The following is a 72,089-nucleotide window of genomic DNA, read 5'->3' as shown; positions in this document are numbered from 1 at the left end:
CGATGTGCACGTAGTCAGACTCGTATTCCGGCATTCCAACCCTGTTTGGGGTTGAATTTATTTGAAAAAATTGTAATTAAATAAAGTTTTTGAGACAAATAAATCATCAACTAGCATGTATGCATTTAATATAGTACTCGGATATTCCAACTCTGTTTAGTTTAGTGGTAAAACTATAAGTAATTTAAGTTTTCGAAATAAATAAAGTGTAATTATTAAGCCTACTTAATAAAAATTAGATAATTTGTATAAAAATATAGTTACCCTTTAAATTCCAACCCCGTTTAGTTAAGTGTGTGATACATAACTATTTTTATAACTTTGCGCAACTTTCTGATGCAAACAGTATCAACTGTACAAATTTTTTTGTAATTCAAAATTAACAAAAAAAATTAACAAATTTAGAAGTTCTAAAACTTTGAAATATAAACTGATAATGTTAAGCATACAGTTCAAAAAAAAAGGATAATTCATAAAAACATCTGTCACAAGACTTAAAATTAAATTAAAACTACCAACCAGTTGACCAGAAAGACCATGTCATTTCCCTGCTGTCCACCTTCGATTATCCGGTCAACCTTGCGACCTTCCTCGAAAAGACCTTCGGAAAGCACGATCGGCTTCCTATCATCGGAACCTCCAACATTATCGATGTTCGATGGGATGTTGCGGGTATCGTTGACATTTGATTGGCTGGTTTCATAATCCATGTTGCTTGATTGGCTGATTTCAACATCCATGTTGTTTGATTGGCTGATTTCAACATCCATGTTGTTTGATTGGCTGGTTTCAACCTCCATGTTGTTTGATTGGCTGTCAGTTGTTTTATTCTTCCGCGATTTCGTTATTCCAAAAAGTTTTTTCTGCGCTCCGCTGTTTTTCGGCTTGCTAGCATCTAACAGTCTAGTTTCTGGTTGGCTTGTTGGTTTGTCACTTTTCGGACGGATTTTTCTTGGCTTTCCAGCTTCTGATTTGCTGTTATTCGGCTTACTAGCTTCTGCCTGGCTTTTTCTTGGCTTGCTAGCTTGTGATTGGCTAATGTTTGGCTCGCTTAAACCTGATTTGCTACCTTTTGGTTTGCTTATTTCTGATTTGCTCCTTTGTGGTTTGCCAGCTGCAGATTTGCTAACATCTGATTTGCTAGACTTTGGTTTGATGTTACCCGGTAGGCTACTTTTTGGGTTTCTTAAATCTGGTTGGCTGGTTTTAGATTTTCTATCTTTAAGTTGGTTGCTTTTTAATAGGTCTTTTCTAGAACTGCTAAGATCTGGCTTACCACTTTTTGCCCCGCTTTTACTCGGTTGGCCACTTTCTGGTCCGCTTTTACTGGGTCGGCCACCCGTTGGGTTTCCCCTTTGCGACCCACTTTTATCAGAAACGCGTTTTGCTGGTCGGCTGAGTTTTTGCTTGCCGCTTTCCAGTTTGTCGGAAGTCTTTCTTTTTAAATGGCTGTTTTTCGGCTGACTGCTTCTTGATCGCTGTTTTCTTGGTTTGGTACTTTTCGCCAAGTCGTCCACTATGAAGTCGCTCAAGTCGCGATCTGCCCTTCTCTTCTCAACATTGATGTTGTCCTCGTTTTTTTGGTTGACGTCACCTTTCTTCTTTCTTTCTTCATAATCTTTTATGAGGTCATCGCAGCTGAGATCACTCGCGTTCTTCCATTCATTGGCGGGACTGAAAATTGACGTTTTTATTAGTAAATGTAAGAACAAAACAAAAATAAATTTGTAGACAGAAAAGTTACTTGAGTGGTAATTTTAAATAACATTAATTTTTTCCCTTTATTACTCTTATGGTTACTTTGTCACTAGATAAGTTTTAAAATATTTTTGTAGCCATGTATAAAACTGATGAAAATAGCGTGTGTTCTCAGAGACATGAGTGTTTATATTGAATTAATTATTCTCATTCTATTTAAAAAACATTCTATATAAGCACTGAAGAGGTCTTTTGCCGAAACCTAGCTTATTAAAGTCTTGAAAGAATAAACTATAAATTAAAAGTAGTACTAATTGTATATACAAAGATTTAATAAGTATTTAAACTTGTAGTGATTATAAAATTACTTACTAGTCCTTGCCTACAAATTTTACTTGGTATTGGGTTTTCCCCTTCCTTGTTCTTTTATCGACAACCTTTTCTATTTCGCAGTCGCTCTCCTCACTAGAAATGTAACTTGGCATTTTGAATTTGAACTTATACTACAAATCTGTTCAGAACTTGTAAGTTTTTTGGTAATTAGTACAACTTTTACATAGAGGCAGTCTTTAGTAGAATACTTTCAGATATTACTATTTATTATTTAGTATTATTTATAACATTAGAAGTATCATAACTTATTGGTAGTTTAAATTTAATAATAGGTTATAAATCTTTTTAGTGTTTTTGTTTGTTATTTTTTTTTTAAACTACCAACACAACTTTAAAACAAAGACAGTTTTTAACAGTTTATAATTAAAGGAAAACTTACAAAAGTAGTACAGAAAATGTTTTTTAAGCTTTGGTTTTAAATAATACATTTCAGTTTGGTCTTATTTTATTGAGCTAAGTTTGAGCTGCGCGGTTTAAGCTCTTGAATTACAATTTCATATAAATCTTATATCGTTCTAATATTTCTCGCGTTAAAAGTATATATTTAAGCTGCTCAAATTAAAAATTAAGAAAAACATTTAAATATTTGTAATGAAATTTTATTGAATTTGTATAAAACTATCATAAGGTCTCATTTTAAAACAATTTAGTAAATCTTTCTAAAACTTCAATCAAGTCAATAAGTGTAATACAAAAACAATAAAATAGGATAAGAAATAAGGTATTATAATAATAGTTGTTTACATATGGTAAGTTTTTTCTAGTAGTATATCATATAGACTCTTTTTTTATAACTACGACTAATAATAGTCATAAATTGATTCTTTTGATTTTAAACTGAGCAGTCTTAAGCTGCTTTTTTAAAGCGCAGTTAAAAAATTAGTTTAAAATTAAAATCAATTATGTTAAAAACTGTTATATCATGTAACAGAACTCTTTATTGAAAATAAGCTGTTGTAACTATTACATTACTTACATGTCTATATTGCATGTTGAAATAGAAATTGAGCTTTATTTTTATTTTCAAAATATAGTCTATTCTGATGTTAAACTCTTTTTTATAGAAAATAGCAAAGAAATCTTGAATATAATAACAAAAACAAAAATTTTTTTATACTTTTTCTAAATCACTTGTTATATCAATTGCTTTAAAATAAACTTTAATTGCGATTTAGAAAACTTTATCTAGTTATTACAATGTAGTATAAATAAATTTATAACAAAATCTAAACATATTTTAATTTAGTTTTGAAAACTAAACTATCTCGATCAATAAAAAAAAATAATTGTAAAGCAGTTTCATCAAAAATCGAAACTTAAACAATTATTTCTTAAAAAAAATTGTATTTGTCTAGTTTAAGTATCAAAGTATGTTATAAGGATCTCTTTAATTTTATAAAAGTATTATTATTTTTGTTTACTACATTAGTCCCCAGGGATTTGCTACTTTTTTTTTAAGCAATTCTTTAATATTTATTATAGTGTAAATAAAAACGTCTATCTTTCAAAAATTTGAAAGTTTTAACTCAAGTTTAACAACTAAGCAATTTTTTATGATAAAAAGGAAACCAGTCAGCTAACAATAGTAGGCGCCAATGTATATTCAAGATTTGAAACGCTTCAGTTTGTTAAACAAAATTGTTTCTCATTTGCTGATGCAATGTTCTTATGATATAATATTACAAACAACTATTTCATGTGAAAATAGCCTCAATGCATGTAACACTAACTGTAGTGAAGCTTTCTCTTTTTCTATACAATCACAAATATTTATTGCTATATATTTAATAACTTATAAAATTACCAAACATCTGTTTTGTATGATTAAAAAATATTAACTATCAGCAAAAATACTTTAATTGTCTTTTGCCTGAAAAATTTTCTATTTCTTGTTTATCAAATTTTAGAGCACCTCAATTTTTTCATTTATACTTAAACAAATACAAATGAATAGAAATAAAAATTAAAATAGCTTATAAAAAAGTTTGGGTTTTTTTATTGCTTTAAAAGCTTGACTGATTCCACTTGAAAAACATCAAAAAAAAAAAAAACAAGTCTAATACAAACAAACTGAACAAAAATAAAAATATTATATTCCTTATTATACTTGATTTCATTAAAAATAACATTTATTGTAAATATTCTTTTTTAATTCCACTGTAAATAAATGTTCTACCTAAAATTAAAAAAAAAATGAATAAAAATCTAAAAAACTCAATTTTAGTAATATTTTAGGTACAACAAGACTTGTAGGTGTGCACTGTAGGTGTGCATTTGTAGGTGTGCACTGTAGGTGTGCACTTGTAGATGTGCACTGTACACTGAATCGCTCTAATAGAGTCTGTTCTAAAAAAACTACTACTTTAGTGAGCTAAAGTTTTTTAGAAAAAAAGCCATAATCTTTCTTTTTTAGTACGAACTAAAGCAGGACTTTTTTGGCATATCATAGTTACAGATATTAAATCGTAGTTTTAGAAAAAAAATATTTTGTTGTGTTTAATAATCCTTTATGTAAATTTTAAACTGTTATTTCTTATAATCTTTTTTAAGAATTAATTAAAGTTACACATCATGAAAATAACTTGACATAAGTATAACTAATTCTTAACATGTTTTTTTATTATAGACATTGCGAAAGTGGCACTATAAACCCAAACAAATTAACTAAGTTTTTATTAAAAATGTTTTTATTCTTCCAAAAGTTAAAGTAGGGTTTTTGTTTTAATATACTGAGAGAACAAAGATAGAACTGACTTTTAATTAATGACAAAGAAAAGCGCTCATAATTGTTGGTTCAATGAACAGGTGAACGAAGAAAATTTTTGGCAAGTTGTACACCACGGATATGTTTTAAAGTTTTGTGGACAAGCTGTGGATTGTTGCTAGAACTCGAGTATAACGTAAATTTACTAGTTGTAAATTTTATACAGTTTCTTAAACTTATAAAATTAAGTGTGGAATTAAAAAACAACTTTTCTTAATAAAGCTTGATCGTTTTGAAACAGTTGGGTTTGTCAAACATCATTTATAAGCCTATGTATTAATTAAACATTATTTTTGATTATACTATATTTTATTAAAGACAAAAAAGTATTCAAAAAGTTTGGTTCTACGACCTGTTGAGCAAAAAACCTTTGGGTTATTATTTCCACCACGGATACCTTTTAACGTCTTGTCCAGGACAGTAATTAGTAAAAAAGATCAGTCTTAAACTATACCTTTTGCAACGATAAACGTCATCTACGGCAAAAGTGAGTGTGATAAAACACTAGAATAAAACAAAGATGGACCGTTTTGGCAAATTTCTAGTTCTAAGAATTTTTTCTAATACGTTATAATCGTTTGTTTGTATTATCTAAAAATCTTATGCTCGAATACTTTTTGGCTATAAAGTGATTGTCTTCGTGAGAACTATGTCAGCCTCGGCACGCTTGCTATAGTTATCTTTTGAAAAAAAGCAATTTTTTATTTTTGTATTTTTGTTTTGCTTAAAAAATTTATGAAATACACTTTAACTTTTTAAAGCTTTTGTTCAGTGTAAAAACTTGTTATAAATTAAAAGTTCAAAAAAGTATCTTAAATAAGACTGATAAATTTCTTTTATGTACAAATAGAAGTGCAGCGACGACTTTGCTAGTTTTTTGATCTTACAATTTTATCTTTTTATATACAACTATTTAACCTAGCTAAACTTTAGTTTAGACTCTAAACAAATAAAACAAGTTTCAGTGTATCTTAATTATTGTTTCTAAAGAAAAGCTTGTATGATATTAAGTATTGTTTTAAAATAGTGTTTACAACAATATTACGAAAAAAATATTTAAGATCTAATAACCAATAAATTCTTTTTGCTTATTTAAATACAAGTAATAAAACTTAACTTATTGTTAAAGAAAAGTTTATCTATCAGTTAATGTATCACAACTTTTTAAAACAAATGTTGTAATTAAAAACAGTAATTTTAAGTGGAAGCAAGCTTTATTTGGATATCTATTAGTTAAAAACAGTTAAATTTTTCTTTATTTGATTTTAAATTAGTTTCATATCAAGGTGTACACAAACTAATGATTTTTATTATTTATCTTTTTATGACACCTGTTCTGATACATGAGTCACAAATCAGTTTAAAAATTTTGGGCGAAGTGTTAATTTTGCTTCTTCCCATAAACTTTCATGTATCAATAAATATCTAGCACTAAGTGTGTACTAAATGTAAATAGTTTTGTGGATTAGTGTTAAATATAGACTATAAAAATTAATTTACAGATATAAAAGGTAAAAAGAATTTATATGATAAGAATTTAATTTTTTTAGTAGAGTGATTTGTAGCAGACTTTAATTCATAACAAGTAAAAAATTCAATAAGTTAGTTTTAATTATGTGTCAACCACTTGGTTTTGATCTTGCCAAGTTCAACTCAGAGAATTTTCAAAATTGTCATTAGGTCCCCCACCCCATTACGTCACACTTTTATTTTTTGTTGAAAACAAGTAAAATATCTTCAAAGTTGTTTGTTACTTAGAGTTTCTCAAAGGTTGGAAATCTAAATATTTTAAATTTATGGTTTGTTTTGCTTTATAAAAAATTATCATAAGGTTTTTTACCAGATTTTTGTGAATATGCAATATTTTATGTTTAAACATTAAAACAAAGTAAAACCTAAAGTAGATGTTTTTGAATAAGGGTTTTCATTGAAAATCATAAAAATAGCTAACCTATTAATAATTTATAGTTGTAAAACAGGAGATAAGAAATAGCAATTATGGTTAACTTTAGGTGAACACCAATATCAAGCTAAATTATAATAAATTTGATGTCTTATTTAATCATAATTTTAGGCTAAAACTTTATCTTTTATAAATACATTAATAAAATTAAACTTATATATCATAAACTAATAAACTTAAATATTCAATTGCTTTTATTTTACAATATAAAGTGCTTATACCAATACAATAATTAATATTGAATATGATATTGTAAAATAAAATTAATTAAATACATTGGTTTACAATATATTTATTTAGTTCTTGATGTATTTATATAGCCTGTTTGTTTTAATAATACTATAATATGTTTTAATGATAAAATATTGTTTTTTTAGCCTAAAATTATGGTTAAATAAGACATTAAATGTATTATATTTTCAGTTTGATATTGCTGCTCACTTTAAGTTAACCATAACCAAAATAGCTATCAAATACAGTAAAAAGTTTATAAAGGATAGCAATTTTGCTAAAAACCTGGAATTTAAAAACTTGAAGAAAAAAAAACTGAAAATACCTCGAGTTTGATATTTTTTTAAACTTAATAGTTATAGTTTATTAAATGATAAAAAAAAAAGGCTTAAAATATTTGATCATAGGACCTGGTGCACAAAGAACCTTTTGGCTATATAGATAACTTTTAATATACAGGACAAAACTAGTTTTGAAATAACTGGAATTTTGAGCAGCAAAAATCAATAAAAAACTTAGTCTTTGAAAAGTTTTAATAAATTTATCCAAAATTTGATAAGATGATAGTAATTAATATTTATAATTGAACACAATATTTTTCCAGTATTTTTATACTTTTTGAAACATTTTTCCACCTTAAGTTTTAATCTCTACCAATATATAGTCTAAAAACCTGGAAAAAGTTACTTTAAAACTTATTACCACCCAGTCATAGGAACTAAAATTTTACTTCTTGAGCTAAAATGTTAACTTTTAATTTAATAAAAGTGCAGGTAAAAGAATTATACAGGATATAATTTACTAGCTTGAACTTTAATGAACATTTACTTAAGTTTTTTATTTAATGTAATGCTAATCCTACTCACTCCTACATATCCTTGATATATACTACCTAGAATTTAAAATTTTTGGTATTAATAAATAGAGTGATAAATTGTAAATTTACTTTTATTTGTATAACTAAATTGAAGAAGACTTGGTGAAAGAAAAAAAAACATTTAAATTTTGAAAATAACTCAGTTTAAGAAAAAAAAACCAACAATTTTTATTTGTGTCATAGTTGCCATTTTGGCAATAAGTGCATAGCCAAAAATTGTTTAAGTATGATTTTTTTTAATCAGAGTTTTCCAATCTTTTTTTCATAAATCCATCTTAAAGAAATAAAGAAAAATATTTCCTCCTCCACCAAGATTTTTAAAAAACCCACCCTTAAATACATTTAAAGCCTTTTTTATTTTTATCATCAACTCCAGAATATCTTTAGTATTTCATTTGTTAGTCTAATGCCCAATACAGTTTATGGCTCCTTAAGTTCTAAAATTTCCCCTTCTATGTAGTATAAGTTTCAAAACTGCCCTTAAATACACCTATGACCTTAAGTTTCAAATTATGGCATCATGACTTTCTAAAATTGCTCACTTTAGAAAAATCTTATTAAAACAAAGAAAATTGTATTCAGTATTTGGAACATTTTATTGAAAGCCTTGATTTGTTGTTCTATAAGTAGTACACTTGACAAATACTGTGCCTGGGCTTTAGTATTTTTAAATTAAGTACTTCCCGAAACTGTTGCTGTTATATTCCAACTAAGTTAATTTATTTAGAGATTATAAGAAAATAACAAAGTTAAGTAAGTTTTTTTAGTTTTTTTAAGTAGCTACATCAAATGTGGGTTAGGAACTTATGTTCTGTGTTATATTTTTGTAACATACATAACAAATACATTTAAAAGAATATATTTTTTTTTTACTTGCTGTTGTTTACATGCAGTTTTCATTCAATAAACATATTGTTAAAAAACTACCATGGTAATGAAAAAAATACAAAAGTTGTTATGAAAATAAAATATATACACTAATATGGTTCTTGAAAATAACCATTATTTTAATTTTAGCAAATCCTGTATAAAATAATTTAAATTTTTTAGGTTAGTTATAAAAACTTAATTGGAAACATTAAAACAATAGTATACATATTTTTAACATCTTGTTTTTGCAATTAATTTAAATGAATTTTTTGCTTGTTTGCTTCTGCAGTGAGTTATATATAATTGTATGTTTTGCAGACTTAAAATAAAGTTTTTGTAAAACTTAATTATAGTTATAATTTGAAATCCAAGTATATAACTTTTTAGTTAACAAATACCATTTATCAAATGCTAAAATTAATTTCTATATATTTAAAAAGTAGTCACATACTAAGATCAACTCAGGCTAGTTTTTTTTTTACTTATTAGATAACATCAGACAGACTCAAATGTTTTGAAGTTATTTTTAAAGCAAAATTTAGTTATTAAAGTTATAAAGCTAATTAATTTGTATTGGTGAATAATTTTATGTTATTATTAATAAGTGTTTTAGCTTGTCAGCAATGTTTTTTAAGTTTTTGCTTTAATTTTATTTTTAAGTTAGCTCATAAACTGAGACTAAATTATTGTTCTCTGGATAGTTTTAGAAACACAGGCTTTTTTTGCTATAAATAGTGGCAACCCTGAGTAACAAAAGAAATTGTTAGTGTATGTAAGTTGTATGAAACAGATAAGTTATATGAAACAATATTAAGTAAAAAAAAAAACATTCATAAAACAATTTTTGAAACATATTTATAACAAACTTTTACTTTTCAAGTAAAAAATAGATTTTTAATTTTGACAAACTGCCAAATAAAATGCACTACATAAATAATTGATTTTTTTTCTTTCTTAGACTAAATAGACTGTTGAGACTTTTATAATAGAGCTATACTTTTGGTCATGTATGTACAATTTATATTAAATACCCTAAACAACAAGTGTTAAAACCTTAAACATTTGAGTTTAACTTAAAAAACTAAAATTTTATAAGTTTATTGTAAATACTTATTCATGTTTATTTTTTAATACTTTAAAAGCAAAAAAAATTGATTTTATAGCTCCATGTTATTTTAATAGATTTAAAATTTTGTATGCATATAAACTAAATTTATTATAAAAATTTTGTTGCTATTTGTTGTAGTAGTAAAATGATATTTATTAACTTGTTCAATAACTGATGAATCACATTATAAAATTAATTTTTTTAATTATATTTTTTAAAAGTAATGTCCCCTAGTTGTTTTTCTTAAAATACAGTTCAACATTCAACTTTTTAGACTAACTCTTTGATTTAAAGGGTTGATCATTATTTAATTAGGTGTTGTTACTTTGTAAATATTTCAAAAGTATATTTTGTTTTGCATGTTAATAATTTTTAAGGTTATGACCTTATTTGACTTCCTATGCAGTGTAAGAACTAAGTAAATGAACAAGTAATCATATTTTTTTAAAGTTTGCTTTTATTATGGTATTTGACTAATTAAAAATGATGAATTTTTTTTAGTGTGATTTAGTAGTGTTTTAATGTTATGATTTTAAAGCAGATTTATTTTTTTATTAATTTATTTTACTTTTATTAATTTAATAAATTATTAAACTAATTTTTTGTGTTATTTAAGTGTTTTTTCTTAGGTGTTTTAACTCTGATGCCTTGTAATTTTTATAAAATGTTTTCAACAGCTTGCTATTTAAAACTACCACATATATTATGTGTTTAAAAATATGTCCTTTTAAAAAATGGGCTATAGAAGATTTTATAGTTTATTTTATGAGCAACAATTACTAAAAACAGCAACAGTTTTATTTGAATAAGAATTTAATAAAAACTATTTATTTTCTAAATAAGTTTTTTGAAATATTAAGATTACATTTTAGTTTGTAACATTGAGGTATAAATAAAGTGTTTTTTGTTTAAAGATTTAAGTTAAATTAAGCTTATGTACAATTATGTATTAAAAAAAGTTGTTAATGACTTTCAAAAGTTTGTTATTTTTGTAATAATTTATTATTTCAGCTTATATAATGAACTAATTCTTAACTTTTCATTAAAAGTTTATTTTAAATTCTTTTTTTTAATTCTGAGTAAAGTTTATTTTCTTAATACTTTAAGCTTTATATATGCTTTGTCTAAGAGAAATCTGTACAATTTTTAAAATTTTTTTTGTTTAATTAGACATTTTAGTAGTTAAAGACTTACTGCTATTAATCTAAAACTTTCTTAAAAAGTTTGTTTATTGATTGTCTTAATACTACTCTTTATAGTATTAAAATAAGTTACTACTAAATATTTTTTATCTTAAAAGTTTATAATGAATTTTAGTATCTTCTGAAAGTATTAAAAGTTTTCATACTAAAGTAATACTTGTTTTGTATACTTTTTTAACTTTGATTGTTATATTGACATTAAATAAGTTTACTAAATATTTTTAAGATTTAAGCTGAAAGTAATTACATATACCAAGATAAATACTAAATAATTATAGATTAACGAAAATGTAAAATATTTTTTTAACTTTTATAGACTTTTTAGTTCCTAATCTCCAAGTAAAATTATATAAATATGTAACTGAATGAATCTTATTTTCTTATTAATATTTAGATTTTGTATTTTTAATAAAACAAATTTGTGATCATTTGAAGTTGAATTCTAGTTTCAGGTTGTAGAATTCATTTGAATTAATAATTTTTTGCTGTATTATATGGTTATACCACACAGTCTTCTGTATTAGTCTCAAAAGTTTATTATTTTTAACATTACCTGGGTCTATATGTTACTGATTTCATAAAACTGATCATGATAGTTCAACAGTTTTATTTAATTTATAATTTTCTATTTTTCACCCAAAATCTACCTTACCCAAAGTTTTCTAAAGCTTGTATTACTAAATTTCCTACCATAATCCACCAAATATGTAGACTTTTTAAATGACATGATCTTCATTAAGATATTAAGCAGTTGAACATTTTGTTAATATTTATCTTTAAGGTACTGATCCTGGAAGTGATAGTTCACCTAAACTTTTTATATATTTATTAAGTCTGAGAAAAGTTGGTAAAACAACCTGTTTTGCTTTCAATGTAATAAATTATAAAAACTATGTAACTTAATTAGTATATTTATTTAACTGTTTATATGTTATATATATACTTATATTTAGTTTTACAAAAATGTAAAACTAAAAAGTATTTTAATTAAATTTTTAGAAATATAGTTACCTTTGTATCAAAAACTTATAAAATTGTGCATTTTCTTCTTTATATTAGTTGGAAGAGAAGTCTTTTGTAATTTTTGTCAATAATTTAGCAATATAGATATTAAATGTATTTAAAACTTTATATAAATGTTTAGTTGTAAATAAAAGTGGTTGTATGTTTATGTAAATAAGTGCAATCTGTTTCAGAAAGTTTCAAATAAAATGAACCAAAACAACAATTATGCAAACGTAAACAACAGAAATAACTTTTCTCAACAACAAAATAGCATGCACCACCCAAACATGGGCTATCCTCCCCAAAATAACTATGGACCTCCACCACCCCAAAATAACATGAGACCACCTCCTAGCAACATGGGTCCACCTCCCCAAAATAATGCGGGTCCTCCGCCCCAAATGGGCCCTCCAATGGGAAACATGCAGCAAAATGGTCAGCAGCAGTTCCCAGGAATGAAGCAAAACAGCTTCAACAGCTTGCCTCCACAGCAGCAAGGTATGTTTTTGGTTGTTGTTTTGTTTAGAATGACAAAGAAAGTGTTTTTGGACATTTTAAATTAATTATGATAATAAAAATTTGTAGATGTTTTTTTTTATAGGTACAGGGTTGCCAAAAAACCTTGAAACCTGGAATTTGACAATTTAGGCTAAAATACCTGGATAACCTAGAATTTAGGAAATTTTGAAAACTAACCTGGAAAAACCTGGAATATTGAACAAAAATGACTTATAAATATGGACTTTTTAACATTATTTTACATGTTTAGTACAAAAAGATGTGCAAATTAAAATATTGCTACCTCTAAATTTTTTATTTACAACCAGGTTTTGGTGACAAAAATATTGCTACCTCTTCAAGTAGAATAAAATAATAAACTACAAACTGCACATAACAATGTTGCTTACCTGTAATGTTATTTATAATAAATGAATAATATAATAATTGCAAATAAAATATTTAGTTTGCACATCTATATTTAAATAAGCTCTTTACATTTCAGTAAATTGAGCAATCTTTTTTAGTTAACACAAATAACTTTATATACATATTAAATACTAAAATTTCAATTTGACTCAAAAATCTATCATATAGATAAAAAATATTTTTTATTAAAAACTACATTTAAAGTAGCTTTATAGCATATTTTCAAAGTTTTTATATTATTTAACACAGTTTCTTACCTTAAACTAAGCTTTAAACTAATTATAACCCCAAAAATGTGTACTTTTGAAAACCTTGAAATTTTTGCCTAAAACATTTGGCAACCCTGTAGGTATTTATAAGTAGTATTGGTTTATAGCCATTAGAGATTAGCTTATAATATTTGTATATTTTTTGATTAGCCATATATAATGAAAACACAATTTTAAACAAAGAGTTTTTAGTTGATTCATAGTGGGTTACACATATTCATCATTGAGCGCTTTTTGAATTCTGTTAATTTCCAGAATAGTTTGCTCAACGTTTTCTTTAGTCAATATAAATATTTAAACAACAGTATACCAAAGTTTAGAATGTTTTTTTTTGTAAATTAATAAGTGTTTTATTTTTAATTTTCATGACAATTTTTTGTTAATAATTAATTTAGTTCACCTTAAAAACTCATCTTAGTATTTTAATCTACTTGTGACAATTTGCACAGTATCATCATGTTGCAAATTTGCTTCTGTAGTTTTAATCAGTTTCTAAAAATTTAATTGTTTCCAGCATACACAAACGGTCCACCTTTAAACAAGCCACCAGCAAGTTACAACCCTGCAATGAATCCACAAGTATGTAAACTGGTTGATAATAAGTAAACAAATAAAATAAATAGTAATCTAAAATTTAACTGAGTTTTTGATGAATTTGATAATGTCGTGTTAGTGAGTTAATTTCTGTGTACAGTTAAGTAGCATAATTTGTAAATGACAATAATTAAAACTTTTAAAGTTGTCAGTTTATAATTAAAAAAAGTTTTATAACGTTATATTTTTAATAATTTTACTTGAGAAGTTAAATTTTTTTTTATTACTTTATTTTACTAAAAAAAACCTTGTTCATTGAAGCATTTTGATGTTTTCAGTAAAAGTTAATTATTTAAATAAATTTTAGTCTAAAGAAAAAGTTAATAAAAAAAAAGCAACTCTCAACAATTTTCAGGCTAACTTTTAATAAAGTTTGTAAAAACTCTATTTTTTAAGTGTTCATTAAATGCATTTACAATTATTTATTAAACACTATTGTTATTATTTATTAAATATTTTTACAGGCAAGCTTCAGGCCACCTAACATGACACCTCCCAGTGGCCAGCCGAATCCAAGCGGTTTGTCCAGACAAAATGGACCACCATCCCAACAAAACCCCCCACTAAACAACTTTGGGGCCCCACCAATGATGTCAAGACCGCCTAGCAACAAGCTTCCACCTAGCAACAGCTCCACCCCTCCAGCAAGAAACTCACCCATGCCTCAACAACAGCAACTTCCGCCTCAAAGCTACGGGGCCCCACCTAGCAACCAGTCCAGGCCTCCCATGGCAACAAGCCAACCACCAAGTGGGTTTCCAAGCAAAATGCCACCAATGCCAGGTCAACCTCAACCAGGACAGAACAGTTTTGGCCCACCACCAACTTCTATGGGGCAGAAACCCCAAAACATGCCACCGTTGCCAGGGCAACAGCAAAACCTTCCTCCCAAAGCGTTTGGAGCTCCCCCAGTTTTAGGTCAAAATCCAGGAATGCCACCAACAATGGGTCAGCGCCCAGGAATGCCTCCAATGCCAGGGCAGTCTTACCCTCCGTTACCAGGGCAACAAGTCAAACCCCCACCACCAAGCAACGGGCCCATGCCACCCCAGAACAACGGACGTCCTCCAATGCCTAATCAGAATTTAGGTGCTCCCCCCATGCAGGGACAATCTGTGCCACCTCCTCCAATGTCAGGGATGCCACCCATGCCAGGACAGAACGCTCCTCCGTTGCCAGGGCAGCAGTATCCCGGGTTCCCACCCCAACCAGGTCAGCAACGCCCGACGGGTTTCAATGGAGGTCACATGCCACCTGGACCTAATGGCAGGCAGCAAGGTAAAATATTTATGCATTAATAACAAAAGTGTTGAATACTAGTTGATATATTCTCAATGGATATGTTTGTAATATCATAATGATACTTAAGGTCAGGTGAACTATCTGCATTAAAAAAAATAAGGTTTTGAATATTGATAACATAAACATTAAAAACTAGTTTACTTCATAACCATTCTATCAATGAATTGCCTAACAAATATTTGTAGATTAAATTAGAAAGTCTTAAATTGTCCTCTTTTTTTTATTAAATGTTAACTAGTGTTTATATATTCATACTTGATCATTATGTAAATCTAGTTAAGAATCCTTGTGAGTAAGTTTAACACAACTTGTTTCGCAGCGTATGTTTAAAGCTTTTACTTGTTTTTACTGTTAATAAAGTTGATAATAATTTTTCTACAGCATACCCGCCTGGATACAACAACATGAACAACGGTATGATGAACATGAGTCTCGGTAGAGAACAACCAATCAATCTCTGTCAGGTGTGTGAAGTTTGTTATTAGTTTTTTATTTGAGCATCTTTGAATATTTAACAATTATGTGCTTTCACAGTCCTGAAATTTAGTAAATCTTACTCATTTAGTGTGTTTGTTACTGAATGAGTAAAACACTTATAATTTTTTATATGAAACCTTGAAACATTGTTTAATAGTTTTATCTTGATTTGGTTCATAAACTTTATTGTTAAAATTGGTTGAGCATATTAAAGTTTATTATATAAAGATTCTTATTTTCCTTGTTTTTATTGAGCAATTGTAGATATGTAGAAATTTTAAAGTTTCAAAATATTCTTGGTACATTATTAAGCAAACAAGTTTTATACGTTTGTTTTATATTTTTATTACCTTACAGGCCAACTGTGATGTGTTTCCAAAGAAGAAGGAAAGAGAGCTGCCAGTTGCGTTTGAAACAGCAAATGACGACAGAAGCAGACTGGTTCCGCCAAACAGGACCAACTGTAATCCTGAGTTAGTATTTTATTTGCAAATAGTTTATGTGTAAATTACAAAGTACTTTCGAACTTTTAATTGAATTTGACCACCGACAGTGGTAAACTTTTATCTAAGAAAGTAAAACATTAAGGATCAAAGTATGATTAGGGTTCATATTTCGTTTGAAAATTTGTATTTAAATGTGCTTATATTTGCTAAAAATAGTATTAATTTAATATACCTTTTCAATAATTAATCAATATTTTCCAAACAGTGTGATGAGGTGCACATTGAAGTCAATTCCAACAACTCAGAAGTTACTGACGAAAGTAAAACTTCCATTCGGATTAGTAATTCATCCTTTCAAGGACCTCAGCTCCCTTCCAGTTATCACTGCAGGTATTTATTTGAATTGAAGCTCAACTGCTGTGTTGTTTAGTTGAATGATACTTGAGTATTTAAAAAATATTAATCATCTGCCTTATAAATATGCATGTTGTAATTAAAATCTCATAATTCCACTGCCTGTAATTACTGCAGGTACTTATTTGAATTGGTTAAATACGAACAAATACGTATGCCATATAACTACATATTTTAAAGGATTTTTTTTTATTTTTTTTCCAGTTATTACTGCAGATAAAAGTATGTTTATTTAGGGGAATTTCTTATATCTGTGTAGTCAGACCCCTGTGTCAATGAATGCACTTATCTTCCCAGATTATTAAATCTGTTAAACAATTGCATTAATAGGTAGAAGGTTTTTAAGTATACCCATGTTTATCAACAATAACTAATTAAACCTTCTCGATTCTTAGAAATAAATGATTTGATTAGAAAATTCAATAATTAAAAACAATTCAACTACATAAAGTGTTTATACTTAATATTTTTCCGTGTAAATAGTTCCAAACAGACAAAACGCGTATCCTTCAGGTACCATCACCAGGTGTCGCCGCTGCAGGACCTACATCAACCCCTTTGTTTCGTTCACCGAGAACGGCAGGAAATGGAGGTGCAACATCTGCTACTCGCTGAACGACACCCCTGAAGAGTTTCAGCACCACCCCGTTACCAAGACGTTCGGGGAGCCTCACACCAGGCCAGAGTGCACGAATTCGACTATTGAGTTCATTGGTTAGTTGTTTTTGGTGCTGTTAAAAAGTTTTATGGGATTAAGGGGATTTTTGAGTTACTAAAACGTATGGGGAGCCTCACACCAGGCCAGAGTGCACGAATTCAACTATCGAGTTTATCGGTTAGTTGTTTTTGATGCTGTTAGGAAGTTTTATGGGATTAAGGGGATTTTTTGAGTTACTAGAACGTATGGGGAGCCTCACACAAGGCACGAGTGCACGAATTCGACTATCGAGTTTATCGGTTGGTTGTTTTTGATGCTGTTAAGAGGTTTTATGGGTTTTAGGGGATTTTTTGAGTTACTAGAACGTATGGGGAGCCTCACACCAGGCCAGAGTGCACGAATTCGGCCATCGAGTTTATTGGTTAGTAGTTTTTGATGCTGTTAAGAGGTTTTATTGGGTAAAGGGTTTTTTGAGTTACTAAAATGTATGGGGAGCCTCACACTAGGCCCGAGTGCACGAATTCGACTATCGAGTTTATCGGTTAGAATAATTGTTTTTATTTTAAATTAAGGGGTTTTATTGGAGTTGATGAGTTTTGTGGGCTACTGGGTTTAGAGCGTCTCATACAAGGTTAGAGTGCACGAATAGTACGGTTGAGTTAATTGGTAAATTGTTTTTTAGAGTTAAATGAGTTTTTACTGGTTACAAAGACGTTTAGGGAGCCCCATGCAATATCTGAGTATGCCATATCCACCACTGGATTAACTGGTACAGTATGTAGCACAACTAAGTGTGTCAGGTTGTCGTTTGTTTAGTGATTTTAATAGTGATTTAGGTGATTTTATTGGTTATTTAGGCGTGTTGTTGGAGCCTTTAAGTTGATATTTATTGATTTTTTTCACTTTTTTATTACTGTTATAGTTTTTGGATTAAATTCATGTCTTGTATACAGTGAATTGGGTAAAGATGTTCAGGGTTCGAAACACCTGTTGCATTAACGCTATTATGGATAATATATGAAAAGTTTTATCATTTATAATATTCTATAATCTTTTCCTAATGAATACACCATTTTTATTGAACTTTTTATTTAAAAATGTATAAACATATAAAAAACAATCTGATTAAGTATAAAAGTATTTATCAGTTTTTGTTTGTATTAATTTACGTTTTATATATAACTAAAAAAAGTAAGGTAAGAGTATAAAATTATTATTTAAAGCTATAAAAATTATACAAAGACAATTAAAAACCAAACAAATAAATGCATTTTTTAAAGCTTTTATAATTTTCTAATCTGAGTTTTTTTTTTAAAACAAGTCATGATGCTTTTAATGATAATTAGTTGTTTGCTTAAACCCACTTTAAAGTTAAATTAAATAAAAGTTTTTAGCTTCTTTTCAAAAATACTTATTTTTATTGATTTATTACTTATTACGTTTATTTTTCTTCATTTTATAAAATTCAAAATATTTTTGTTATTGTCTGCTTTTCATTCATAAATTCCTAACCTGTTTTGAATATTGTTCTATTGATTAAAATTCTTTTGTTAGTTCGGAATGTCGATTTTTTTTGTAAATGTAGTACATTTTAACTTAAAATTTGTTAATAGTTTGCAATTAATTACTTTTTTTTTACATATTTTAAGTTATTAATTCATTTGAACGATAAATTTGTAAAAATGAATTTTATACGAAACATTTTAATTTTAAAAATTTTGCGGTGAGTTTTGTTAGTAAATAGTTGACAAAATTATAAGAACTTGACTTTTATTACTATCAAAATACTTATATAATATTTTATTTAATTACTTATTTATCATGAATTTTGACTTTTTTTAATATTTTACTTGAATGATCACTTTCGTTAAAACCATTTATATTCTTAAAAATTATTAATAAATTATATTTCAATTTCTGGTTGAGTAATTTTATAAAAATTCATGCTACTTAACTTCTATTACAATATCAAGTTACTCATATTGTTTCGATATAAATGTTTATACCCATTGTAGTTTTTGATAAGTTTAATATATTTTTAAATTTTCAGTAAGTTTTATTGAAAATTTTTATTGTTTTTTTAAGTTTGGGTTTTTCTTCTTTCAAGCTTGTTGATTTATTTTTATTACAAATAGTAATGAGTATCGAATTACTCATGAAATTTCATCAAAAATTCGGCCGAACCAAAAGTCCAACGTTCAAAAACTCATTCTCTCGAAATTTTGAAAAAAGAAAAAACTTTTAATTCTCTCGTTTTTAAGTTTCAAGTAAAATCAACGTGTCTGATTACCGAAGCGTGACGAAGTTTTAAGCCAATGAGAAGCGAGTATCTTACGCAACACATTTGCGCTCGCATATAATTTTTTGTGTATTCCATATGCTTTCGTATGTGTGGTAAGCGCTTAATTCGATTTCAAGTGTTTTTTGGAAACTTTTAAAATTGAATACGCACTCTAAAATAGAATTTATTTTATTAAAGTTAAAATTATAATAAAGCATACTTGTTTAAAAGTTTGTTTTAATCAAAAAAAACTCTATTTCATATTATTTTGTTATTGCGCCTAATTCGGCTTTAAGTATTTCATGGATTGTTGTATATTAAAAACATACACTTTAAAATCTTGCTTTAAAAAAGTTGCTTTTAAAAGGTTGCTTTTCTTTAAAATTTGATCTTCAAGTTTCATGCGCTTGAAGATCTCATGCATATATTATGACAAGTTTGATGTTTGTATTTAAATATTTTTGTTTATCAAAGATAACGATTTTAATCACAATATATATATATATATATAAATAATTTACTGTTATTTTGTGATTTGAAAGAAAAACATACTATCAAGTTTATATTTGGAACCTTTATTCCAATGAACCTTTTTATATTTTCACATAAAACTTTAATTTATTCTTTAAAACACATTTAAAGTATCATATTTACCCAAAAAAAACATTTGAGTATACAAGGTCAATAATTAATTTTTATTTAATTCCACTTTATAAATTGATTTTTATGAATCGTCTGCTGCACAAAAATTCAAAAAAAAAAAATTCAATGATGTTGCAAACAGTTAATTCATTGATATCGTTTGAAGTATTATGACGATAAATTATTTTACCCTTATATTATATTTTTATTCACACAAAAACATATTGATTTTCATCAATTGTTGACTACTTCAATGGGAAATTTTTCAATATAATTTCCCACAATATTAATTAGTATCATTTAAAAAAAATTGTTTGTTAATCTTATTTTATCCGAAGTACAATTATCATAAGTATAATAATTTTGTACTATTAAATGTATTTTTTTGTAAAAAAACAGTGTTTTCATGAGTTGTTTACTATACTTGTCAATGCAATTTTCCAGTAAATTAATTTCTCACAACTGAGTTATTATGACGTGTATATGTAAGCACTTGTTAACCATGACGTTTCTGTTTTGTTGTTTATTTACTTTGATTATTTACTTATGGTGTGTTTACTTATAAATTACAGTAAATAATGACTTTGTACTGTTAAGCAGTTTAAAATTATAAATTACATGGAGTAGTTTTGATACTTAAAAAAAAGTTGTTAAAAAATATTTTCAATTAATTTTTCTGCATCTTTTATTTAAACAACTTAATTTTAACTTTTTATTTTATTTTTTTGTTATTTATTTACTTTAATTACAATTTCGTGTAATTAAAGTAAATAAACTTTTAGTGTGTTTGATTATCAATTACTATAAATAGTGACTTTGTGCTATTAAGCAACTTAAAAAGTAGTTATGTTAAATGAAATAATGTTCTTGAAATTTTGCATTTTATTAAAATAATATTTGCACCTCTATACTGTACATTTTATCTTTGAAATATCATTTTAGCTACTTATTTTTCACTCTTATTTATTTACTTTGTATATTTACCTGGATAAATAGTGACTTAGTGCTATAAAGCAACGCTAAAAAAAGTATTTCACGGAATAGCCCTTATACATTGAAAAAATGTTTTCTGTTGTTAAAGAAATTTCCAATCATTTTGTCTGCATCTTATATTTTTAATCATCTATTTTCATTCTTATTTATTTACTTTTTAAACATTCTATGAAATAGACCTAATAAATAAAAATGTTTTTTTGTTAATGTTAATTTCCAATAGTTTTTGCATCTTATATTTTAAATCATCTATTTTCATTCTTATTTATTTGCTTCGTAAATTTACCTGGAGTGTTTTCAATTTGCTCTCTGGGGAAATGATGTTGTTTTCGGTTAATTGAAGCAGAAAAACCGTTATCATGCAAAATACCAAATAGTTTACATGAAATTGTAAGTTTACATGAAATTGTAAGTGGTTTTACGAACAAGAATTTTAAACGTTGAGTTTTAAAGTGTAAAAGTTTGTTATTTGAAAAAGCTAATAAATTTCAAAAAACAAAATATTTGCTTTTGTAATGTTTGCTCTTTGGCTTTTTTTTCAATAAACATTAAAGTACGACAAACAAATTCAATACCAATTTTAAAATGATCAAAAATAGTAATTTATTAACTAAATGGTAAAATTCAACGTATCTTGGTTTACTCATTTTAACGTTTTTAAACTAATTTTCTAAGCAATTCAGCTTGTTGTATAGTAATGAAATTTTGCTTTTAATAATTTCCTGTTATATACCTACTTGTCAAAAGCTTACAACACATTGTAAAATATACTGTATACTTTTTTTCTATCTTGTATAGATTATAAATCAGTGTAATTAAATTTTAGATTTTGCACAAAAACGCATTATTGGTATAAAAAAGTAGAAACAATAATTAATTTTCTTTGTTTTAAACTTCTCTCTGTGTGATTTTTTTTGTTATAAAATTTTAATCGTGAAGTTTTAATAAAATATAATTTTTGAAACGTCTTCAATACCTTTTATAAAGTACGGCAGTTTTTGAATACTAAGGACCTTTGCAACGTAAATTTTTCTCAAACTAATTTCAATGGCAAGTGGTTTATCATTTTAATGGTATTATAATAGTAGCTTGTATTTTGTATTTTGCTAATTTACCTTTAAAATTAAATTGTAATTTAGTTTGTCTAGCAGCTCCACAGGAATACTTGTTAAGACCACTGCAACATTTATATACCGTACTTTATTGTTAAAACTAGTATAAAATGACTATAGTGTACAACTTATTTTTAGCTTCACAAGAATATATGTTAAGTTACCCTCAACCAGATATGTCTAATTTTGCTGAATAATTAATACAAATAATTATAATCATTGTTTTCACTCACAGCACCACAAGAGTACATGTTGAGACCACCACAACCGGCCGTATACCTGATTTTGTTGTTAAAACTAGTATAGAATCAATATAATATATAACTTATTCTATTCACAGCACCACAAGAGTACATGTTGAGACCACCTCAACCGGCCGTATACCTGATTTTGTTGTTAAAACTAGTATAGAATCAATATAATATATAACTTATTCTATTTTTAGCTCCACAAGAGTACATGTTGAGACCACCTCAACCGGCCGTATACCTGATTTTGTTGTTAAAACTAGTATAGAATCAATATAATATATAACTTATTCTATTTTTAGCTCCACAAGAGTACATGTTGAGACCACCTCAACCGGCCGTATACCTGATTTTGTTGTTAAAACTAGTATAGAATCAATATAATATATAACTTATTCTATTTTTAGCTCCACAAGAGTACATGTTGAGACCTCCACAACCGGCCGTATACCTGATTTTGTTGTTAAAACTAGTATAGAATCAATATAATATATAACTTATTCTATTTTTAGCTCCACAAGAGTACATGTTGAGACCTCCACAACCGGCCGTATACCTGATTTTGTTGTTAAAACTAGTATAGAATCAATATAATATATAACTTATTCTATTTTTAGCTCCACAAGAGTACATGTTGAGACCTCCACAACCGGCCGTATACCTGATTTTGTTGTTAAAACTAGTATAGAATCAATATAATATATAACTTATTCTATTTTTAGCTCCACAAGAGTACATGTTGAGACCACCTCAACCGGCCGTATACCTGATTTTGTTGTTAAAACTAGTATAGAATCAATATAATATATAACTTATTCTATTTTTAGCTCCACAAGAGTACATGTTGAGACCACCTCAACCGGCCGTATACCTGATTTTGTTGTTAAAACTAGTATAGAATCAATATAATATATAACTTATTCTATTTTTAGCACCACAAGAGTACATGTTGAGGCCACCTCAACCGGCCGTATACCTGATTTTGTTGTTAAAACTAGTATAGAATCAATATAATGTATAACTTATTCTATTTCTAGCCCCACAAGAGTACATGTTGAGACCTCCACAACCGGCCGTATACCTGATTTTGTTGTTAAAACTAGTATAGAATCAATATAATATATAACTTATTCTACTCACAGCACCACAAGAGTACATGTTGAGACCTCCTCAACCGGCCGTATATCTGATTTTGTTGTTAAAACTAGTATAGAATCAATATAATATATAACTTATTCTATTTCTAGCCCCACAAGAGTACATGTTGAGACCTCCACAACCGGCCGTATACCTGATTTTGTTGTTAAAACTAGTATAGAATCAATATAATATATAACTTATTCTATTTCTAGCCCCACAAGAGTACATGTTGAGACCTCCACAACCGGCCGTATACCTGATTTTGTTGGACGTTTCACATTCAGCAGTTGAAACCGGGTACCTCGAAATTGTTTGCCAGGTTCGTAAATTGTTTGTTGTTTATTATTTTACATATATATATTGGATGCTTATAAGGCACCTTATAGTAAAATATTAATTTATTTTAATGTGGTTTTATAGTTTTGAAATTAAAATAGTTTTTTAAAATTAAAAGAGTATTTACCAAAATAGTATGTTGAACTAAAAGTTGGTTAGTTTTATATATTTGGTGCTTATAAAATTTAGTTTATCTTATTCTGGTTTTATAGTTTTAAAATTTGAAACACTTTTACACTTATTTTAAAATATTTACGAAAGTAGCAGTGTTTGTTAATGAAAAAACCATAAGTTATATGATGACTAAGAACCATTTTGTATTGAATTATAAAATCAAATAATTGAAAGTTTATTTTAACAAAGTATTGTGAATATCCGGAAATTTAATGAGTAAGAAAGTGTGTTAAAGCCTAGTTTCCTGTTAATAACTAAAAAAAGTAAATTAAAACTTTTAAAAGTTATGAAAATTTTTGAGTACATAAAATTTACAAAGTTTTATTTTGTAGTAAAACATGATCTAGTTTTACAAATAAATCATTATAGTAAACATTGTATGTTTTTTTCATTGTTTTTATAGTTAAAATTTCATTTTTTTTTTAATAACAAATCATAATATAAAAAATCAAGAATTTAAATTCTGTTAGGCTAAGAAAATTTGTTATTCTTAATACTTCATATAAAATATGTCATTCAAAACAGATCTTTAGTGACCAAGTTGTTTTAACTATTTAAACAATGATAAGCTTTACAAATCATATAAGAAGACAAATTTTTTTTTTCGACAAGTTTCTGTATATTAATTGTAAACATTATTAAAATCATATCTTAATCATAGAGCCTAATTAAAAACTTGAAAAAATTATGTTTTTTTTTGTTGTAAACATTATTTACATGTGTTTTTATATTACATAGTTGTACGCTCAGATAAAGTTAACATATTTATTTGATCATTATTTAACTCAATATTTTTATATCACAGAGCTTAATTGAAAACTTGGACAAGCTACCTGGTGACAAGCGAACAATGATCGGATTTCTGTCTTACAACAGAACTATTCAGTTCTACAAAATATCTGAGGAACAATCTCAGCCCCAGATGATAATAGTGTCTGATGTAGAAGGTAATATTTATTATTAATGTATTTGATACAATTGCAACCTCGATAAAAGTTTTTTGCTCGAAATTGAACTTGCTTTGAAATTGAGTTGCTTCAAACTATAATTAATAAATTACAGTAAAAAGTTGACCAAGTTTGAAAAAGTATAAGACTAACAACCAATAAAATTATTTTAGTGTTACAAGTCAAAGTGTCAATTGTTAAAAATTAAACTAATCATTTATGTAAAACTCATACAAGTATATGTCAACGTTGCCTTAATTTAAAAGTTTAAAATTTATTGTTTTTAACTGGTAAGCTTTTTATGCCATAGCTTTTTATTTTGCACAACTATTTAAATTTTTTATAAATTGTTTTTGCAAATGGGTGCAAAAGCCATGAAGTTTTGGTGGTTTGTTACGTCATAATATGTTCTACTTACTAATGAAAAGTTTGCTAGAAACATTTATTTTCAAATTTTTTAGTCAGGTTTCAGTTTGTACAAGTTTTTATAAAAAAGTTTGTTATTCTACAACCTTTTTTAGTGAAACTAGAACTAAAATTTAAAATAATACTACAAACCATTTTTATGAACATACTAGTACGACAAGAAAAAATGTTTTAATCAATTAACTGCAGAATATTTTTAAAATTTAAATTGATTTGATTGAGATTATTAACAACTATGAATGCAGAAATTTGTAATTTAAAATTTATTTCTCATTGAAAATTAATTAAGTAAGTTTCTAAACTTTTTTGCATTAAAAAAAAAAGATATTTTTTTTATTCAAACTCAAAAATTTATAGATATTTGCTAAACTAAAAAATGAAACATTTTTGTGGTATTATTGTTCATTTTGAAACTCAAAACCATGTGCAAAGTATCAAATATTTTGCATTCGATTAATAATATTTTTCTCAATATAATCCTTGTGTTGATGCCAAATTCTTTATACTATCGAGAAAATCAATGTTATTACGAAATAGCTGGTTGTTTACAATTATTTATGAGTTCCAGGCGTGGCAACAATTTGAATTTATAATACGGCTTCTGATAGTTCGAAATATTGATAATGTGTTTTATTATTCTGATATAAGAAGGTATGTGTAAGTCAAAATTTTAAGTTGTGTTTAAATAGATTTTTTTTAGTACAGTAAAAGTCAGTTTAATACAATGAAATAACAATGATATAAAGTTTTTTATTTAGGAAGTATGCAGCTTTTAAAAGTTGACTACTGTTTTTTTTTAAGTTTTTTAAATTAAAGTTTAAGTTTGAAAAAAGTTCAGTATAATAAAAATATATAAACAGTGCAATGTTCTATCAATGTATTTTAAGTAAGATAAAGATTTAAAATGTAATATACAACAAAAATTATAACATTACACAAAAAGTATTCAATACATAAGCAAGTTTTAATTGTTATTAATTAGTAATACAAAGTGTACATTGTGTGCATAAGTTGTTTTTAAACAGTCATCAAAAAACTTATATTATACTCAAGATTGTTGTTTTTTACTTTACTGAAACTTATTACTTATGCAAGACAAGCACTTAAAACGTGCTTCTAGCTTAAAAACAATGCAAATAAGCTTTCAACTATTATGGTCTAAAATTATCTTTTACATTTTTTTTTCAAAAATGTTGTTTTAATAAAGCTTATGTAAGGCATGTGCTTTAAACACTGATGACTGCATGCAATAAGTTTTAATACAAATGCAAAATAGGTTCTAATACAAAAATTAATTTGTATTTAAAAATTTTCAAAAGTTTGTCCCGTTTAAGACTGTTAAAAGTTTAATTAGTTTTAAACAATTGATTAAGATTAAGTTTTTTTTTATAATACTTATAAGTTGTATAAAAAGTTTTTGTAAACAAAATCAAGAATTGAAATGTGCTAAGTATTAATTTTAAACTTGTAACTTAATCATAAGTTCCAACTAATTCAAATAACTCTTGTATGTTAGAAATAATTGGTGAACAAACTAAAATTTGTTTCGACTTAAAATCAAGTTGAGTTAGAAACACATTTTCAAGAAAAATATTTTTTGAAGCACTTGATCATAGTGAAAATGAAAACTTTTGGTGTCGTAAAAAGCTTATTGAGTTCAAAATGAGCGATCAGTCTTTGTTAAGTAATAATGTATCATAGTTAAAAGGTTTTATGAATTACATTCTTGTTCGGTGTAATTATGTGCAAAATATTTGTTAAAAACTAAAAATAGTTTTACAGTTGAGTTTATAACCAATGTTTATGTATATACCAAATTATTACTTTGTGCTTAAAATTTTTCTGTTGAGAAACATACTAAGATAAGTAGGTAATAAGAAAATAATCAAAACTAGCTTTACAACAAGTTAACCTCATAACAGAAAACTTTTTTTTATATTTACATGAATCGAAATATATTGCATAACTTATGTTTATAAATTATATAAAAATAAACGTTATTAGATGACTTTATACCAACTGCTGAGAACTTCTTTGCAAATTTCCACGAATGAAGAATAATCAATTGTCTTTAAATGTATATATATAATAATAAAAACAAGTATGTTAAATCACTTTTTCATTTCAGACGCATTCATTCCAACTATTTATACTTACTGCTAAGAACTTATTAACTATTAAAATAAATAAACATACGAGTTTAAAATAATTGATATATACCAACAGACTAATATTAGATACTTGTTTTTTTACTACAGACGCCTTTTAACTAACAAATGACAACTGCTTAGTAAATTTGCACGAATCTAGAATACTTTAAATTGTTTTCCAGTTAATAAATACTATTTTATACTTAAACGAAATATTTATACTTTACAGATGCCTTCATTCCAACTGCTGAGAACTTGCTAGTAAACTTGCACGAATGCAAGGAACAGGTCGTTGAGTTCTTGAACGATCTTCCTTCGGTGCATCAGACACCAGATTCTCCTTACGACGATGCGGACACATATTCATCACTGGGAGCAGCCATGAAGATCTCAGTCGAGATGATGGTTTGTTATATAAAATATATATTTGTTTATTTATCTCCAAGTTTTTTTTTTTATTATATTAACACATGCTCTTATTTGAGAGCTACTCTTAAAATTTCTGTAGAAATGATGGTTTGTTGCATTAAATTTGTTTTGTTAAACTCATCTTTGGGAGCAGTTAAAATGTCTGTTGAAATATTGTATAATTATTTTATATAGGTATATTAATTATTTTTTTATACAAAACAATTTTAGTTATTTTTATTCTGTATTTGTAGCAGCTCTTAATACAATCCCTTGAAATGTTGTTTGATTAATTTGATTTTAAGTTGTTTTGTTTGTTTTTTGACTAGTAATTATTTGTTTTAAATGATATAAACACTTATGCAATTTCGGAGCTCTTCTTGTTTTGAAATTATGGTAAAAATTTTTAAGTTTTATTTGATACAAGTGTTTGAAAAACTTATCCAAGTCTCAATTTTTATAAAAATTAAATCAATTTTGGCTTACAAGCTTATGAAGTAATTTTTAGTTGTAATTTAAAGAAACTAAGGCTGACCTTATGTTTTCGCTTTTGTGGTTTCTTATTGGATTAATATTTTTTTACATACGACAATTAAAACACAAACTCAAAATTAATTAATTTTTAATCATAATTTAAACGACTCAAATACTCATTGTAAAACGCTTTACGACAAGTTTTTATTAATAACTAGATAATGCTAACAAAATATAAAATTATTTTATAGCTCAAGTTGTAATCAACTGTATCTATATATGTTATGCATAGTTAACAAAATGGTTTTAATTTTCAAAGTAAGTTTATTCCAATAAATAGAATTTTACTTTTATTTATATTATGCTTAGCCCAGATAAGTTATCTCATATCAGTTAAAATTATCAGTCGCAACAGGATATATTACTTTTACTCAAAATTGATTGATTTTTTACTAAAATATTTGTAACTCATTGCTACAGCTTGTTAAAGTCGATCATTAGTGCATTTTTTTTGTAGTAAGTTAATTTAGCTGTTTTTTGACACATTTATTTTAAAAGTTTATAATTTTTTGTAATTAGCTACTATCTTATATTATGTTTAAGTAACTATAAAACTTTGAAATATTCTTTTTAAGTTTTTACAAAAATAAATTAAGTTTTTTTTATCAAGCTATCACTAATTTTTCGGTAAAATAAAGTCTTAATTAACAACTTATAAGTTGATAAACTATTTACTAAAAGTACACAAGACACTCAATATATACAAAGTTATAAAGGAAAAAAAAATAAATTAAAAATTGTAACATAGGTAAATATTTTTATCACTTTTGTTAAAAAAAATAGATATTATGTTATTTTCCGAAAGTATCAATGTTTTTTCTTTATTTTAATGCTTTTAACACTAAAAACATAAGTTTTTCAAGTTTGTTAAAACATTACCATTATTTGCTAATAAATATTCCTGATTTTTTTAAACTCAAAATTTTGAAGAACTGCACAAATTTAAAGCCACATCTAGATACACATCTGTATCATTTAATTGACTTTTTAATTTTATCGACATAATTCAACAAACATTATTTGAATATATATCATCAAACCTTCTTTCCCGTTTACAACAAAAAAAGTATAACCAACAAAATGTTTGTTGTTCTTGACACAAAAAGACCAGTGGTAGAATCAGGGTGTTTCGAAAAAAAAAATTATACTAAAGTATAAATTTATCATACATTTGTGCATGAAAATAATTAGATTATTTCCACAGAAAAAGACTGGCGGTAGGATAAGTGTGTTCCAGCAGTCGATGCCATCAATAGGACCCGGCAAGCTTCAACCCAGGGAGGACCCTAACAAGAGAGCCGCCCAGGAAATAAGCTCCATTTTGTTGAGGGCGTCGACTGATTTCTACACCCAGATGGCGCTGGAGAGTCAGTCCAGTCAGGTTGGTGTGACGTCACAATATAAATTTAGTTTTAATATAAATAATTAATATGATTTTACAAAATATGTTTTTATCATTATTAATTATCCGACGAAATCTTGTGTTTTCCTGTAAAACGTCGACCTTTGGTATATTTATCCAATAAATTAAAAAATTAAAACTACTTTAATAAAATAAAATGATGAATAAGTCTAAAAGAAGTAAAATAAGATCATAATTTACCTAGTAGTAAAAAGTGAGAAGCTTGTATGTACTCAGGGTAGAAAGCCTTTGAAACAGTAAAACACTTGAAAAATCAAACACTTTTTTCTGGTGCAATAATAGATTAGATAGGTAGCAATATAAATAAAATACTAATTTTATGTGTTGTACCCGAAAACCAGCCAACAAGAGATACTCCACCTCCGGTAAGACTTATTAAAACTTCCATATTTAATTAAAACAAATAAATACAATGAACAGGGTTGCCAATAAACCTGAGAACCAGGAATTTGACAATTTAGGCTAAAAAACCTGGAATTTGACAAATAAGAAAACTAAATAAACCTGGAATTTTGAACAAAACTCATTAAAACTTTTAACATGTAAAGTATTAAAATTTTGATTTGACACAAAAAATATATCATATAAAATAAAAATTTTTTCGTCATCATACTTTTTTTTTACTTTAAAAAACATTTCAAAGTAGCTTTAGAGTATCTTTTCAATGTTTTTTTTTTATTATTTAACACAGTTCTTATCTTAAACTTAATTTTAAACTTAAAATAGACCCAAAAATGTGTACTTTTAAAAACCTGGAGAAAAATTTCCAAAAACCTTTGGCAACCCTGGATGAATGAGTTCCTACTTCAACTAAGAGTTATATATAATAATGTTAAATGAAGAATAAATAGGTATCCGCCTCCGTTGACAGTTATTTATAATATTTTATTTTTGTTAGTGCTAACAATAAGACGTTATTATTAGTAGTAGTATTGTTATAATATAATAATGTTATTAATTTTATTATGTATTAAGTTCTCCGTTTTTAACCATTTATTTGTTATTAATCTTTTTTTAATCTAATTATTTTTATTCGTAACTATTTAGATAAACGTTCTCATTTCAGTATTTTAACAATAAAAAAAAGTTTTAAGTTTTCCTGTAAATAAAACCATGCTGTTATATATTTATCATTATTTATGCAATTCTATTACATTTACTAAAAAATAGAACTATTTGTCAGATCAATTTCAAGTTAAAATCATCAAAAAAAAAAAGAGTCGTTTAAGAACTTTTTTATAGGCTTTTTAATTTTTTTGGTCTTTGGTAGATTTGAAGTTGTACAAATTTTAAACAATAAATATATTTATTAAAGATATTTTTTTCAAACGGTTTAAAGTTTTTAATATTTAAGTTGTATTGATAATTAAAAAGTTGAGTTTTTTAATTCAGCAAATTTTTTTTGTAAACTTAAAGCAAATTGAATTAAGTTTGAAATAAATTTGTTTACGTCAATACCAGACGTATTAAAAATTATCTTGTAAGACGAAAAATATTGATTTCAAACTAGTTATATTTCAACTACTGAATTTTTAATATTAATAGCTTAGAAGTTTTTTTTAAGTAAACTACATTAAGTAATTTCAAATTATAAAGTTATTTAAAAGTTAGTTTAAGTTTTTTATTAAAAAAAATCAATTAAATTTAAAAGTTCATACTTGCACTTAATTTTTAGTTGCAGACACAATACAAGTTGTTTTTGATTTTCTGGTATTAGTTGAAAACAATTACTGTAAGTGTTCACAAATTTAAACTTACATAAGTAACTGTTTACTTAGTAGCTAGCACTAAAGTTTGTTTTTGCTAGCTTTAAGTGTTTAATTTGTAACTAAATAAAACGTTTGTTCTTTTTGAATTTGAACTTGTTTTAATAAAGTTTTATAATATAGCTTTATTCGTACTAATCTGACAAAAGCAAAAATAAAGTAGTCATAGTTTAAAATAACCCCTTTTGCAGTTACAGTTAAAAAACTCTATGTACTTTATATTAAAATTATGTTCAATAACACTTTGTAAATTTTTCAATTCCTTTAAATTTTGTTGGATGAAAAATCTCTTAATTTTTGTGTGAGCAACTGCATTGATGTTTTTCAAGTTGATGAATAAACTTGTACTTATAAGATTCTTAAATAGTTATATACAATAACATTATACAAATTTTTCAGGTCGCAATCGATATGTTCTTCCTCAGTTCAAGATACATCGACATTGCCACATTGGGTAAGTTAATATTTACATAAAGGAAAAATAAAATCGTTTTTATACAAGTTCATTAACTTTTTTTTTTAACATAATTACTACTTTACCTCGAAGACTAAAGGAATAAAATACATAGTTTTTATATAATTTGTTTTTATTCCAAGATAGTTAAGACCTTTAAAATTTTAATAAACTAAAAAGCCCTGCTAGTAATACTTATACACAATCAGCTTACATATAAACAAAGCATATGCAGTTTTGATTATACTACTTAAATTATCAGACCAAAAGCTTTCGGTAGACTGAGCTGAAAACATTTTACTCAGTCTGCCAAAAGCTTTTGGTATGATGATCTTTGTGGTTTGATCAAAACTTTATTTAATTTGAGCTTGTCTCATGGTACAGGAAAGTCCAGGCTTTTGCTTTGGTAGAATTTCGCCGATGTTTTTTTTTTGATCGTAAATAAAATATATAAATATACTAACCTTATTCTTACAGCAAACGTTAGCAGACATTCATTTGTAGAAATTCGTTACTACAAAGCTACCTATAAATAAATATTGTACATACGAAAATTTTATTTATACTTATATTTTACAGCAAACGCCAGCAGACATTCAGCGGAATAAATTCGAAATATAAAGTTACATATACTTATACTAATATATTAATAAATTTATTTTAACAGCAAACGCCAGCAGGCACTCAGCGGAACAAATTCGAAATATAAAGTTACATATACTTATACTAATATTTCAATAAATTTATTCTTACAGCAAACGCTAGCAGACATTCAGCGGGAGAGATTCGAAATATAAAGTTACATATACTTATACTAATATATTAATAAATTTATTCTTACAGCAAACGCAAGCAGGCACTCAGCGGGCGAGATTCGTTATTACAAAGGTCTCCACGTCAAGCACAATCCCCAGGAAGCAGAAAGATTCCAGCAAGACCTCGACAGGTTTGTATGATTTATACGTAAATATGTGAATATGTATTACAGCTGTTATGTATAAAGTTATGTGAACCTAGTAATATTTTTTAACTATCTTGTGTACTGTTATATTAATATATATTCAACAGTGATTTGGGCTTTTCGTCTATATTTGTTAAAACTTAAATAAAACTCAAATAGTTGTATATTTTTACTAAAGGTGGTCGTTTTATGTATATTCAAGTATCAAGCATATTATACCAATATGTTATTATTATTTATGTTAATTTAATACATTTATTAAGATACTTCACAAGGAAGATCGGATTTGAATCTGTGATGAGAATTAGATGCAGTAGCGGTTTGTTTTTGTTTTTTCAAATGTAAACGTTGTCTTTGAAATAAATACTTGTTGATATTTTATAGAGTAACACAGACTTAATATACAAAGTAAATTTTAAGAAATTATTTTTCACTGCAATGTATAAATTAATATATTTTATGGGAGCAAATACATTTGTGCATTAGAGTTTGAATTATTTTTTAATTCTTTTAAATTAACTGCAACTCAGAATTAACATTCAACAAACTCCATAGCAAGAAATAAAGTAGATCACCTAACTTATTAATTACTTCTCAATTATTGTTTCTTTTTGTAGTAGGTCTAAAATTTAATACGCTCTATGGTAACACATATATGAAAATACAGCGTTTTATAATTACTTATTTTTAATAGGACTAACATTCAACACTTTCTATGGCAATAAATACTCCAGAGCGCCTGATTTATTGGCACTTGCAAATATAAACCCTGACGCCGGATACGCTGTACAAATGCAGATTGACGAAACGTTAGAAGTTAATTCCGTTTGCTTCCAAGCTGCATTATTGTATACATCTAGTAAGGTTTGTAGTCAATAGTTGGTATGTATGTTATTATTTTTGTTATAACTATTAGAAGTTAATTCTGTTTGCTTCCAAGCTGCGTTGCTGTATGCATCTAGTAAGGTTAAAAGTTTTTAGAAAAGTTGCTTTTATTAACATTAACAAGGTAAGATAGTACATATATTGCCAATAAGGTTTATTATTAGGACTTAAGAAAGATAGAAGAAGTAAAATAACTTGATTGAATGAAAACATTACAGAAACTAGTTCGCTCTTTAGTATTTTTGTTAATTATATAGGGTGAACGCAGAATAAAAATTCACACTTAATAGTTTTTATTGCTATTTTTACTCACACATTATATTTTTAGGGTGAACGCCGTATTAGAATTCACACTTTTGTAATTTTTAATTTAGATATTTTTCAGGGTGAACGCCGCATTAGAATTCACAATTTTTATTTTTATTTAAATATTTTTCAGGGTGAACGCCGTTTTAGAATTCACACTTTGTAATTATTAATGTAGTAATTCACACTATTTGTTTTATTTCCAGGGTGAACGCCGTATTAGAATTCACACTTTGTGTTTCCCAGTTGTGAAAGATCCAATCGAAGTCATCAAAAACGCAGATGCTGTAGCTTGCGTTAGTCTTCTCTCTAAAATGGGTTCGTTTCTATTTTTTTTTATAATACCTATGATTGAATTTATTATATTGGTTTTAATTCAGTTTTTATGTGAAGTTAATGTAGTGTTTTTAGTTATCTTTAACAATAAAAACTTTTCCAAGCATTTAAAGTACAAGCTTCTTTTTTTTTTAATTTTAATAACCAGTTAATTGAATTCATAATAATAACGTTTGACTTGGCATATTATTAAACATGTATTTGAGTTTTGTTATTACGTCATAACAGCGGTGTATAGAGCAGTGAGGCACATATTAATAAAATAAAAGTATTTATATAATTAATTCATATTCTTAACACTTTATTACGTCATAACAGCGGTGGATAGGGCGATGACGCACACGTTAACCGACGCGAAAGACTCCATCATGAACGCGTTAGTGGACCTGCTGAAATGTTACAAACATCACTTGAAACAGAAGGGCGTTCCTGTAAATAACCAGGGTGTATACGTCCCTGAAAACCTTAAATTGTTCCCCATGTACCTTCACAGTCTTCTTAAACATGTTAGTTGATATTATGCGTATATATTTTATTTGTTCCTGTCAATAACCAGGGTGTGTACGTCCCTGAAAACCTTAAACTGTTCCCCATGTACCTTCACAGTCTTCTTAAACATGTTAGTTGATGTTATGCGTATATATTTTATTTGTTCCTGTCAATAACCAGGGTGTATACGTCCCTGAAAACCTTAAACTGTTCCCCATGTACCTTCACAGTCTTCTTAAACATGTTAGTTGATGTTATGCGTATATATTTTATTTGTTCCTGTCAATAACCAGGGTGTATACGTCCCTGAAAACCTTAAACTGTTCCCCATGTATCTTCACAGTCTTCTTAAACATGTTAGTTGATGTTGTGCGTATATATTTTATTTGTTCCTGTCAATAACCAGGGTGTGTACGTCCCTGAAAACCTCAAACTGTTCCCCATGTATCTTCACAGTCTTCTTAAACATGTTAGTTGATGTTATGCGTGTATATTTTATTTGTTCCTGTCAATAACCAGGGTGTATATGTCCCTGAAAACCTTAAACTGTTCCCCATGTATCTTCACAGTCTTCTTAAACATGTTAGTCGATGTTATGCGTATTTATTTTATTTGTTCCTGTAAATAACCAGGGTGTATATGTCCCTGAAAACCTTAAACTGTTCCCCATGTATCTTCACAGTCTTCTTAAACATGTTAGTTGATGTTATGCGTGTATATTTTATTTGTTCCTGTCAATAACCAGGGTGTATACGTCCCTGAAAACCTTAAACTGTTCCCCATGTACCTTCACAGTCTTCTTAAACATGTTAGTTGATGTTATGCGTGTATATTTTATTTGTTCCTGTCAATAATCAGGGTGTATACGTCCCTGAAAACCTTAAACTGTTCCCCATGTACCTTCACAGTCTTCTTAAACATGTTAGTTGATGTTATGCGTATATATTTTATTTGTTCCTGTCAATAATCAGGGTGTATACGTCCCTGAAAACCTTAAACTGTTCCAAATGTATCTTCACAGTCTTCTTAAACATGTTAGTTTATGTTATGCGTATATATTTTATTTGTTCCTGTCAATAACCAGGGTGTTTATGTCCCTGAAAATTTGAAATTGTTCCCCATGTATCTTCACAGTCTTCTTAAACATGTTAGTTGATGTTATGCGTATATATTTTGTTTGTTCCTGTCAATAACCAGGGTTTATACGTCCCTGAAAACCTTAAACTGTTCCCCATGTACCTTCACAGTCTTCTTAAACATGTTAGTTGATGTTATGCGTGTATATTTTATTTGTTCCTGTCAATAACCAGGGTGTATACGTCCCTGAAAACCTTAAACTGTTCCCCATGTACCTTCACAGTCTTCTTAAACATGTTAGTTGATGTTATGCGTTTATATTTTATTTGTTCCTGTAAATAACCAGGGTGTATACGTCCCTGAAAACCTTAAACTGTTCCCCATGTACCTTCACAGTCTTCTTAAACATGTTAGTTGATATTGTGCGTATATATTTTATTTGTTCCTGTCAATAACCAGGGTGTATACGTCCCTGAAAACCTTAAACTGTTCCCCATGTACCTTCACAGTCTTCTTAAACATGTTAGTTGATGTTATGCGTATATATTTTATTTGTTCCTGTCAATAACCAGGGTGTATACGTCCCTGAAAACCTTAAACTGTTCCCCATGTACCTTCACAGTCTTCTTAAACATGTTAGTTGATGTTATGCGTATATATTTTATTTGTTCCTGTCAATAACCAGGATGTGTACGTCCCTGAAAACCTTAAACTGTTCCCCATGTATCTTCACAGTCTTCTTAAACATGTTAGTTGATGTTATGCGTGTATATTTTATTTGTTCCTGTCAATAATCAGGGTGTATACGTCCCTGAAAACCTTAAACTGTTCCCCATGTACCTTCACAGTCTTCTTAAACATGTTAGTTGATGTTATGCGTATTTATTTTATTTGTTCCTGTCAATAACCAGGGTGTATACGTCCCTGAAAACCTTAAACTGTTCCCCATGTATCTTCACAGTCTTCTTAAACATGTTAGTTGATGTTATGCGTATTTATTTTATTTGTTCCTGTCAATAACCAGGGTTTATACGTCCCTGAAAACCTTAAACTGTTCCCCATGTATCTTCACAGTCTTCTTAAACATGTTAGTTGATGTTATGCGTGTATATTTTATTTGTTCCTGTCAATAATCAGGGTGTATACGTCCCTGAAAACCTTAAACTGTTCCCCATGTACCTTCACAGTCTTCTTAAACATGTTTGTTGATGTTATGCGTATATATTTTATTTGTTCCTGTCAATAACCAGGGTGTATACGTCCCTGAAAACCTTAAACTGTTCCCCATGTACCTTCACAGTCTTCTTAAACATGTTAGTTGATGTTATGCGTATATATTTTATTTGTTCCTGTCAATAACCAGGGTGTATACGTCCCTAAAAACCTTAAACTGTTCCCCATGTATCTTCACAGTCTTCTTAAACATGTTAGTTGATGTTATGCGTATATATTTTATTTGTTCCTGTCAATAACCAGGGTGTATACGTCCCTGAAAACCTTAAACTGTTCCCCATGTATCTTCACAGTCTTTTTAAACATGTTAGTTGATGTTATGCGTATATATTTTATTTGTTCCTGTAAATAACCAGGGTGTATACGTCCCTGAAAACCTTAAACTGTTCCCCATGTACCTTCACAGTCTTCTTAAACATGTTAGTTGATGTTATGCGTATGTATTTTATTTGTTCCTGTAAATAACCAGGGTGTATACGTCCCTGAAAACCTTAAACTGTTCCCCATGTACCTTCACAGTCTTCTTAAACATGTTAGTTGATGTTATGCGTATATATTTTATTTGTTCCTGTCAATAACCAGGGTGTATATGTCCCTGAAAACCTTAAACTGTTCCCCATGTACCTTCACAGTCTTCTTAAACATGTTAGTTGATGTTATGCGTATATATTTTATTTGTTCCTGTCAATAACCAGGGTGTGTACGTCCCTGAAAACCTTAAACTGTTCCCTATGTATCTTCACAGTCTTCTTAAACATGTTAGTTGATGTTATGCGTATATATTTTATTTGTTCCTGTCAATAACCAGGGTGTATATGTTCCTGAAAACCTTAAACTGTTCCCCATGTACCTTCACAGTCTTCTTAAACATGTTAGTTGATGTTATGCGTATATATTTTATTTGTTCCTGTAAATAACCAGGGTGTATACGTCCCTGAAAACCTTAAACTGTTCCCCATGTACCTTCACAGTCTTCTTAAACATGTTAGTTGATGTTATGCGTATGTATTTTATTTGTTCCTGCCATTAACCAGGGTTTATACGTCCCTGAAAATTTGAAATTGTTCCCCATGTATCTTCACAGTCTTCTTAAACATGTTACTTGATATTATGCGTATGTATTTTATTTAATCCTGTCAATAACCAGGGTGTATATGTCCCTGAAAATCTTAAACTGTTTCCTATGTGTTTGCTCTCATTTTTGAAACATGTTAGTTAAATTACTTATTTATGTAAATTTGTACTGTATAACTCTGCCAAAGGTCAGGCATTTAAAGTTTTAAAACTATTTTTTTGTTTAAACATGTGTTTAAAAGCTCTTTTTCATCTATTGTTGTGTTGTTTTTATTTACCTTTTCAACGGTTATTTTTAAAGTAGCACAAAACTTAAGTTGAGAGTCTCTATTATAATTTTGACATTAAACAATGACTGACTTATGAATACTATATAACTTTTTATCAACAGAAAAGTCTTAGAGGTGGAGTTGCAACCGAGTTAGACGACAGAGTTTTCTCCATGCTGCAAATATTAACTCAACCAATAAAATACATCTTATCCGATATACACCCAGACATGTACAGAGTCGATGATATACAAGTAAATATTTTGTTTATTGTTGTATTAACTTTAAGCAAAGATGATTTTTTTTTAATTTATTTATTAGTTTTACATCCAATCAAATATTAAAATATTAATTTTCGCGTACTAAAGTTTTTTAATACAAACCAACCAATTTATTAAAAAATGGAAAACACTTTTTTTGGTGTTAAATTACATAAAAATATTTTTGAGTGCCATTCACATTATTTGTATTAGTTTTTTCAGATAATTATTTCAACATTCAATCAAAACTAGTGATGTACCGGACTTTTTTTTTAAATTAGGATCCGGCCGGATCCGGACTTTTTTTTCAAACTAGAATCCGGCCGGAACCGGATCCGGATTTTTTTTTTCAAATTAGAATCCGGCCGGAACCGGATCCGGATTTTTTTTTCATATTAAGATCCGGCCGGATCCGGATATCAGACAAAAATGGCAATATCCGGCCGGATCCGGACCCGGATAGTGAGTCCAGTACATCACTAATCAAAACAAACAAATATTACAAATAATAAATACTTAATCGTAACAGACGGAGGAGAGGGAAGACGGGACATGCGTCGTTCCGCCCGACTTGCTACCGCCCTCAAGTGAGAAGATTTCTATGAGAGGAGCGTATCTGTTGGATTGCGGGTGGCAGATGTACATGCTAGTAGGGAAACAGTGCGATCACCAGTTCATACAAGACGTTCTTGACAAGCCACAGTTCTCCGATATCCCTGAACCAATGGTTAGATGTTTTGTAGTTAATTTGTTGTTATTGTTATATTTGATTGTCACCAGTTCATACGAGACGTTCTTGACAAGCCTCAGTTCTCCGATATCCCTGAACCAATGGTTAGATGTTTTGTAGCTAATTTGTTGTTATTGTTTTATTTGATTGTCACCAGTTCATACAAGACGTTCTTGACAAGCCACAGTTCTCTGATATTCCTGAACCAATGGTTAGATGTTTTGTAATTGATTTGTTGTTATTGTTTTATTTGATTGTCACCAGTTCATACAAGACGTTCTTGACAAGTCACAGTTCTCCGACATTCCTGAACCAATGGTTAGATGTTTTGTAATTAATTTGTTGTTATTGTTTTATTTGATTGTCACCAGTTCATACAAGACGTTCTTGGCAGGCCTCAGTTCTCCAATATTCCTGAACCAATGGTTAGATATTTTGTAGTTAATTTGTTGTTATTGTTTTATTTGATTGTCACCAGTTCATACAAGACGTTCTTGACAAGCCTCAGTTCTCCGATATCCCCGAACCAATGGTTAGATGTTTTGTAATTAATTTGTTGTTATTGTTTTATTTGATTGCCACCAGTTCATACAAGATGTTCTTGACAAGCCACAGTTCTCCGATATCCCTGAACCAATGGTTAGATATTTTGTAATTAATTTGTTGTTATTGTTTTATTTGATTGTCACCAGTTCATACAAGACGTTCTTGACAAGCCTCAGTTCTCCGATATCCCTGAACCGATGGTTAGATATTTTGTAGTTGATTTGTTGTTATTGTTTTATTTGATTGTCACCAGTTCATACAAGACGTTCTTGACAAGCCACAATTCTCCGATATACCTGAACCCATGGTTAGATGTTTTGTAATTGATTTGTTGTTATTGTTTTATTTGATTGTCACCAGTTCATACAAGACGTTCTTGACAAGCCTCAGTTCTCCGATATTCCTGAACCAATGGTTAGATGTTTTGTAATTGATTTGTTGTTATTGTTTTATTTGACTGTCACCAGTTCATACAAGACGTTCTTGACAAGCCTCAGTTCTCCGATATTCCTGAACCAATGGTTAGATGTTTTGTAATTGATTTGTTGTTATTGTTTTATTTGATTGTCACCAGTTCATACAAGACGTTCTCGACAAGCCACAGTTCTCCGATATTCCTGAACCAATGGTTAGATGTTTTGTAATTAATTTGTTGTTATTGTTTTATTTGATTGTCACCAGTTCATACGAGACGTTCTTGACAAGTTACAGTTCTCCGATATCCCTGAACCAATGGTTAGATATTTTGCAATTAATTTGTTGTTATTGTTTTATTTGATTGTCACCAGTTCATACAAGACGTTCTTGACAAGGCACAGTTCTCCGATATTCCTGAACCAATGGTTAGATATTTTGTAATTGATTTGTTGTTATTGTTTTATTTGATTGTCACCAGTTCATACAAGACGTTCTTGACAAGCCACAGTTCTCCGATATTCTTGAACCCATGGTTAGATATTTTGTAATTAATTTGTTGTTATTGTTTTATTTTACTGTCACCAGTTCATACGAGACCTTCTTGACAAGCCACAGTTTTCCGATATTCCTGAACCAATGGTGAGATGTTTTGTAATTGATTTGTTGTTATTGTTTTATTTGATTGTCACCAGTTCATACGAGACGTTCTTGACAAGCCACAGTTCTCCGATATCTCTGAACCAATGGTTAGATGTTTTGTAATTGATTTGTTGTTATTGTTTTATTTGATTGTCACCAGTTCATACAAGACGTTCTTGACAAGCCACAGTTCTCCGATATCTCTGAACCAATGGTTAGATGTTTTGTAATTAATTTGTTGTTATTGTTTTATTTGATTGTCACCAGTTCATACAAGACGTTCTTGACAAGCCTCAGTTCTCCGATATTCCTGAACCAATGGTTAGATGTTTTGTAATTGATTTGTTGTTATTGTTTTATTTGATTGTCACCAGTTTATACAAGACGTTCTTGACAAGCCACAGTTCTCCGATACTCCTGAACCTATGGTTAGATATTTTGTAGTTAATTTGTTGTTATTGTTTATTTGATTGTCACCAGTTCATACGAGACGTTCTTGACAAGCCACAGTTCTCCGATATTCCTGAACCAATGGTTGGATATTTTGTAATTAATTTGTTGTTATTGTTTTATTTGATTGTCACCAGTTCATACAAGACGTTCTTGACAAGCCACAGTTCTCCGATATTCCTGAACCAATGGTTAGATGTTATGTTATTAATTTGTTGTTATTGTTTTATTTGATTGTCACCAGTTCATACAAGACGTTCTTGACAAGCCACAGTTCTCCGATATCCCTGAACCAATGGTTAGATGTTTTGTAATTGGTTTGTTGTTATTGTTTTATTTGATTGTCACCAGTTCATACAAGACGTTCTTGACAAGCCACAGTTCTCCGATATCCCTGAACCCATGGTTAGATGTTTTGTAATTGATTTGTTGTTATTGTTTTATTTGATTGTCACCAGTTCATACAAGACGTTCTTGACAAGCCACAGTTCTCCGATATCCCTGAACCAATGGTTAGATGTTTTGTAATTGATTTGTTGTTATTGTTTTATTTGATTGTCACCAGTTCATACAAGACATTCTTGACAAGCCACACTTCTCCGATATCCCTGAACCAATGGTTATATGTTTTGTAATTAATTTGTTGTTATTGTTTTATTTGATTGTCACCAGTTCATACAAGACGTTCTTGACAAGCCTCAGTTCTCCGATATTCCTGAACCAATGGTTAGATTTTTTGTAATTAATTTGTTGTTATTGTTTTATTTGATTGTTACCAGTTCATACAAGACGTTCTTGACAAGCCACAGTTCTCCGATATTCCTGAACCAATGGTTAGATGTTTTGTAATTAATTTGTTGTTATTGTTTTATTTGATTGTCACCAGTTCATACAAGACGTTCTTGACAAGCCACAGTTCTCCGATATCCCTGAACCCAATGGTTAGATGTTTTGTAATTAATTTGTTGTTATTGTTTTATTTGATTGTCATCAGTTCATACGAGACGTTCTTGACAAGCCACAGTTCTCCGATATCCCTGAACCAATGGTTAGATGTTTTGTAATTGATTTGTTGTTATTGTTTTATTTGATTGCCATCAGTTCATACAAGACGTTCTTGACAAGCCACACTTCTCCGATATTCCTGAACCAATGGTTAGATGTTTTGTAATTGATTTGTTGTTATTGTTTTATTTGATTGTCACCAGTTCATACGAGACGTTCTTGACAAGCCTCAGTTCTCCGATATCCCTGAACCCAATGGTTAGATGTTTTGTAATTAATTTGTTGTTATTGTTTTATTTGATTGTCATCAGTTCATACGAGACGTTCTTGACAAGCCACAGTTCTCCGATATCCCTGAACCAATGGTTAGATGTTTTGTAATTGATTTGTTGTTATTGTTTTATTTGATTGCCATCAGTTCATACAAGACGTTCTTGACAAGCCACACTTCTCCGATATTCCTGAACCAATGGTTAGATGTTTTGTAATTGATTTGTTGTTATTGTTTTATTTGATTGTCACCAGTTCATACGAGACGTTCTTGACAAGCCTCAGTTCTCCGATATTCCTGAACCAATGGTTAGATATTTTGTAATTAATTTGTTGTTATTGTTTTGTTTGATTGTCACCAGTTCATACAAGACGTTCTTGACAAGCCTCAGTTCTCCGATATCCCTGAACCCATGGTTAGATATTTTGTAATTAATTTGTTGTTATTGTTTTATTTGATTGTCACCAGTTCATACAAGACGTTCTTGACAAGCCTCAGTTCTCCGATATTCTTGAACCAATGGTTAGATGTTTTGTAATTAATTTGTTGTTATTGTTTTATTTGATTGTCACCAGTTCATACGAGACGTTCTTGACAAGCCTCAGTTCTCCGATATTCCTGAACCAATGGTTAGATGTTTTGTAATTGATTTGTTGTTATTGTTTTATTTGATTGTCACCAGTTCATACAAGACGTTCTTGACAAGCCTCAGTTCTCCGATATCCCCGAACCAATGGTTAGATGTTTTGTAATTAATTTGTTGCTATTGTTTTGTTTGATTGTCACCAGTTCATACGAGACGTTCTTGACAAGCCACAGTTCTCCGATATCCCTGAACCAATGGTAATTTTGTTTATATTGTTCAATTATTTAATTTAACTATTTAATTGTTATTGTTTCATTTGATTATCACTAGTTCATTCAAGACTAACTTGAGTTCTCTGATATTCCTGAACCATAGGTTAGATTTTTTGTAGTTAATTTTTTTCAATAGACCTAGAAGCCAATGTTTTGTTAAATTATAATTGTAATATTTCAAAAAAATTAGCCTCAGTTCTAACTATTTCTAAAACCCATGGTCAGATAATTTGTAATTATTGCAATCTGATATTGTTTGATTATTTACTTGTTGGCAAATACATATTCCCGAACCTGTGGCAAGCTGTTTTTTTTTTCATTTTTAAAATTTTTAAAGATCATTAGAATTTGTGCTGTTCACCTTAATTTTTTTTTGATATTTTACTTAAATGAGTACTTATTTTCCGAAGCAAACGGTTTGTAGAATGAACTAAACTGTTTTCCTTGTCATACGTCAGCGTTTGTGAAATTCTCATTAGGGAACCTGTGACTAGCTGAATTAGATTATTTTGCCCTTGCTTTTACATATTTTTACGACGGTTAAAGGGAGCCCATAATAATTGCTTATGTTTATTTACATGTATTATACTATTGTTTTTATTACACAAGGGTTTATACTTTTTTTCAGTTAGATTTAAATAGTATTTGGAGAGCAAAAGTTTTCAGGTATTCTCAGAACCCATAATTAGATATTGCAGTTAATTTTCGTTGTATAATCAGTTGTGTGTTTAGTTTCTATAAAATGTTTATAATTAAAAATGTTCTTTAGTCTGTATAAGTGCATGTACACCTACAACTTGTTTGTAATGTTTATATATTTTTTCAAAGCAATTAATATAGTTAATTCGATTTTTAAGTAGGAAGTTCCGGACATGGATAATGACATGGCGAATAATTTCAAACTTAATATAACACGAATAACAATATAATTATTAATATTTATTTGATTTTTTAGTGGGAAGTACCGGATATGGACAATGCATGGCGAACGATTTCAAACTTAATATAACACAAATAACAATATAATTATTAATATTTATTTATTATTAGTGGGAAGTACCGGATATGGACAATGATATGGCGAACAATTTCAAAGTTTTTTTGAGAAACTTGAGGGACAGCAGACCACACCACGCCCCACTGAGAATTATCAGGTAAAAAATAATTAATTATTTATAATCTTATTTATTATATAACTATATTTCCATCAAGCATTTCTGAGGATTATTAGGTGAGAAAAATAACATAAAGAAATAATGTCTTTTATAATATTTTATTATTTATGATGTTATTTATTATATAACTATATTTCCATCAGGCATTTCTGAGGATTATTAGGTGAGAAAAATAACATAAATAAATAATGTCATTTATAATATTTAATTATTTATGATGTAATTTATTATATAACTATATTTTCATCAAGCATTTCTGAGGATTATTAGGTGAGAAAAATAACATAAGTAAATAGTGTCATTTATAATATCTAATTATTTATAATGTAATTTATTATAAAACTATAGTTCCATCATAAAACTATAGTTCCATCAAGCATTTCTGAGGATTGTTAAGTATATATACATATATATATGTAAATAAGGTTAATGTTTAAACTTAAACACTTTAGTTAGATGGTAGATCGATTTTTGTACTGAATATTTGTAATGTACAATGTTCAATTCTTACGTCATATTGTTTTTGTTTTTTTGTAAACTTTTGCATCTTTGTTTACCAAAGTGCTTTTTATTTTAAATTTAAACTGGCTGAAGATTAGAAACAATCTTCTTTGGTTTATGAAACACATGTTCCAGAATTTTTTAAATCGCCATTTCAATAAATTATATTTATTTATTTATTTATATATATATATATATATATATACTTAATAGTTGTGTTATAATATATGTAATACTACATAATATACATAATTATCACACAACTAAAATTGGTTAAATAGTAATAACCAAGGTTCTGAGGATTATTAGGTAAAATAGTATATATATATTTATATTTATGACACAACTCAAATTGATTAAATAATAATATATAAGGTAAGATATACTTATTTATTTAATTATATAAAAACTATAATTTAAACACCTGTTTCACACATTGAAATGTAAAATTTCATGTGATCTTCAGTGAGTTGTAGTTTATTATAATAATATTAATAATAATATTAATATTATTATAAGATATATATATATATATCTTATCACACAACTCAAATTGATTAAATAGTAACAACCACATCGACCCCACTCAGAATTACCATGTTGAACTTTGTAACACAATCATTACAAAGTAAGATTTATGAAAAAAATGATAATTACCATCGTTGATATAAGATTATTAATTTTGGTTTCAGAACATGAGTTGAGTTTGAATTTTAGTTTGACTCAATAAAAATTTAAAATCTTATGTTATGACGAACTCACAAACGCTACCTTACAAATTTTATACAAATAAGTAACAAACTTCTTGCTGAATATTACTGACTTTTTGGTATAAACCTAATATAGAGAGCCAATGCGGCTCTGAAATACAACAACCTAACATCTACAGCATCTTTTTTTTTAAACTCAGATACATATTAGCCTAACACACTCATGAAAATAGTTAAGTTTGTTTTTGAATGTAAAATACAAAATATTATCATTAAAATTTTAATAACTCTTGTAGAATTTTAAATTCAGGTGTTTTTTTTTTTTTTTTTGACTCAACTTGTCTCATTAAAAAAATCTATTTTGTAGTGACGCACTTACAAACGTTACCTTACAAGCCTTTTATAAATAATTGTGTTTTGATAATAACGATATCAATTTCCAATAGCGGGCAATATTTTGGAGCAATCGCTGCTCTTATAAACTACATCTTTAAACCAAACATATCTTATAATAAGGTACCAATGTTTTTAGCTTCAGTTTAGTATTAAGATACCGTGTTGGCTAAATGCACTTTGAGATTAATTAGGTTTGTGCCATTTATTCAATGTAAAATAAGTGAAAGCTATTCAGTATTCGTGTTCACAGACGCAATTTTAAGATAATTTCTTTTAGTTTTAAGATTCAGGCTTTTAATTTTTTTTTTTCGCTCATTTTGTCTCTTTTTACAAAAGATATCTCTGTGGACTCATCTTGTCTTCTTTTAAATGTTTCTTTGTTGCAGTGACGTAGTCACAAACATACCGTACAAATCTTATTCAGATAAAACGTAGTTTTGCTCAGTTACTATCCGCGCTTGGAATTGCTTACATATTAATAGAGTATATGGAGCTGTGGTGCATCACTAAAAATATTATGTTAAAAACTAAAGTTCAATTTGAATTTACTTTTGATTCAATTTGTCTCTTTTCAACTTATTAACTTTTTTTATGACGCACTCGCAAACTCTACCTTGCAAATTTTATATAAAAATAAATAATAAACCTGCTATAAATACATTTCTCATTTCTTTCTTGATATTTAATTTAAAGAGCTAATCTAGCTCCGGAATACAATAACTTCTGTTTTGTCTCAGATACTTTAATGCTAAACGCACTCATGAGTCAATTAGGTTTTTCTTTTGGTTAAATTTAAAACACAAAGCATTTATCTTCGCAATTTCAATGATATTACTTTTACAATTTACAATTCAGTCGTTTTATTTTGTTTTTTGACTCTGCTTGTCTCATTTTTAAATTTTTCTCTAATATAGTGACGCAATCACAAACGTTACCTTATACATTTTATTATACATTTTATTATACATATGAATAAATAATTAATTCCAGAAGTTCAAACTTACGATATGGTTAACAGCAAATTTAGAGTGCCAACGTGTGCAGTAATATAATATCCTATCGTTTTTTAATACATATTTTCTTAAACTCAGTTACTTTTAAGTTTAACGCACTCATGACAATAATTAAGTCTGTCTTTTTGTCTAAATGCAAAATACAAAGTATTTATCATCAGAATTTTTAATGATATAGTCTATTGAATTTAAAATTCAGCCGTTTAATCTTTTTAATTTGTTTCGTTTTTAAATTTTTTGTGTTGTAGTGATGTTACAAACCTTACCTTACAAGCCTTTTGTAAATAAAACTTATTTTGCTGAATGATCATATCAATTTTTAATTGCACGGCATTTTCTGGAGCAAATATTGCCCTTACAGACTATAACTTAAAAACCAAATATAGCTTCTGATGAGGTAACAATGTCTTTAGCTTCAAGTTAATGTTATAATAATAGATACTGTGTTAATTAAATACACTTGTGAGACAAATTAATTTTGTACGATTTATTAACTGCAAAAAAAAAAAGAGAAGTAAGATAAATAAAACTAAGCAATATTTGTATGCACCATCGTAATTTTAAGATTATTTTATTTAGAATCTAAAGTTCAGGCGTTTGAATTTAATTTTCGATTCAGTTTGTCTCATTTGAAAATATTTTCATTTGTAGTGACGCGCTCACAAACGTTACCTTCAATCCTTTTATATAAAAGTCATCACTACATCCGCGCTTGAAATCGCTTCTATGATCTGGAGAGCAAATGTAGCTCTGATTACAAAAACCTAATATAATCAAATCTAGTTTAAGCAAATAAACGTATTTGATTCCAAAAAATTATATTGTTTTAACCATTATGATTGTTGAACATATATGTTTTAAGTCGTTTATCCATATGTGCTATCATTTTATTTTTTGTAAGTCTAATCTCTTTCTCACAAAAGTATTAGCCGGTTTTTATTTTCTCTGTTGAAATGACGTAGTCACAATACTTTTTCTTACAAACCCTGCTTAGATAAAATGTAGTTCACCGGATGGTTTGATTCAAAAAAAATATTGATTTGAAATCTTCAATTTGCAGAGCGAAATTAGCTCTGATGAAACAAACCACAAGTTATGAGTATATAAAAGAAAATCAATGAATTCGATAATAAGTAAGCAGAATAAGACAACATGATAGTTGACTGTTTTGTTTTAAGACAGAAACCCTGTGCATTGTAACATTTAAAACTTTAAAATATACGATCCTCACAAAAGTATTAGTCAGAGAAGTTATCCTGACCTTTTTACAGAACAATAATGACAATTTGTTTTACCTTGTAATCAATGCATTATGTATAATTGTTGTTTCCAATTGATAAAAATCAGTAAAAAATACTGACAAAGAAAATGAAACCGAGTAAAAACAATTTTCCAAGTACTTAAAAAGTTTGGATGAATTTTTAAATCTCCTTTTTTTTTTGAATGCTCTTTTTATATATACTCTGGTTATATTAGAAAATTGATCATGAAATTAAATAAAAATCCATTAATTTATTGTTCGTTCTACTTAAAATTTCCAAGCAGTAAGATAATATCATTTTGTTGTTTATAATAATGTTATACTGTATATACTAAGTTGTAGGTATTTTTTAATTTTTTTCACATTTTATAAGCATTTAATAGTTTTTTATCGAAGAATTTTGGTTTGATTAGAATGCATTTATTAAAAATGTTCAATAACTAAATAAAATGTACTGCTAAAAGTTTGTGTTTTATTAAATTGAAATGAACTACTTATGTACGAGATTTTACAATTCCAAGCTATTTAATCAGGCTTTGTGCTTTTTATACTTTAGTTTATAAAAATTTACATATGATACAAAACTAACATCAGTGTTTTGAAACTTAAACCATTTGATTTTCAAACATTATTGTCCTCTGTATTATAAATGCGTTCTCTCTTATAATGAAAAACAACAAATGTTGTCTTGCAATTTAGAATATATATACAGGGTATTTTTCACATAATATAAAAAGATACTTCCTATGAATAATTTGAATTAGGCATTAGTATGTCTTTAGTTCTAATGACTGAACAAAATGTATAGCAAAAAGCTGTGATTTAAATATTTCATCTTTAATGCAAACAATGTTGTTGTAAATATCATCAAATTTTCTTTTAATCTAATCGTGAGTAAAAAGAAAAGACTTTTTTTGTATAACTTCCCTACAAATTAGCGTCTTGAGAGTTTTTCTTATTTAAGTTACGATGGCTAGTTGAGATTTTTTTCTTAAGCTTGTTGCTTGCGAGTTTTTTATATATCTGGTTAATAAATTGTGGAAGTTGGTGTCAAGCAGGCACGTAGTTTGGTATGTTTCTGCAATTCTTTTGAGCTAGCTACGTCTCTGGTGTCAAGTAACGAAATAACGAGTAAAAGTAAAACTGCTTTGTATAAAATATTGCAATTTGTATTTATTATCGAGCTATGTACCTTATCTTAGCAGACTTTTTTTAATTGTTCACGGTGCAAAAAAACCTTGAAACCTGGAAATTTTGGAAAAAAATAACTTTAATGTGTTAGGTAGTAAAGTTTCACTCAAAAAATCTGTCATGTAAATGATTTTTTTTTCGTAATCAATATTTATTTTTATTAAAATACACATTTGAAGTAGCTTTACAGTATCATTTCAATGTTTTTTTTACTATTTAGCACAGTCTTTAACCTTAAACTTGGCTTTAAACTAAAATTAGACCGAAAAACATGTACTTTTAAAAATCCGGAAGAAATTTTGAAAACCTGAAAAAAACTTTTCAAAAAAAATTCGGAAACCTTGATAATTCTATTCTTCTTCGCATCAACATTAAATTAGAGCACCTTTTAAGGCTTCTACAATTCAAATTCCAGACCAAATTCTTGCTTTGGCTTGTGTCGCATTGCACATGGATCTGATAAACCTATTTGATTTCAAATACAACTCGTTCTAAAATTCAATATTTTTTATATTAATTCTGTAATTCTATGACGTAGCAACAAACGCTGCCTTACAAATTATAAATATATCAAAGAAAATTTTTCTGTATTGTAGGAAAATGCTTTCGCAAAGCTCCCTAATTTGAAGAGCTAACGAATCTTATTCTGGCTCCACCACAACTCAAAAGAATGCTGCTAAATGTCTGCACAATATATAGCACTGCACCTAAAATGTGTTTTAATACTGCCACATTTATATGTAAAACTAACAAAACTATATATAATATTTTTTAAATTACAACTCATGCACCCACTCCTAGCATTTAAAAAGCAAGTTACCCAACTTCTTCTTCTTTTGATCATTATTTTATACCAAGAATATACCAAGTTTTTTTTTTCAAACACAGAGTGGGCCGAGCTGATAGACAACTAATTATTTTCCAATTTTTATTGTTTTACTGTAGTAAAAAATTTGTATATGCTAATTATATTTATACCAAGTTTCAACTAATTTATTATTTAATCATACAGAGAGGACCAAGCGGAGAGGCAATTGTTTATCCAGAAACTCCTCCACGACAGAACGCAAACTTCAACGTCGCTCACGGAATTCTTGATCAGCGTGGCTCAGAAAATCGCCATATAAAAATTTTGAAAATAAATAAGTTTACCGTATTTATCGTAGCTAGACTTCAACATATTTGACGGAATTCTTGAACAGCGTGGCTCAAAAAATAGCTATTTAAATTAAATTTCGGCGTTTATTTCGGTTCTCACACAACTTTTTTCACAAAACTATTAATAATAAAACAACTACAAAAAAAATTTCTTACAAAAGTGTTATGGTTCATTGACGGAAATTGTGATCGGTTTTAGTTGGAAAGTTTAGAATTTGAATTAGTTAAAAACGTTACATTGGCAAAGTTAAATTTTATTGAAAGGATAAACTTATAACAGAAACTTTGTATCATTTACTAGCTTTTGCTATCAAACTCTAGTTCTTTCTGACCGCATTTAAAAAAACCCATCAGAATATAGTATATTGACACTTCTCATTCAATTGAGAGAAATATTGACACTTTTAATTGTTAAAACCAACTCTGGCTTATTTGTTGCATTGTTAAGATTGCTTTTTTCCTGCTGTATCACCGTTATTAACTTGATAAAAATAGAATTTCATTAGAAACCAGTGCAAAATTCTAGTTTTTAGCTTTCAAACTTACTGAATAAGTTTCCTTTTTTGCATTTTATTTATTGTATCTCTAAGGCTGTTTTTCATATAAACGCGCTAAACTATCACTTTTTGTTTCTTAATAAAGATTTAAATCTCTAGCCTCCTAAAGTAGCAAGACAAACTTTTTTTTAATTTTTATTTACAGGCTTTTTTATAAAGAGTTTTCAAACTAAGTTCTTTATGAGTGAAAAGTAATTTTTTTTTATTGTAAGTTGTTTTTGTGTGATTTTGAGGTTCTTATAAATAGATGTTAACATAGGTATGTTGTTTTTTTTAATAAATATTTGATTTTTAATACTCAAAGTTTCAAACTCTTACTTTTAAAGATTTTAAAATTTGAATCTATTTTTAAAAAAAAGCTAAAAATATTACTATGATAAAGGCATAAATTTTTCCTATAGAAATCTTAAATTATTTTTCATATTTTTTTATTTAAGAAAACATTTTTTGTGCTTTTTTATGTAAAAACTAATAAAAACATGTAGGCAATATTACTTTGTCTTTCAATTTAAACATTTTATTTATTACCACTTTTTGTGTTTCGCTAATGTTTTTTATAAAACTATTTATTTAAATCGAATTAAAAATGCATCCATAATAATTTTGTTGTTTTTTATAAATTTTTGACATTCTTTTTTTATAAGCTAAGAAGAGTGTTCGTATTTCCTTTAATTATTAAACTTCGATTTATGTTTCTAAAAACTTTGTAACCAAAGTATTTTTACCAAAGCATTTTATTTATTTTTTAATTGTAATTCACAGGGTGGAATCCTGGAAAAACCTGGATTTTGATAATTCAGGCTAAAAAGCATGGAAAAATCTGAATTTTTAAGCAAACTTTTAAAGTTAAATAGAAATTTTGACTTGAAACGAAAAATCTGTCGTATAGATAAAAATCTTTTGTGGTCATCCAAAAAAGTTATTTAAAAACATTTTTAATTAGCTTTACAGTATCTTTTCAGTGCTTTTAAAACATTTAATACAGGTTTTTACCTTAAACTTAACTTTAAACTAAAAACAGACCCAAAAACCTGGAATAAATTCAGAAAACTTAGAAAAAATTTCTAAAAAAAACCCTGATTTCAATACTAATAAGTCTAAGAATTGTTTTTTAGAATATATTAAGATACAGAAAACATTTAAAATTTATTAAAGAAGTATTCATAAAATATTATTTTTCCTTTTTTTGGTAGAAACTATTTAGGTGTTTTATGTATGTAAGTATATATCCAGAATTAATTATTATATCTTTGAGTATAAATATTTTTGTAACTATTTCAATTTGAAAATTTGTTGCTGAAACTTTTTCATCAGTGTTCTTCATGTTAAAAACAAAGAAACTAAATTTTAATATCCTAGAGTTTATGTGTATAGAGTTAATTATTTTAGAATTAGTATAAATTTTGTTTGATCACCATACATTAAACAGTATCCATGTGAATATTATAATAATATTAAATGCAGTTAAAAGATATATACACAAAAGTTTATCTAGCATAATTTTAGAATCAAAGTGTTTTTTGTTTAAGTGAATAACTGAGTTCTTTATAACTAAGCAGTTAGTTTAGTATTTTATGTAACAAGTTATGGTGTATATTGAAGCGGAATGCAGACCAGATGAAGGAAACTAAGAGGTTGAAGTTCTAATAAAAAAACGGAGAAAATAAATATTAGTGCATACATTAAAAAAAAAACAGTATTTGATTAAGTTCTTTGTTGTTTTAATGTTTTAATTATAAAATTTCGTTATTGTTTTAAGGTTTGAGTTGTGAAAGTTTCTTATTGATTTAAGGTTTTAATTGTAAAAGTTCCTTATATGTCGTTTGTTTATCTAGATACATTTATGCTAGGAAATGCTAAAAAATTGTGTCTTTTTTCAGACAAGCTGTGTTTATAAGGTAATAATACAAGTATTTTGCTGATAGAACTGTTTATTACAAACATCAATCATATACAGATGGTTTAAGTGATGTACTGGAAGTTTGATGATAGAATTTAGCAAAAAACTGTTGTTTTTAACCTGCATTAAAATTAGATTGAAAGCTTTATATAGTTTCAAGTGTTAGATTTTGTATTTTAGAATAAGTTTAATTTAAGAGTTGAAATAAAAAAGTCAGGAAAATTTTGGTAAAAAGTCAGGAAATTGCTCTCAGCTTAATCAGTGGCAACCATGTTAAGTATATCAAGCTCTCTTTAAAGTTGACTTAAGTTTACTTTCTAAATTTAAATTTCCGTATCAACTACTTATTATGAACGTTTCTAAATCTGAACCTAAATTGTTAGTTTCAAACATTTTAAGTTCAAATAGATAAGTTTCAAAAAATAGAATTAGTTAATGCTGATTAAAACGTATTGCAACAATATGTACAAAAGTTTCACTTTACTAGAAATAAGTAACTAACTATTTTGTTTGACAGGTCGTGATTTTACTATCTAGCTTTTTAATTTATTTTATTTTTTATACTACAGTATATAGAAGTTTTTGTTTTGTATACTTAAAGTAGACTCTTTTTATATAAGTAATGCTTTAACATCTACTAAGGCTCTTTAAATAAGTTTTAAATTTGATCACAGTAGCTTCTGAAAAATATTTTCGATTCATTGGAAATTATTCTTAAAGTAAGTGTTATATCTTATATTAAAGATATGAGTACTAAATAACTACCCGTATAAATTAAGTAAATTATCTTAAAAAACAACATTTTATAGTTAAAAACAACCAAATAAAAGATTAGTTACTTAAAAGTATCAATGAGCATATAATATTCATTTAAAAATTCGGAAATAATAAAATTGTGTAGATAGATAATTTGAAGTAATACAGCCAGTATAAAGTTTTTTTTGCTAAAAATATTTGATTTAAAATACTCTTAGTTAAATAGAACTTGTATGAATCTCCTTAAACCTTAAATTGAGATATCTAATTGTTGCAAAAAACTCTCTGCTTTGTTTACTTTTTATTCAAAAACATTTAGTATTGAACTTAATATTCTGCAGTTTACAGAAATATAAACTTGGAAAAAGTTTTTAAATTTCAAGATAATTTAATTACCGGGGTCGACGAAATTTTATAATTAAACTTTTTTCAAATAAACTCATTAGTATAAAAACTGTTAAGTTGCATTTATAAATAATATTTATAATTGACTCAATTTTAACTGCCTTTTAAAATTTGTATTAAGTAAAGAACACGTTGTGGGCCGGAAATTTCGTCATGACCTGCCGGATTTGGTTCTGCTTTTTATGAGAAAATAACGTTTAAAACCAAAAGTTTAATACCATAAACTGTTTTTTTAAGTAAAAAGCGTCTAAGACTGTCCTGGACTAATACTTGACCTGGACCAGACGTTAAAAGGCATCCATGGTGTTCGACTCGTTAACCGAAAAGCACCAGGTCTTGGGACCAAATATTTTGGGCGTATTTTTTTCGTTCGATAAACTATAAAACATACTAAAGGAAAAACAAAAGCACCTGCTTGCTATTTAAAACTTTTCTTGATAAAGGTAATGTACATTGATTTGAACCGAAATAAACTTTTAGATTATTTTTTAAACGTTTTTAAAAGACTAAAGCTGTTCGCCAGTTGTAACAATGAAGTTTTTAACCAAATTGTTCCGAGATAGTAAAACATTATAATGATTATCTTTAAATTGTTTTCGTATTTTGTGTATTGCAATAAAAAGAAAAAACTCATAAATTTTCAGAACAATTTTTTTTTGATAAAAACAAAATCAACTTTTGCAATAACTAGTCTCTTTTTGATATGAAAATAACTTAAAATCTTTTAGTTTAACTGATTTACACTTTTTGTGAAAACTTACATTTTTATAAAGTATTTTAACAACTCAGTTACAAAGTAAATAACATTTTCGTACAACAGCTTATCTTAGTTAGTTTTTGTTTTCAATTATTTAAGTATCAACTTCAAAAACAGATTAAAAACTTTAAAATACTTTGAAAAAAGATTGTACTAATAATTTAGATAGGTATTGTTTATTTAGTTTTATTAGTATAAAGTTTTAAGCCGTACAATTTTAAAAACAGAAAGCTAATAAAACAATATTTTGTAGAATTGGTTAAGAGGTAGTTTTAGAATTTTGAATAGTCACCGAAATTGTAAGACATCAAAAAGTATCCGTGGTGTGCGACTCGATAACCATAACAGGTCATAGGATCCCAAATTTCCGCTTTTCTTTATCGTTCAATAAACTATAAATGCACAAAACGAGTTTTCGTTAATAATTTGATAAAAATTATTTATTTAAAATAACTTTTATTTGCTTAAATGACACATTTATAAAGAATATACAAGTTCTTTGCTATTTTTACTAGTTTTTATGTTATTTATTAAATATAAGAAACTTTTAGGTTTTAATATTTTGTATATACTTAGTTTGTAACTTTTTTTAATTACTAAGGAGAACAAAAATAAAGCATCACTGTAGGCTTGTTTGAACTAAGCGATCTTGAAAAAAAAGGAGTAAACATAATAAAAAAGCGCGATGAAAAAGGTTTTATTATAAATAGTTTACTACAAATTCATGCCCTATTTTTTGCAAAAATGCAAAGTAAAAACTAAATAAAAATGATTTAAATAAAAAGTTGAAAACTTTTGATCAAAGTTAGCCAATCAGAGTGTTTTAAGGTACTATTTTTGATTGATTACGTTGCTTAAACAGTTTCCTTTTTAAATGTAGAACTTTCGTACCTATAGATAGATTTTATACATTTTTGTTAGTTAATAATTCACTTACATATCATTGAATATGTTTCTTTTTACAGAGATAAATTAACTACTAATATCGATAATTACTTTGCTTTTAATTTCTTATGTATGAAAGTTTTCGTTTTTATGATAGTTTCCCAATGTAAGGCAAAATTTTACATTATTAATAAAATAAAAACCGTAGGTCTATATTTTAATAGTTTTATAAGAGTTAAGAAACCTTGACTACTTATTAAGATTTTACGTTCTACTTAACTTGTGTTTTTAACTTTTTTTTTTTAAGTTTAAACATTTTTATCAACCCGTAACAGGATATCAAGCTGATTTTGATAATTGTTTAAATTCAGTAAAAAAATTCTAATTAAAGCTCCTTTTTATCCAAGCGTTCAAGAGAAAGCTCGCAAGGCTACGTGTTATAGTGATGCAAGTTTAGATAAGGAGAAAATAAATAGCAGTCACAGTTTACTGATGCAAGTTTGCATAACCACGTATGAACTCTCATCAGTTGGACCAGAAAGGCATTCCAGCCACAGCTTGGTTGAATAAAGTATTTATATTGTTTTCTTGTGCTATATTAAGTATTTTTTTATAAATGTTACTTTTTATAGTTGTTTTATATTTACATTCTAGGTAGTTAAATCTTATTTTCTTTATTACATTCTTAAAATATATTTCAGTTAGATAAGAATTCTTGTGTAAAATTTTGAAAACTTTAAGATATTTTCTAACCTATAATTTTTATATATTTATAAGTGTTTGAAATTGTTCTTTAATACAATATGTTTATTCATTGTCATGCCTAGTATTATATACAGTAACCCTAAGTATTCAGTACAAAAGAAGTCTAAAATATAGTTATGAGCATCACATATCTTTGTTGCAGTTAATTAATAGTATTGAGATTTACTTCTAGACACAAAAACTTATAAAAACTTGCAAAGTTTGTTAGTTTTTATTTGTTGAAATTTATCCCAGTGAACACCAATGTAAAAAACAACTTAAATAAACAGTTGAGTTTTAAAATTTAAATATAGCTAATTTTAGAATATCAAAACTAGATTAACAGTAGCACTTAAGCTCTTAGTAAAACAGAACAGCTTTTTTATTGTCTACTTATATAAGTTTCTAATTAACAAAACAAGCTAGCTTTAAGTTATTTAACATTAACATTTTTTTTAAACGGTTTTGAAGATACCTTGTGATGTAAGCACATTAACTAAATATATATTATTTTCAATTCAGGTAATAATTTATTGTTATCTGTTGCAAAAATTTTGAATACTCTAACTAAGCCTTAAAATTAAGAAGCCCATTAACTACTCAACAATAAAAAACAATTAAAATATGTGAAAAGTTATATGTTTTAAAGCTTAAGGTGTTAATTTTAATTTAATCAAAATGATTTGGAAGAAGCTTATTTAATTAAAACTTCTATGCGGTTGTAAAAAAATATTAAAATATTTGACCAGGGATAAATTTTAAAGTGTTTAAATTCGTCATTAGATCAAACCATGTAAAAAGATATAAAAGAAATTGTTGAATTTATATTAAGAACAAAAAAATTAGGCTCTAATCCAATTAAGTTTAAATTGTTTTTTGTATTCATTATTTTTCAATGTGCAGTTGCATGTATCAACGGGCGTAATTGCTTCGTGGAATTATTGCACAATTTGGCTTTTTTAGTTTAGTGCTAATCAGTGTTGTTTATTATACTGTGTTGTCAGTCATCAAACTAAATATGTAAAAGTTTAATTAATTTTATTATAATAATATGGTTTCTGAAATGCATTCCTAATTAAAATGGAATGTGGAATTGGCCAAAAATTCATCTGGTTTAAACTTTTTGTTTTTTACACAGTTAAAAAAAAAATCTTTTTCCATACTCAGTTTTTTAATGCAAATTTCAAATTAAAAAATAATTAATCAATTTAAATTTATCATGTTTTCGAATTGATGATAACTTACTTAAAGTTTTGATTGAACTGAACTCACAATTTTAAGTAAACTTTTGTTTTTTATAAGTTTTATTTTCTGTTTTAGTTTTTTGAGCCACATGTTTTTTTCATTTAATAGTTTACAGAAAAATTTTAAAGTTTAGTTTGAGCATACTGTATTTATAAGGCTTGATTAAGAGGTCTTAATAGTACATAATCTGTAAAATATGCTCAAAAAATATCTAACTGGTTTAAAAAAAGAACATAATTTTAAAAGTAACACTAAGTTTTAAAATAATTTTATATAAAACTTAATTAAATTAGTTGAAGCAAATTTTTGAGTTCAGATAGCCCAAAGGCCACCATTTATGACCCTTGTTTTAAGGGATCAATCATATAATAATGACTGACCCTGTTATTTTAAAGCCAAGGTGTCTCTTCAACTATTTTATAAGTTCATTTATTTGTATACGGTCTACTTGTGGGTTTAAATTTTGCAACATTTTTAGAATCCTCCCTACACCATCAGGCTACACATGATTTTATGCTAAGTTGAAAAAAAGTATTAATGTTGAATAAGTTAAAAGTATTTAAAAACATATAGCAATAAATTAATGAATTATTTACATCTAAAAGTTTAAACTAGTAGAACTTGAATTTATATTTAGAATATAAATATTTTTAAAACAATTATAAAAGATGACAAGTGAAACTTATCTAATTGAAAAAGTTATGTAATAGCTAGAGAATTACTAAGTTAAATGACATTGTCATTAAGAGTTGTAAAGACACCTTATTTCACTTTAAAAGTGACATGTCATTCATAAATATGTATAAGTAAAACTAAAAACTTTCTAAAAACAATATGGCATGACCACAAAAACAGGTTTTAAATAACAACTTGGCAAAGCTGATGACAATGTTGCCAAAAACTTGAAATTTCAAACTATTTTAAGGGTATAGGGAGTTAAAGGTTTTTGACAACCTTGTTGTTAATTTTGCCAAATTATATATTAAAAACCAGTTTTTTGTTATCATGCCATATTGTTTCTTGAGAAGTTAACAGTTTTATTTTACATTTTTATGAATGACATGTCACTTTAAAAATAAAATAAGGTGTCTTTTCAACTCTTATGGCAATGTCATTTCAATTTAGTAATGTTTTCACTAATATATTTGTTTTTTTGAATCAAAGAGTTGAAACCCTGTAAGATCATATTGTGAAAGTGTTAAAATCCACCATAGCCTTAATAAAATGTACACAGGGTTTCCACATGGTCAGGAAAAATTTATAGTTATGACAAAACTGTTCAAAAATATAGGTTTAATCATTTGCTAACAATAGATCCTAGTGAAGTAACTTCACTGGAATATAAATAAAAACAAATTGTATTGTAATCTTCCTTTATAGTACCTACATATGTTTCTGCGTGTTAACGAATCAACACACTTCTATTAAGTACTATTAAATACTTATTTTAGACTAATGATCACAAATAATATATAGTTTTATAACAGTCGGATTTAATATTAAGTATTTTACCTATTATTAACTATTATCTGTAGAAAATATTTTATTTTAATGAAAACATGTATACACCTACTTTATTCTATGCTTCTATTCTTTCATTACAGTAATTATTTTTTTACAGAACCCAGTTGAAGTGTGTTGATTTGTTAACACACAGAAACATATGTTGGTACAATAAAGGAAGATTACTGTACTATTTGTTTTTATAAAAATGACAAAAGCCAGGAAAAAATGGGGGGTTTTGAAAAAAAGTCAGGAAATTTGATAAAATTAAAAAAAAGTCAGATTATGTCAGTTTAGATTTACAAGTTTCCTTATTTTCCAAAGCCTTAAAATGGTAAAAATTAATTAAAAATTCTTTTAAGTCAGAAAAATATTCCAAAATTTTCCTAACACTTTACAAAATTATTTAATTTCCAATGCCTTCATCTGGTATAAATTAGTAAAATATCCTTTATAAGTTAGCAAAATTTTTCTATTAACATATTGAACAATTACCCTACTTGAACAAGCAGATTTTGTAAGCTTTTCAGTATTGATGATCTGTAGCAAGGACACTTCCATAGTGAAACTGTGATATATACACTAAAGTTAAAATGCAAGTGGTGTTCATGTACTCTGCCACTGTCAAATGAAAAGCACTCACTTTACATATGAATGGAGCTGGACATAGAAATAAATGGCCAGGAGTTCACGGAATCCAATAATTTTTCTATAATGCTGGATCAAGCTCCAGTGGGTTAAATGGTGAGAGCAGCGGTAGAGTAGCAAGTTGTGAGAGCAGTGGTGTAAGCCCATCAATAGATTTGTAAGTAAGTCACAAACCACAACTGCTGAAATTTTATAGGTATTACACACTGCCAAGCACATTTACTCATCCAGTTCGTGTAACAAACTAGCGGAGCTGAACAAAAAATGTTTCCTGAGAGTGCAATAGCACATTCATGTCAGATGGCCGGAACAAAATTATCATTCATGATAAATTTTAGCCTTATACCACATTTCAAAAACATCTTGCTGGAATAATAATGGACAAGCTGTATTTATAAGGTAATAATATAAATGTTTTGCTGACAGAGCTGTTCATTGCAAATACATCAATCATACACAGATGGTTGAAGTGGTGTAATGGAAGTTTGATAATTGAATTCAGCAAAAAAACTGTTGTTTTAACCTGTACTAAAATTAGATTGAAAGCTTTATATAGTTTCAAGTGTTAAATTATGTATTTTAGAATAGGTTTAAATTAAGAGTTTGATTTAGGAAATCAGATTAGGAAAATTTTAGTAAAAAGTCAGGAAATTTTTCTCAGCTTGATCTGTGGCAACCATGTGTACATTGCAGCTAGTTCTTGTGTGCTGGCTTGTACTGTTTAAAGTAAATTAGTTCAAAGTTTTGCTTTTGTATGAAAACTATTTAAGGCCATAGGGTGAGGATTTTTTTACATTTTTTTACCAACTGTCTTATTTTTAGGTTTTTATCTCAGCAAAAAAGGTTATTCATCAAATTTTAGGTTTGGTAGATTTTATATAGAATGTGAAAACTAAAAAGAGAAAAATAAGACTTTTTTATAAAAAAATCAAAACCTAAGAACCAGTCTTATAAATTTTACATATTGTTTATTACTAAACTTTCTTTTAATAATATGCAGAAATAAATTTTATATTCAATAAAGAATGCTAGGGATTTTTTGTGAGTTATGTTTGAAATTTCTAGATTAAAAGTGAACAAAATTGAAATCTTGAATTTATTAATAAAGTGTTTTCAGAAAACTAAAAAAAAGTTAAATTTTTTAACTTTTAGAAATTTATAAAAATTTGTCTATTAATGGGGGGGTCCAACATTTTTTATACTAAAAATAACATTGGTTATATGAAAGCTTGAAGTATAACTACAAGTCAGTTTTTATAGAATCAAAAAATCTTTTAAAATATTGAAATTTTTATAAAATGTTTCCAATTCAAACATATGGACCACAAATTTTTTGGGGTTGATTTCTCAAAAATTTAAAAAATTACTTAAAATATATCTTCTCATGTCTGATAGCTCAGATAAAACTCCATGAAATTAGATCAACCTGTAAAAATCAAGGTGGACCCCCCTATGTCCTTGAATTGTATTAGAAATTTATATTCAAGTGTTTATAGATTATTTTACTTGGACCACAAGGAAATTAGTTTAAAATTTGATTAAACTTGAAGATGGTTTATATCAAATTTGTATTATGTAGAAAAACAAAATTAACATAATAAAAGTAATCAATATAGTTTTGCTTTTCAATGTAAACAACTTTAAAAAGTTCTACATATTTTATTAAAATCAATAAATGTATTTATTATATTAAATTTAACTGTACATCACAGTTGCCACACTAAGTATTCTTAGGCTAGTTTGAAACTTATTTAAAAACTATGATTGTGGCTATTTTTAAACTTAGATAGTTTTAAGATATTTTGTTTTAAATTTAAGTCCAGTTTTTTCCTGTAGATTTTGAATGAGAGTTAGTTGCTCTAGTCTCAATATTTTCATTTATTATAAGCAATTTTGTTCAAAAACTTGATTGTTATCGATTAAAAAAAGTTAAGTTTGATTGATTTAAAACACTTACAATGACTCTAGACAGTTTTTTGACTTAAAGATTAATATAATTTATTACTATTAAGATTGATGTAGTTATAATGATAATAAAAATAAGTATGATAGTTAAGTGATATGTGTAACAAAACAATTTTATTTAATACAGTTAACCTACCCACAGAATCTTTTTACAAATTTATCACTGCTTTTTAAAAAATATAAAATGTTCATATTCGACTGGTTCAAAGGAGTCCTGCAAAGCTTGGGTTTGATGAACAAAAGCGGCAAGCTTATGTTCTTGGGACTGGACAATGCCGGCAAGACCACCCTCCTCCACATGTTGAGAGACGACAGGATAAGCGTTCACGAGCCCACATTGCACCCTAGTTGGTATTTCAGAAAATAGTTAACCTATAAACACTTCTAAATGTAAATTGAAAATGCACCTAACTTGTAATTTAATTTCAGAAAAAATAATTATTATCATCTTAAGTAGTAATAAGCTTAAATTTTGTTCCAACATAAGTTTTTTATAAACTACAAAAGAACCTTAAGTGTATTTAAACTCATATGTTAGCTCTACATTTTACAGCTAACATAAGTATTTTTAAGTGACTTGAATTGTTAAGATTAAATAGTAGTAAATTGAAAAATAATTGTTTTAAACACCCAAGTTGGTTTTTTGTTTCACAAAGGGTATAATGAACTTATGAATGTTCTACAGAACTTTTAAAAACTATATTTCACTTGTATAATACACCTGCTAGTTAGTATAATTATTTTGAGTAAAGTTAAATATTTTTAGATAACATACCTTATGTAAAAATACAAAAATGCTAGTTGAAATTGTAAGCTAAAATAAACTAGCTTTGTTTTAAATAGTCTTATTTCATTTCTTTGATGTCAAACATTAATTATCTAAGTTGTTTAAGTTAAAGGAGTAAATTAAAATATGAAGTAGTTTTTTTTTATTGCTAATCAGAATTCTAGAATGAAGATATTTTTTTCAGCTACTGAACATCTTACCATGGGAAACGTAACATTCACAACTTATGACTTGGGTGGTCACGAACAGGGTTTGTTTTTATTTTGTAAATATGTAGTTATATAGTTAAATATAAAGTAGTTAAGTTAAAAAAATCTTGAAGCTAAAACTACTAATTGCCCAATAAACATTATAACATTAGTTTTATAATTTGTTGTTGACTATTGAAGTTCTATTGCTTAGCTTTGTGTACCCAGACTAAATAAAACTGAAAAGTTATAAGTATTACATAAAAAATACTTTCAAGGATAATAATAAAAATAATAAGTCTGTTTGATTCTTAAAACAAATAATTGTTAATCACAAAGTTTCCATAAATTGAAAAATATTTATTACAAATGAAAAAATTTACTTGAGGAAGTAATTTATATTTGTCTTCATTGATCTTACATAAATATAACACCTAATTTATTATACAAAAATTAGAATATGTCTTAGTTATAATAATTAGTACTTGCAAAGTATAATTTGCTAATGTAACATAATGTAGTTAACTTTTAGTTATACTAAGCATAATTATTAATTCAAATTGTTTCATTTTAAAATGCAACCCTAACAACAGCATACTAACTAATTAGTAAAACTAACTTAAAAATAAAAAGGTAAGATGAAATCACTTTTTTTTAGAGAAGCAAACAGTTTTGTAATTTTTTAAATACATTATCCTGATAATCTAAACCTGCATATAATCAGCTTCACATACAAATACACTTAAAATGCACTATTAGATAAAATTATATCATCGTTTCATTTTTTAGAATACACATAACTTCAAATTACACTATTAAGTAACTATGAAAAATATTAACAGCACGCAAGGTATGGAAAGATTACTTCCCAGCTGTAAACGGAGTCGTTTTTCTAATCGACGCTGCAGATATGACCAGATTAAACGAGGCCAAAGAAGAACTTGATGTTTGTTTTTTATTATTTCTATTAGGCTATATAAAAATTCAATTAAAAGCTAAAATCATGATTATATTTGAAGTTACTTATCAATTTATAAAACTTTATCAGAACCACTTTCAAGATAATTTTTTATTTTTATTTTAATATTTTGTTTATATAGCTAAAGAGGAACATAATGTGTGTTTAAAATTTATTGAAATTAGAACAAGTTTGTTTTTAACTAATGTGTTATTAGAAACATAAGATTTTTAAAAAGGAAACTTGTCTAAAGCAGATATGTTAATCGTAATTATATTAAAAAATTTAATATGTTGTAACACCAACAAATTGTAAATAAAAGAAGCATTTAACTATGTTTAAAACTTTTTATAAGAACTCATTTAGCTTAGTGATATTGAAAACTTTTTCTGTCTAAAACTTTTATGCTATACTCAATTTTGTATTCAACTAGTTGTAATAGCTAATAAAGGTTAAACCAACATATTATAACCTAGTTTTAACAGGCATAAACTTTTTTTAAACTAAGAGAATTCCAAGTACTCATAAAAATCAGAAACTTTCAATGATTATTTAATGGCTGTATTCTGTAATTGTATTTAATAGTATTTTACTCCAGTTATTAGTCTAAAATAAATTTGAAACATTATATATATTGATAAAAGTTAGTAACAGTACTTTAAAAGCACTTAAAATAAAAACAATTGCCAAGTGATGATTTCATTTACCACTTGAAGAAATTTTGACATTATTCAAACGTTTAAAGTTTTTAATAAATATTCTGTTGGTGTTTTAGTCAACAGGTGTAAAACTTAACAAAAGAAACAAAAACTAAATAAAAACTACAATTCACCAGCTAAAGTTACTTATTATTTTTTGTAGTTTTAATGTTACAGCCTGTATAACTAGTGCAAAATAATCAAAAAAAAAAGGGGAAAAATAAAGATTAAGTACAAAAGAGTAAAAATGTATTTTAACTTATTTTTATTAAAGCAATTGCTAGTAGATAAGAAGTCAATTTCCCTGTTTAGAGAAAATAATTCACTTTTTATATTTATTAACATTTTTACTGCAAATATTAGTGGCCTAACAAATAAACCTCGTCTAAGTTTTAGATAAGAATAATTAAATGAAACAAGTAAAACTAATTAGAAAAAAATAAATTATAAGTATTTACTTATGTTCTACTTACAGCAACTCTTAGTGGACGAACAAATAGACAATGTACCAGTTTTGATCCTCGGCAACAAAATAGACATGCCAACCGCTGTAAGCGAGGACCATTTGAAACAATTACTCGGACTTGTCACAACTGGAAAGGTTAATATTAATTTATTATTTTAATAGTAAAATGAAAGATTAATATAAATACTAGTAATATAACTATTTAAGGTTTCTATAATTTGCTGGGTAAAAGTATCCTTATGAAATGAGTAAAATTTAAGCATTATACTAAAGATTAATGTAAAAAGTTTATTTTAACTAGAAGAAATTTCAAATACCCATTTTGTCATGCAAATGTCTTGTTTTAAATGTGAAATTGGAAATTAAAATCTTTGGGTAATTAAGTTGAGAAATTTTTATGGATTAAAATACCCTATAACCTAAAATTTAGTATCCTAATAAACATGTTTTTAATACCTTTATGACAAATAAACAGTTTGTTTTGAATGCAAAATAAATTCCATAGTATTTGCATGAAAGTGCTGACGTATTGAAAAGTTTTCCCAAATGAAATAATACCACGTGCTTTTGAAGTTTAAATTGGATTATTTTAAGTTTGTGTATTCAATGTGATGTACTTGAGACATGTGACAATATTGTATGGTGAAAGTTTTATTCGATCATGTATTAATAATGTTTGATTATTACCCTTTATTGTAAGTAAATGCTTTATGATAAAAACCACTTTAAATAAAACAAAGTTATACAAGTTATAAAAATATTTTTTTAAAGTTGAAGAAATCTAAAATACCTTTTCAAATAAAGTTAAGAACAAAACTAATTTAAATAAAAATAGTATTTTTTTTGTAGAACAAAGAAAACTTTCATAAACTGCTGTGACTAATAAACACATAACAGAAAGTTTAGTAAAATAAACCATTTAATTGTTATTTCCTTATAAACTTAGTGTTAATTGAAATGACGCAAAGCTTTGTCACATTTTAATTAAGTAAATAAAAACATCACGTATATTGTTATGTGTATGAAAAGTAGTTAAAAACTTTTTACTTAAGTTTATTTGTAGTGAATAAAGTTAACTTTTCGCATAGATAAAATTATTTTGAATTGTAGTACTAAAGCTAGTACATAATTATATTTTCATTATCTTTTCAGAATACATTGAACTTTTTGATTAAGGAATATTGTTTTAGCAAGCCATTATATTTACTGAGCTATAGTGTTGTTGTGTTGTATTGTAAATAAAACAAAGTATATCATTATGTAAACAAACAAGTGATTTTGTTTGACCAAGTAAATAAATAAAGTTTGACTGTTAAAATATCAATGTCAATTCATATTTTGTTATTATGATATAAATTTTCAAAAATTTTAACAAACCTATCATTCACAAAAAATCTTTTAATTTATTGAAAGGCACAAAATAATTAGATTATTTTAGATGCTCATAAAATTTTCAATGAATCTTTTCCATACAAGCTATTTATGATAATAGAATTATTCTACAGTTGATATTTTAGTAGTTGAAATTTATTCTTGTGTTCAGAAATGTTTTAAGAAAGTATTTGTATCATATCTTAAAATTTTAATTTGTATTTTGCATTATAATACATTCTTTTAAAAGTTTGAAAGTCCTTACTTTGTTCTAAAATATTCTGCAATTCAAATAATTTCCATACAATTAGCTGTCTTTACTTAAACAGAAGTACAATACTTACAGTAAAAACTTAAAAGCATTGAAGTTGTAATTTTTCTTGTGGCAGTTTCATTTAATGGATTATAAATGTCAAATGAGAAAGTTAAGTCTGCTTGCTTATGCTTGTGTCTAGCCGCAAAATATGATATGTCCTGTAGTTGTTTTTATCCCAATCAAATTTTGGTTCATTTACAGAAACTTAAAATAAACACTCCAGGTACTATTTAAAAAAAGGTATAATTCCAGTTTGTTCTGAAATTGTATAATATTTTAAAATTTCGTATTTTATTAATCAATTAATTCTGAAAATAATTTAAACTATTGGTTTAATTATTTACAACCAAAATTGTAATATAAATCCATATAATTGTTAAAATTTTTAGAATAAATTTAGTATTAAAAACTAATATTCAAATTCAATAAAGTTTCTACTTTTAAGTTAGTAAGATATAGTAAAATGATTATTACTTCCTAAAATATATACCTAAAATGGCGTAACTATTTGAAACTCAAGAAGTTATAATGAAACTAAATAGGTTCAACTGGTAAAACCATAACTGATACTATCTTCATTATAAAATTAATTACAGTCAATTATTACTAAATCTCAAGAACACAGTGACTAAATCGAATGTAATATCAGAATCTAGTAATTAATCAACACTTACTTTCATTTGGTAATTAGACTATACTAAATAAACAATATGAAATTTTTCTTTAAAAAATTTACCAGAATATTCATATATATGAGCTGTAAAGAAACTGGTTAACAATTATCATGCTATGACATCACACTAATCATGTTATTACGTCACAGGGCCAGGTAGACGCAGCGTCGATGGGCGGATCTCGACCGACCGAGCTGTTCATGTGCTCCGTGCTGAAGAAGCAGGGATACGGGGAAGGATTCAAGTGGCTCTCCCAGTACATGTGAGTGAAAATTCCCCTAAGTTAAGAAAATATTTACCCGATATTCTAATACCAGAGCAGTTTCCTCAACACACACACATATAGAACATTTTATACTAAAAATCCAAGCAATTTTTTCTCTGATAAATAAATACGTTGATAGAAAGATGCCTTGCTGATGAAGTTTATGTTAATTTTTCTATTTAATTATTAAAAACAAAAAACTCTCAACAAACTAAGTTAATTTTTTATTATTTTTCTGCATTTTTATGTTTAGGTGGTTTTTTTACCATTTTATTTCTATGGGAGTGTAATTGTTTGAAGTTGTTCGTTTCTATGTGTATAAGGTGCAACATTTAATAGTGTTGTGAAAAAATTTTTGTTTTATTCGTATATATATAAACTAATTTTCACTAATAAACAGCTATACGATTGGTTTGTTGTTTTTTTAATTTAATTTTCAAAGTGTCTAATAGAACCTATTCAAACCTAAGCTAGATAATAATGAGAAAACAAACTTAAATTGCTAAATAGTTTTATAGTTACTTGATGAAGAATTTCTAAACCTAATGTAAACTTATTAATATGGTAATAAAAGCAAAGTTGAGGTAAACAATCACCAATTAAGATCATTCGGTTAAAGTTTTATTAAGTATGAATTACAGTTGTTAGATTCTTAATTATATTTGAAAAGTTATAACTCAATAAAAATAAACTTTGAAAGATCTAATTATGTATTTGAAAAAATATTATTTAAAGTTGAGCATATAATAGTTTATTTGTTAAAGTATAGTTATAGCTGGCTTAATATTTGAAGTATCTAGTAGTGTGATATTTAAAAAAGTATTATTTTCTTAATCTTAGTCTTTGTTAAAAGTTTAAGAAGTTTAAGTTTAAAGTTAAGAAGTTTTTGTATGTATTTTAAAATAAATCTTTACTTTTCCTATTTATAGAATATTTTTGGTTAATTACTCAAAATTTTACTTGTTACACTTTCTGTATTTTGAAAATTATAGTTTATAACTACTTAGTTTAAAGTCAAATAGTATTTTTATTTGTTTTTTTTGAGTAATAACTGTTTTAATTGTGTTTGCTATCATGCTAACTTAATACACTAAAATATAGTATTTCTTAATAATTAATTAAATATTAATGAACTGATTAAGTTTATTTATAGAAATTGCTATTAATAGTTTCCAAAAATAGTAATACGATTTTGTTTTTAAGACTATTTTTAAAGAAATTAATTTAAGTTAAAACATTAAAAGTTGATATTTTTTATTAAGTTTTTAATAACATCACAAAGTATATTTCACAAGTTTTACAAATATGACAAAATTACAAGTTACAAATATAGCTTCAAGCAAAAGCAATTAAAGTTTAAAGTCCAAATTACGTAACAAAAATTTTAAACATTTTATTTTTTAAAGTATCATCATTTAAAGATGTTTATACAATTAAATAGTGTTTTAAACGCATTTGTGTATAAATATAATAGTTAAACATTTTAGTTTTGTATTTTCCAATATAATATAATAGTTTAAACATATTTTGTGTTAAATAAAATACAATCAGTTTAAGTTGTTTAAAAAATATATCCAATTATAATTAATCATATTAACTTTTTGTGTTAAAATAAAATCATTAAAAATTTTTATAAGTATATTTCCAGCAGTTCTTTAAATAACATTATAAAGGCTAATTAACAAAATTATGTTAATATATTTAGTATTTAAGTTTGTTCTACTAATTAAGTATATAATTGAACTAAGTTTAAAGATTTTAAATAAAGATTTATTAAAATTTTTAATTAAATGTTTAATACTTACTATTTCTTTAAAATTTAACTAAAACTGAATATATCATATCATTTAATTTTTAAATAGTAGTTAGATAATAAATTTGTTCTATTGAAACAGACAAAGCATGTTGAATTTTGTTATTGAAAATAAGAAAGAATTTTTGTTGTGTATTTTTTTTTACTTTCCTTTAAGCTCATGGAAAGTTTATAACTAAATATTTTATAACATTTAAATAATCTCAACTGTTATTAAAATACTAGTTTTAAACTAATTTTATAAACAACTTTTAATAAGTGTTTCATTTGTATGTTTTTTTCTTAGTTTATGAATAAACATTAATAATTTAACATATGAAGAAACTATATGATACTAAAAAAAAAGTATTCACTTTAACATAAGTTAAAAGGCGATGGTAAATTATTAATATATATTATTTTACTTGATTATAACTTTTTTTAGTTGATAATAAGTTGCTTTATATAATTAAATTTTCAGTTAATGGTTTGAATTGTTTATGCTTTTATTTACATACTATTGAAAAAATTTTGCTACAGTATTATCTTAAGCTTGTTTTTATTTATCTAAATCTTTATGTAATACCAAATTAAAGCATATTTAGAATTTTTTATGTGATTTTTCAGCCTGACTTCTTAACAAAAGCGAATAATTTTCAAACTTTTTAAAAGCTACGTAGCCTTATAGCGTATGCAGTTCAAAATATTTTCTCAATACTTAAAAATTTACACCTACAAACTGAATGAACTGGTTTAACTATGAACAGTTGAAAATAGTATATAAGGTAAAAATGTTAGGTTGTATCCAACACTTATTTTTGTAATTAATTAAAAATAGATAATAATGATTTAAACTTTTTTAAATTTAATAAAAAAGCTTTACAGTAAAAGTAAGTAAATATGAGCATATTTATTAATCACTTATTAAAATAAAAAAATATTAATGTGTCATAAAAACAAATTTATAAGTTTATTTAAACCAAACTTAATAATTTAGAAATAATATTTAAATACCCATGCACAAATTATAGCAGACTTTAGTTTAAATGTGTTTGGTTTAAATCGATTTGGAAAAAAAAACAGATTAAACAAATACAATTTTGTTTATCAGCTAAAAAATCTTATGATTAAAAGCTGCACACACAAATATATATGGCAAACATCACATTGAAAAATACTCTTCTCTGATTGGACAACATCCGTCATGGATGAACGATTCCATGTTAATTATTCCAAGCATTCTTGTTGTTTTCAATGCGTGCACAAATTATTTTGTTTTTTTAACAAGTTGTTTTTGAAAACCGGTTCAGAAAAAGTTTGTATAACTCTCAAGTTGAAGTTTAATATTTGAACAGTTAAAAGTTTGATTTTGATCGATTTTTGTATATGAGTGCGAAAAATTGATTAGAAATAAATTTATGTAATTTCTTAAAATTCGTTTTATAGTACATCTGCTGATTGAAATAAAACATTGAGAGATTTAAAGTTTTTTTTCGTTTAATAAGTAAAAACCTCAAAATTTTTAAGTTATATTTTTTTTAAATTTTTAGAATACTTTACTAAAAGTTATAAATAAAAAAAAGTTTTATCTAGCTTAAAAAATATTTAAGGTTTATTTAAAATAGGGTATATTGCAAAGCTGCTATAGAAAAAGTTTATTTCTAAGCTAGAAGTTGAGTAAATATAAAAGAAATCTATATTATGTTAATTGAAATTAATGTAGTTTTTTAATTTAAATCTCAATTGTACTTATGTTTTTAGTAAAA

General features: G+C 26.9%; 2 protein-coding genes across 2 annotated transcripts; both read left to right on the top strand.

Moving 5' to 3' along the window:
• Window positions 1-12,307: 12,307 nt before the first annotated feature.
• On the top strand, window positions 12,308-52,140 carry LOC145844369 (protein transport protein Sec24A-like). The gene is made up of 21 exons (XM_082951766.1): window positions 12,308-12,609; window positions 13,822-13,886; window positions 14,366-15,179; window positions 15,585-15,667; window positions 16,038-16,153; window positions 16,392-16,516; window positions 17,054-17,254; window positions 23,827-23,933; window positions 24,930-25,071; window positions 27,877-28,052; window positions 29,794-29,970; window positions 32,178-32,232; window positions 33,076-33,178; window positions 33,457-33,512; window positions 33,888-34,057; window positions 34,591-34,702; window positions 35,039-35,226; window positions 38,985-39,116; window positions 39,652-39,849; window positions 45,089-45,192; window positions 51,298-52,140. Exons 1-21 carry the CDS (start codon window positions 12,318-12,320, stop codon window positions 51,410-51,412), a joined length of 3,531 nt encoding a protein of 1,176 aa, XP_082807892.1. The 5' UTR covers window positions 12,308-12,317; the 3' UTR covers window positions 51,413-52,140.
• Window positions 52,141-62,940: 10,800 nt separating this feature from the next.
• Window positions 62,941-68,943, top strand: LOC145844606 (small COPII coat GTPase SAR1B-like). Its single transcript, XM_082952002.1, has 5 exons — window positions 62,941-63,155; window positions 63,780-63,845; window positions 64,626-64,729; window positions 65,915-66,040; window positions 68,416-68,943. The coding sequence occupies exons 1-5, from the start codon at window positions 62,993-62,995 to the stop codon at window positions 68,530-68,532; spliced, it is 576 nt and encodes a 191-aa protein (XP_082808128.1). The 5' UTR covers window positions 62,941-62,992; the 3' UTR covers window positions 68,533-68,943.
• Window positions 68,944-72,089: the final 3,146 nt, after the last annotated feature.

Source organism: Thalia democratica, chromosome 9 (genome assembly GCF_965202585.1).
Source record: "Thalia democratica chromosome 9, ktThaDemo2.hap1.1, whole genome shotgun sequence".
NCBI classification, from domain to species: Eukaryota; Metazoa; Chordata; class Thaliacea; order Salpida; family Salpidae; genus Thalia; species Thalia democratica.
The sequence above is the reverse complement of the archived record's forward strand: the minus strand, read 5'-3'. Positions and strand labels throughout refer to the sequence as shown.

Excerpts from the sequence above, each read along its gene's own strand:
- LOC145844369 (XM_082951766.1), top strand. The coding sequence starts at position 12,318 with ATGAACCAAAACAACAATTATGCAAACGTAAACAACAGAAATAACTTT. Across the intron at positions 16,154-16,391 it reads AGGACCAACTGTAATCCTGA|TGTGATGAGGTGCACATTGA; the intron begins GTTAGTATTTTA and ends TTTTCCAAACAG. Across the intron at positions 23,934-24,929 it reads ACCTCGAAATTGTTTGCCAG|AGCTTAATTGAAAACTTGGA; the intron begins GTTCGTAAATTG and ends TTTATATCACAG.
- LOC145844606 (XM_082952002.1), top strand. The coding sequence starts at position 62,993 with ATGTTCATATTCGACTGGTTCAAAGGAGTCCTGCAAAGCTTGGGTTTG. Across the intron at positions 63,156-63,779 it reads CGAGCCCACATTGCACCCTA|CTACTGAACATCTTACCATG; the intron begins GTTGGTATTTCA and ends TATTTTTTTCAG. Across the intron at positions 64,730-65,914 it reads AGGCCAAAGAAGAACTTGAT|CAACTCTTAGTGGACGAACA; the intron begins GTTTGTTTTTTA and ends TTCTACTTACAG.